Here is a 72,089-nt window from a genome sequence, read left to right on the forward strand (position 1 = left end):
AGCAATGCCATGTGGTACAGAACCAATATGATAGCTGACAACCACTTTTTCATGACACTAAGTTACCGGGTGAGATATTTCTCAGCAAAATATAAACATTCAACATCAGGTACTACACTTACAAGTATTTGTGTCTAATTGCCTGTGATGTTGGACTTTCTACAGAGAACAGCAGTTACATCTTTCTGTAGTATGCTCTTCTGCTGTGTGGACTCTCTACACCTTGAAAAAAGTGAAACTCAATGTATCTTCCTTTGAATTTGGAATGGTCCTGGGGACGTGTTTGTAACATCATTGTGTAGAGCTAATAATGCATGACTTCCATTGTTAGTTCACGAGATCTCTGGCTTCTACTTTGAGTTCCCATGATCCCCCACCCTCACCCCCACCCCCACCCCCACTGTACTCCTTTTGGATTTCATTAACCATGCTTGAAGAAACTCAGTTTCTTGGATAGACCATAAGTAGGTGCTCCAGTCATCACCTACAACCTAGCCCCATTGATTATTTTAATCCAGAAACCAAACCATGAGGGAGAGGAAAGACGCTAGGTATTTCCAATAGAGGGAAGATACAGCCACTCCTAAGAAGCCTCGTCTGAATCCCCAACAATAGAATCTGAAAGCAAAGCAGATTGTTATTTTATGTTACAAAAAATATAAATAAAAACAAACAAACAACAACAACAAGCCAAGGTATATTCTTCAATAGATAACTAGATTGCTTCTCAGTGAGACAGGCTTCCTCAGAATTGAATCCCAGTTGGTAGCACGGCTCCTGAGCCATGAAGAAGACACTCATCAAATACATATCTGGGTATGCCTTGACTGCTAGTTTTCTGTGTGTTTGCCTATTATATGTAATTTTGGACACTTTTACATTTAAGTCATATAGGGAAAGAATGTGCAGACAAGGCTGGCCATTCTGTTCTCAGAACTTGTACCAAGTCAACCTTTTCCATTTCTTCTTCGTTATATGAAATCCTACGAAAGAAGTTGGACCCAGAAAACTAGAATGAAATAAAGTAAAGGAAAGAATGCAGTACATCGAACGTCAGTCCAATTCAGTTAAATATGGTCATTTGTTCCCCTTTCTAAACTGTTCATCTTGTGCTCCCCTGTTCCATTTTATAGGAGAGAGAGTATTTCTAAACGTCCTGTATGATCATGGCTTTCCTTTCTCTTACAAAATCAAAATTAATACCAAAATGCTGCTCAGCACAAATCTTTAGTTGCTTAACTCAATAAAATGTCTATAACATTGAAAAGTACTTTTAAAAATATGTCTTAAAAGCCAATATATGCTAACTGCCTTTCCTTGGGAGCTCACTAGTTTTTCCAGCTTTTTCAGGAAATGAGGTACTCAGGTGAATTTTCCAGATAGCCTCCTCCTCAGAGGACTTAAAAAGTCCATAAATCTTCCACCATGTGGAGTCAGTTACCCCTGCAGTACCTTAACTGAACGAATAAAGCCTGACCAACCCTTGTAGCATCAGTAAATCAGAGGCTTAGGAGCTTCCAGTTTAAAATTCCATAAAGACTAATGGTTGCATACACAGAACTGAGAGCTCACTGGAGCAAACCCCAATAAGAATATATCCATGGAAAGTAGTTCAAGTTTATTAAACTCCCTCCTAGCTTTCACAATGTTTCTTTAGAAACATGGATTGTACAGGACAGGTCCCATGGGCCAAGGCTGCAAGTTCATTTCAGTTCTTGACAGCCTGACTATGGGATGGGGATGTCAAAGTTCTCTCGCCACACTGATCCAGATATAGTTATAGTGCTGTCTCAGAATTTCTCAATATGCATATGAAAATGTTCTTCTGTGTATAGATTTTAGGTGTTTCACCGTGATTCCATTAGCCAAGTTCTTGTTGGTAACATTAAGTACTTGACTCTCAACTTACCTACCTGTATAGTAGCTATACATATGTCAGGCCCAGACTGATGCTGAGAACAGAGAAATGAATAACTCAAGTCTTCCCACTATAGAAAATCTGTCTGTTAATAACAAGAGGCAAGTGATATTTTCTAGGAACATAGGGTCATTTGCTTTCAAACTGCCTGTGGATCCCTTCAAATACTACTGCAGACTTGAGTTGTGTCAAAGACCCTGTGGCCCACAAAACCAAACTTATTTACTGTTGGAGTAGAAGGCTTATGGGAGAAGTTTCATGACAGCTGCAGTGAGTTATGAATGCAATAATAGCTGTAAGGGGTGGGGTGGAGTGGGTGGAGTCCTGGAGAGAAGAGGATAGGTTTCCAGGATAGATGTTAGAGATGGATTGATGATAGATAATTGATAGATAGATGATACAGACAGATAGGATAGATGATAATAGAAAGATAATAATAGACTTCTGACTATTAGACACCTAATCTGAAAGTTTCCATGAATTCCCAATAGTGCCAACAACTGGGAGTCAAGTCTTGAACATATGAGCTTCTGGGGAATATTCAAAACCCAAACCATGATACTTTTAAACAACAAAACTACAGTCTTGCCTTTCAGCACATAAAGGCATTTGCTACCACAACCTGGAAACCTGGAAACCTGAATTCAAACCCCAGAATTCACATGGTAAAAACAACTCTTGCAGGTGGTTCTCTGTCTTCCATATGTGTTATAGCACATACATACATATACATACATACATACATACACACATACATATATACATATAAACAGAGACATACACACACATTTCTATGAACTCATGACAAATGAAGATCAGCAAAGACTAGTAAAGCATTGCAAAGTGTACCAATGCAAGAGCGTAACCAGTGAAGACCAGTGAAGTCTTGCCTGGCTAGCAATGCAAGAGCATCCTCTCACTGTCTGTGGGATTATATTTATCTTCTTTCTAACTATTATGTACCCTCTCGAGTGTCAGCTCCAGCAAAACATGCTCTCACATGTCTGCTCCAGTAAAACATCCTCTCATGAGACAGCTTTCAGACAAACATCACATGACACAACTGAGTCTCCAAAGAAACCAGAAATTTCTACTTCATGTACCATGATAATGACAGAATTGATAAGTGGGGAAAATAAGTTTAACAAATGTCCTGATTGAATGACACTTTTCAAGTAGTTGGCTGAAAATAAGAGCCACCAGAATTCCACGAGGATTTATATATTCCAAAAGTCTTCAAGAAGGAGACATTCCTTACACTTGTATAATGTTTTAAAATTATTTATCACTATTTGTCACTTAGGTAGGTAAAGATGAAATGGTCCCTCTTCATACACCAAATGTACCAGTGCATTGATATTGACTCTTTAACCTCCAAAACTCAGAGGAACACATTTAATGATTTTACATTCATTATTTATCTCCTTGATTATGTGTGTAAATGTATATGTATATGTAAATATGTATATGTATGTATATGTATGCATGCCATGTACTTTGAAAAATACCTTTTAAGTGTTCTTCCTACTACTCTGACTTTTGTCCCTGAACTTCTGGGAGCATATGAAACAATGAACAGTCTTACCATAAGATACAGAAAGGGTCTTGTGTACTGAAAATGTTATATTATACAATTACCTATGCAGGAACTGCCTGGAAACATTGAGTGTTCCTGTGGATTCCATATAGACCACTTCCACCTCATCCACACAATGAGTTTATCTTACCTGTTCTTGGGCTATGTGCAGGGCCATGTGATATCCAGGGCTTTGTTCTGAGACTTAATTTGGCAATTAGTTTACTATATCCCCAAAGCATTCTCACAGGAAGACTTGATAAATGTGGCCTGGATGTTTCTCTCATATCCACTGAAGGGCCCGCCCACCTGTCCTCTCTGCTGCTGTCATCTGGCTTCCCAAGCCTCATCCATTTGCCTCTGTTACGTATATGCAGATACGTTGGACTTTCCCATTTTCAATTTTTTTTAGCATAAACCAGCTTAAGAGTGCTTATTAAAAGGGATAGACAAATAGCCAGCAAAGAGAAGTTAAAGATTATAAAAAGGAAATAATAGATACAGCCAAGTCTCAGAAGAAACAAGGGACATGGTTTCCATGCAAGAAATTCATCTTTAGGCATGACAAGAGAAAGTAAGAGAAAGATGTGGGCTGGAATGTAGAATACATTATAGTATCTGTTCATTTTTCGTGGAAGAAAAAGGGACCATGTTGTGTAACAGATTCCTCCAAGATTGAAACATTTCTCTCTTCCAGGGAATCTCCTTAAGATAAACAACTCAAAATTGATTCAGGAAGTCCTTGAAACTGACCAGATTCACTAGGCTACTCCCTCCAAGAGTAAACAAGCCATGCTGCTACAAGTCATTCTCAGGTAACCAAGTTACAAAGAACACTGGGACAAGCAAAGCTGCAAAGAAGACTCTCAGACCAGGCTAGTTACCTGTTTCGATCAACTGACTAACTTAGAAAGGACATTCTCCAACCCACTGACCTGTCTGCTGACTGTGTTCCAGGTTCCCAGCTCTCTGAGCTGCCACCCATGTTGGGTTGGACTTTGATGATGTAGCTGTCTTTGAGTCATTTCTGTATCTACCCATAATAACCCCAATAAAACTCACGTGTTCACCAAGAGAATTTGGTGGTATGCATACTTTGGTCTGTGGTGGTTTCTGGATCTGAGGTGAGTAAACGTGTGTGTTGTATCTCCCCAGAAAAAGTTTTGTCACACAATGGACCTGTTGGAAGCTGCTTATGGACGAAAGTCATAGAGAGCACTAAGGAGCAGGTGTTGAGGAGAATGGAAGAATGAACTACTTGGGGCTAAGAGTTAAGGTGATGACCATAACCAAAAGCCTTCTTGGGTCTCCTACAATTATGGCAGCTTCAGCTGCTGGTAGAGGTTCTATATCATCATTTACATCTGAAACAGTCCAAGTTTACCAGCTTGTGCCTGAAAGGGTAAGCCCCGATGCTCTGAACAGTGGTGCAGCTTTCTCTAATGACAGCATCCTGGAATAGCTTTCCATCACAGAACTGTGAAATCACCTCTGTCTGACTGAAAGTGAAGGAGACATAAGGTATTGAAAGGGAAAAAAAATAAGTTCACATTTTCATAACATTTTTTCATTACGGGCATTATTCTGGTGTGTAGCCAAGCACCAATCAGTTCTGGGTAGTGCCTACATTCCAAACCAACTCTGCAAGAATATATTAGCCTATGAACAATAAACTATTGTAATGTTCCTTTGTCTCAACATTGGACCTTAAAGAATAGCACACCGCTGTTCTCTTGATTATTTTCTCATGAACCTGGGGTGTTTGATTTATGCTTGAATATTTCCACATAGAGAAATATTCCGGTGTGTTATAATCAAGTTTTAATCTTCTAACAGGATGATGCAGGGAAAATACTTTATCCATCAAAATAACTTCAAGCCATGTGCTTTTTCAATCACACACACACACACACAGACACACACACACACACACACACACACACACACACACACACACACACACCCCAGTGGCATATAGTTTCCATCATGTTTGGATTGCAAACGGCTTTGCAATTTATGGCCACTGGCTTGTTTCCAGTTCCCTGAGATGTCCATGCTGTACTAATGCCATCCAGCAAACGTTCCCTGGCAAGATTTCACAGGGGTATCCGTAGGTACGGGTTAGTGGGAGTAACCAATAATCTTACTAAGAAATAGAAATCAGTCTTCAACTCTTGTTCCAAGCACCTTGATAGTTCATCATAATTCTAGTTTTGAATGGAAAGAGAAACGAAAATCAAGCAAGAGCTCACCTAGAGCCAGCTATTTTGCATATTCTTATGCATTTAAATTCAGGAAATTATCACACAGAGAAAAAGAAGACTGGGTTTCATAGATTACACAAACACTCAGCCAAGGATTAAATTCCAAATAGGTCTGATTCATGAGCCTGTGATCATTTGACTCCATTCCAATGATCCTTTTTTTTAATTGGCATGTATCTCTTGTATATAGTGACATGTTTCATAAAAACAGTATCTCTTAAATATACAATGTACTTTGATTACAGCCAACCCTCCACAGCCCATCCTTTCTACTCCCTCATCTTGTGCTCATCTCCTTCCCACCCCCTCCCAATCTCCATTTTGTACTTTCTTTTTCTTTTTCTTTTTTTTTTTTTTTGGTTCTTTTTTTTCGGAGCTGGGGACCGAACCCAGGGCCTTGCGCTTCCTAGGCAAGCGCTCTACCACTGAGCTAAATCCCCAACCCCCATTTTGTACTTTCACATCGTGTCTATGTGTGTGTAGCTTTACGTGTCTATGTATAGAATCTAGGCTCTGTAAACCAGAGAAAATATGTGATACTTGTGTTCCCTAGTTATCTCTAGATGAATCCATTTCCCAACAAATGAAGTAATTTTGTTTTTCTTGATGACTGAGTCAAACGCCATTTTCTATGTGCACCGTATTTTTCTTCACCCATTCATCTCTTAGTGGCCATCCAATCTGGTGCCATAATTAGACTGCTGGGACTAGTGCTGTCGTAACATGGATGTGCGGGTATCTCTGTGGTATGATGACTTGGAGCCATTGGGTGTGTAACAGAATGGTATAGTGGAATCATATGGTAATTTTATTCTGAGGGACTTCCATGTTTATTTTTATATTTGACTGGACCAATTTGCATTCCCACTGGCAGTGGGTAAGGGTTCCCTTGTCCCTTCATTCTGCCATTTTTGACTGGGATGAAACAGAATCTAAGTATACACTGAGTTGCATTTCTATAAAGGCCAGTGAAGGTGAACATTTTTCAACTGTCTATTGGCTGTTTATATTGCATCTCTTGAGAACTACTGGTTCATTTGCCAACTTATTACTTGAATTGTTTAGTTGTCTATATTTGTTTTCTAGTTCTTGATATATTCTAAATATCAATCTTCTGTAATATATCATTAATAATTATTTAAAAGTCAGAATAAGTAGCTTTCAAAGTCTGTTAATCAAATTTTCATTAGAAACATAATATCTTTCATAACGGACTTCTAAATTTCCCCAATGAATACACAGGTTAGGTGAATTTGGTCTCCGGAAACAAAAAGGAAGCATGTCTTCCATGAGCCACATAAACAAATTACACAGAAATAAATATGCTCTAGTAATGCTCCAGATTTAAATTCAGTCCAGATATTTTATATTATATTAAATATCTAAAGTTAAGGAAAATTATGAGTAAATTTTCCAACAAAGTTAGCTTTTTCCAATGTAAGAAGGACCTTATTATTCATATTGTAGAGAATGACTGCCTTTGTCTCAGTTCTTTCTCTAGAATGTGCACGTAGACATTGTTGGATACAAAATACATACAGGCATATAACCCTCTGGCATCATTTATCTTTGAGGATGAGAAGTAAAACAACTCCTTCACAGATTCCATTCTAGGAACTTATTTCAAGAGATCTATCTTTAAAGAAATAGAAGCATTTGCTATTCTATAGAATAGTTTTCTCTCTAAAATATATTTTCCTCAAATTATTTTTACTTTTCCACCATGAAAAATAAATAAAACGTTGTGAATTAATAACTTGAAAATGTCTTTACTTCTTAGTAAATCCAAATTTTTAGAGATAAGTCTGCTTCCCTTTTAATCTTCCTTTTTATGCCTTACCTTAGGGAAAAATGCAACTATACAGTACTTCAGAAATGGTCCACAATTCGGCCTTTGAGATAAATCAAGGTCACCACTTAAGAGCCATACAAACTCATATGAGCTACATCATTTCTGTAAGGTTCAAATGTTTTCCTCTCTGAAATAGAGATCTTAGAACCATCTACACGGAATCTCCGTATAAGGTGTGGCACATATCAGTGATCGTATCTATTAGGCCTGTCAGTCAACGATGGCCATGGATTAGTTCTTAATTTCCAGTAGGTAAAATTTAATCCTACTGAAACCTTAGAAATTCTAGAAGAAACAGTCATGTACACATTTTAATATCATTATCAACACTAGAGTGTAGGTCAAATAGCCTTTACCCCAAATCATTGGACTAAAAATGATTCTGGTTATAGGATATTTACATATATATAGTGAGATCATCTGGGGGATAGGACCCAAGGCTAAGCATGAAATTCCTTTTTAAATACATTAATAGCCTGAAAGCGGTATCACACATTTTTGGCTTTTTTGTTTGGGACAGTCAACTCATATCACGACTTCTGTAGAAACAACATTTGGAGAAATCTTTAGGGTTCTCCTTAACAATATGAGACTATGAACAGCCTCTTTCCATAAAATGAGACCTCGGGACATCACAACCTTAAATGTTAGAAACATCTCTGTTTTTATTCACCTTTCTGTCAAATCAGTGCCCCTTCTTTCATAAACCAAACAAATCACATTTACTGGGCACTAGACTTAATATTTTGAGAGTAGACAAAAGTCATGTAAGTTAGATCTGATGCTAGAGGTTTTGGGAATTTGTGGGAGAGTCCAGAACCCTGCCAAAGAAGCAGAGATTGCTCAAGAAAGTAGATTATTCAGTGTGAAACTGAAAGATATAAAGTTCAAAGAACAGAAATAACTGAAGGTGAAAAGAATTCTTTACATCACCTCCCTCGAGACTGACTGTCTCTCCCCTTTATAGAATGTGTTCTGAGAGTCAGCATTTCCAGGAGGTGGGATGTTTATAATGTTTCACCTGGGGCCTGGAAGAATGATATTTAGGGAGTTTGAGCAGTCATGCTCCAGACAACTTTCAGAGTCAAGGGAGAATTGGAAAGGCTGTGCCTTCACCCTCAACAAAATTGATATTCACAGTCAATGTTCCCCACCCAACTACTTGTATCAGTGTTCAAGATGATTCCCTTCCACAGCCAACTTCATATTCAGCCAGGCTGAGCATACCAAAAAGGATCTACTGCACTGCATAAATAGTATCAGATACACTTGAAAATAGCTTATGATAGTTTGACTCTCACACCGAAATACTGTTTTTAGCCATTAAACAACATAAACATGTAGACTTGATATCTTTCCAGTTCCATTTCAAATGTGTATGCACTATAATTCTCTGCTATCCATGCTGGGGCATCGTTTGGTAGCCCAGGTAAATATATGACCACTCCTCTTTGTGACTTCCGAGTGTCCACCTTCTGCAACAGCAGGTACCATCTGAAGGGGAGGAAAGAATTGGGGGCTTGCAAAGAGGAGTAAGTAGCATTATTACTTTTGGTCAGAGAAGCCTATGGTTTGGACTTGTTCACAATATGTTGATGTTCTTGATGGAACTTTCATTTTTAAAGATTTCTTTATTTGTGTGTGTGTGTGTGTGTGTGTGTGTGTGAGAGAGAGAGAGAGAGAGAGAGAGAGAGAGAGAGAGAGAGAGAGAGAGAGAAGCACTGAGTAGCATCCTCTGTTATTCTCCATCTATTTCTTTGAGGCCGGGTCTCACCCCTGACCCTGAGGCTTGTGCTCTCCACCTGGGTTATAGGTACTTCAGAGACACCCAGCTTGTCTTCATGATTTCAGAATAAGTACTATTAAGGCCTGAACTGTCTTCTCTAGCTGCTTGGAAGAAATTTCCTACTTCAGTAGTCCAGCCACACTACTGTGCTTTAGCGGCCATTTTAGCTACAAAAGGAAAATGTCCCTCAGAGTTTCATAATGACCTAATGATTAAGAAAGAAGAATGGGAGAGGGAAGGGAAAAGAGAACAATCTATCTGGAAAAACTGAGGAGGGAGGTAACCAACAAATCTATAGAAGTCTTAACTGTTGGGGGAGATTGATATAATAATAACCATCACTGCCACATCGATTTCCATAATTCATATCTTTGAATTTCATAATCCTTCTAAGGAAGTACCCAATCTTTAAGTGTTTCCAAATGTTAACGAAGAGGTAAGATTGTATTTCTAGTGGGCAAAATCTAAATACATAATACAAAGAGAGAAAGCAACGGATGTATTAGTCAGGATTTTTGTCACAATGGTGAACAGCAGAGAGGAAACATGTTAGGAGAGAGGATTTATTTTGCTCATGGTTTGAGAGTTTCCAGTCCAAGGTCAGTTGGAATGAGATTAAGGTGAGAAAGCATGTGAGCGTGGGAGCATGAAGCATGGGAGACTGCTTACGTCATGGCAGCAGGAAGTGCTGTGTCAGGAAGAGGCTAAAAACAAGATAATTGTATCGCAGTTTGGGCCCTGAGGGTTTTACTTTGTTTGCCACACCTCCCGGTAATGCTATCACATTGTAATCCCAGCAGGAAATTAATCCATTGCTTAGGTAGAGCCTTCAAAACCAAGTCATTTCCTAAAACCCCATAAACTGGCAACCCTGATGCACGGAGCCTGTAGGAAACTTTTCATATATAAACCATAACCCCAAAGGTCAAAGAGAATGACTGAGCCAAAAGAAGCAAGTGAATAACACCCGCTCTAGACCTTTAGGAAGGCTCCCAAATGTGAAAATAGGTTTGTAAGGTGCATAGTTATGATATACTAGGCATATTAAAACAAAACAAAACCAAAATAATACTCGTTACTCATAGAAAAAATATACTTAAGAAAATTAAGATGAACAATAATGCAACTTATTAAGCTCATCTAGTGTTTCTACTACTCTATGAGAAAACTAAAAATTAAGTCTGTAGTAGTCATTTTTAAAAAATGTATTGGTTCTTTGTGAATTTCCTATTATATACCCAATCACACTCATCTCTCCCTCCCTTTTTACCTGTCCTCTATCCTTTCAGTCTCACCCTCAACAGAGAGAAAAAAAATTTCATTGTAGAAGCTATAGTGTGTAGTATGTCCCACAGTATACCTTTTGTCCACATTTCTTTGCTTGCAAATGTTCACTGCAATGTCTCATTGACCTGGTACAAGCTACTCTATCAATATTGGAACCTCATTGGGACTCCTCTTGTATATTCTGTTGTCGCCCTATGCCATGGAGATCCTGTGGGCTTGGATCTGTAGGACCACCCCCTTCATGCAGTCCAGCAGTTCATTGATGAGTAGATATTAGGGCAGGCCAATTCAAAGTCCTGGATTTGGTCTTGACAGGTATCCAAACTGGTCAGCCCACTCTCATGCCTTCAGGGCTGGATCTCCAGCAACTCCCCACACCAGGGCCATCTTTACCCTGCTGCCCAGACAAGGCTTGCTCTCTCAAGTGTTGCAGCTGGTAAGGGACATGACCAGTCCCACTCTTTTCACCCCAGGAACAGCTCTTTTGCTGCTATAGATAGTGAAGACAAAAGGTAGGGGGGCTCTCTTCCTTGAGATGCCACTTCACAGTTAAGAAACAGGCCTGGTTCTCCCCCATGCCCACCCTCAAGGGTAGCTTACCTGCAACTCCCACATCAAGGGCCAGCTCTACTGTGCTGCCCAGGCAAGGGGCAGAGTATCTAGTCTTTTCTACTTTGTGGGTGCTTCCTTTTCCTACCCTTCATCCTGCCCCCCCCTCTGAGTTTTACCTCCCAACACTGAATAGGAGAGAAAGAAGGATAGAGGGGAGAGAGAAATTAGGACCCCCTGACACTAATTTCTTTCCTTTTGTTTCTTCTTTGACCACAGCAACTACAAACCATAACCAACCTCCCCGAATGACCAACAACCGCCTATCAACTCTAGCATTAAATACCCTCTGAAAAGTTCCCAAAATTCCAAATGTCATACAATCACAGAAACTATCTGCATTTGGCAAAACCATGCCTCTGCTAAAGCATGAGGCAAATCATTGTCAGCTGCTTCAGACAGTCCAAAGCAGCATCTCCATATCTAGGATTAAAATAAAACATATTCTTATAATCAATCTCTCTCTCTCTCTCTCTCTCTCTCTCTCTCTCTCTCTCTCTCTCTCTGTGTGTGTGTGTGTGTGCGTGTGCGTGTGTGTGTGTGCATGTGTGTGTGTGTGTGTGTGTTTAAGAAACCAAAATTCCAGAAGTCTCACTATAGTGAGGGGCCTTCTCTCCTGAGTGCTGCAGCACATGAGGGGCAGGGCCAGCACTCTTTTTTTTTTTTTAAATTGGTTATTTTCTTTTTTTTTTTTCATTTTTTTTTTATTAACTTGAGCATTTCTTATATACATTTCGAGTGTTATTCCCTTTCCCGGTTTCCGGGCAAACATCCCCCTCCCCCCTCCCCTTCCTTATGGGTGTTCCCTTCCCAACCCTCCCCCCATTGCCGCCCTCCCCCCATAGACTAGTTCACTGGGGGTTCAGTCTTAGCAGGACCCAGGGCTTCCCCTTCCACTGGTGCTCTTACTAGGATATTCATTGCTACCTATGGGGTCAGAGTCCAGGGTCAGTCCATGTATAGTCTTTAGGTAGTGGCTTGGTCCCTGGAAGCTCTGGTTACTTGGCATTGTTGTACTTTTGGGGTCTCGAGCCCCTTCAAGCTCTTCCAGTTCTTTCTCTGATTCCTTCAATAGGGGACCTATTCTCAGTTCAGTGGTTTGCTGCTGGCATTCGCCTCTGTATTTGCTGTATTCTGGCTGTGTCTCTCAGGAGCGATCTACATCCGGCTCCTGTCAGTCTGCACTTCTTTGCTTCATCCATCTTGTCTAATTGGGTGGCTGTATATGTATGGGCCACATGTGGGGCAGGCTCTGAATGGGTGTTCCTTCAGTCTCTGTTTTAATCTTTGCCTCTCCCTTCCCTGCCAAGGGTATTCTTTTTCCTCATTTAAAGAAGGAGTGAAGCATTCACATTTTGATCATCCGTCTTGAGTTTCGTTTGTTCTAGGGATCTAGGGTAATTCAAGCATTTGGGCTAATAGCCACTTATCAATGAGTGCATACCATGTATGTCTTTCTGTGATTGGGTTAGCTCACTCAGGATGATATTTTCCAGTTCCAACCATTTGCCTACGAATTTCATAAACTCGTTGTTTTTGATAGCTGAGTAATATTCCATTGTGTAGATGTACCACATTTTCTGTACCCATTCCTCTGTTGAAGGGCATCTGGGTTCTTTCCAGTTTCTGGCTATTATAAATAAGGCTGCGATGAACATAGTGGAGCACGTGTCTCTTTTATATGTTGAGGCATCTTTTGGGTATATGCCCAAGAGAGGTATAGCTGGATCCTCAGGCAGTTCAATGTCCAATTTTCTGAGGAACCTCCAGACTGATTTCCAGAATGGTTTTACCAGTCTGCAATCCCACCAACAATGGAGGAGTGTTCCTCTTTCTCCACATCCTCGCCAGCATCTGCTGTCACCTGAGTTTTTGATCTTAGCCAATCGCACTGGTGTGAGGTGAAATCTCAGGGTTGTTTTGATTTGCATTTCCCTTATGACTAAAGATGTTGAACATTTCTTTAGGTGTTTCTCAACCATTCGGCATTCCTCAGCTGTGAATTCTTTGTTTAGCTCTGAACCCCATTTTTTAATAGGGTTATTTGTTTCCCTGCGGTCTAACTTCTTGAGTTCTTTGTATATTTTGGATATAAGGCCTCTATCTGTTGTAGGATTGGTAAAGATCTTTTCCCAATCTGTTGGTTGCCGTTTTGTCCTAACCACAGTGTCCTTTGCCTTACAGAAGCTTTGCAGTTTTATGAGATCCCATTTGTGGATTCTTGATCTTAGAGCATAAGCCATTGGTGTTTTGTTCAGGAAATTTTTTCCAGTGCCCATGTGTTCCAGATGCTTCCCTAGTTTTTCTTCTATTAGTTTGAGTGTGTCTGGTTTGATGTGGAGGTCCTTGATCCACTGCACTCTTATTCTCACAACCCAGAGCCAGCTCTCCTGCCTGCCATAGATTGCAAGGGCCAAGAATAAGGAAGGGCATCTCTCACTTGCCCACACTGCCACATGGCAGACAAATTGTGGAACCATCTCTCCCACACTGGCACCTTCAGGACCTACTCGCCGGCATCCCAGCCATTAGGGTCAGCTCTACTGTGCTGCCCAGGTGAGGTCCAGGGCTTGCTCTCCCAAGTGCTGGAGCTGGTGAGGGGTGTGGCCCGCTCTCCTGCTCTCATGACCCCAGGACCAGTTCTCCCACCTGCTGCATGTGGTGAGGTGGGGAGTGGAAGGAGGGTATCTCCTCCTCGATCATGCCACTTCAGGGGAGACAAATGGTAGGGCCAGCTCTACTATGCTCATATGCTTGGCACTAGCTCACCCAAAACTCATGCATTGTTCAGAGTCTACTCTCCCAATGCAACTGGCTATGGGTGGGGTCACCTCTCCTCCTCTCAAGGCCTCAGGGCCACATCTCTCACAATGCCCAAGTAAGGAGTGGGGCCAGTTATGTATAACACTCAGACCCAGACAGGCCACCCCTCCACAGTGGCAGCACAGGCCAGGACCAGCTTCTCACATAAAGCTGTTCCTCACTACCCTGGAGTCTCCAGCTCTGCTTCCCTTCATTGCACCCAAATCCTTCTGTTTCTCTTTCTCTTCCATTTCTCTACCACTTACTTGTTCCTCTTAGCGGTGCCTGGGGTCTCTGAGAGTCTGGGTCATCTCAGGAGTGGTCTCGGGAGTGCTATGCCCTGCCTGTGCATTATGACACAGGGCAGGAGTCATCTCAGTCCTCATCTGCCTGCCCCAGGCCTACATAGCACCAGAATGAGCTCCCAGTCTCGGCCCCATGGCACCAGTCTGGTGGTCATCTCAGGCTTGCTCCTCACCCAGCCCATCTGAGTGGCTCCTTGTAGGGATTGTTTGCTTTGGGTTCACTCCTGCCCAAGGCTCAAGGCCCCAGATTGGGTTCTTCTAGTCTCTGGCTTGATCCCCATCCTGGGAGCCCACTCTGGGCCTGTCTGACACCAATCTGGTGACCATGTCAGTCTTGCTTTTCTCAGGGAATGTTAGGCTACTAATCACTCAGATGTTCGTAGATCAGAACCCTGAGATAGACACAGCCTCTCTCCTCTCTGCCACCTACTGACTGACACACATGTGACACAGCAGCCACGCTGCTAGGGGCAGATGTAATAGTCATTTTAAATGCACAGTATTAACTAATTGTAGAGCTTGTTTCTGCTACTGCAAAAGAATTAGATTTTCTGTTTGCCTTGAATACAGGCAAAGGTTTCTATGATGGGGCCATTTCAGACTGCAATTTTAGACCATATTATTCCATGCTTAGTGAATTGTTTATTCATTATTCATTATCCATTATTCATTCAATATTATTTTTATTCATTTGCAAACATCAAACCTGTTCCAGTATTTGAACTGGTACCAAGGTATTGGCTTCTGCCTCCATTAAGCTCCTCCCATAGCTACATCTGGGAGACTAGGGGAGCTGTGCAGGAGGGGAGTTCATTCACAGGAACCTTTTTGGCCCTTCTGCTTTTCCCGTAGCTATCAGGGAAGACCTACCCTTACTAATGTGTGTGTGTGTGTGTGTGTGTGTGTGTGTGTGTGTGTGTGTGTGTGCAAGAGAGAGAGAGAGAGAGAGAGAGAGAGAGAGAGAGAGAGAGAGAGACAGAATGTGGCCAGTTTTTTCCTTTGGTTCCCCTGTTCTTTTTCTCTATCTATGTATCATCTCCACACACATTTTTAAAGGTACAAAACTATAATTAATTCTTATCTCTACTTAGCAGATGTCATCAATCATTCAATAAATGTGAATTAAATTGCTACTATTGCTACTTCACATTCCCTTCTACAATATTTTTTTGGTTAAATATTAACCACATATAGTCTTACTACTAAATCTGACCTCAAATATTGATAGCAGTTATGTCAGTAATTACCTGTGCAACTGTAGATACTTTCTCTCCGGGTCCTAATTTCTTCCTGTTCATGATAAAGAGACTGTGATACCGTCATGGGCAGAAGTGCCTTGAACTTATATGTTGACACTTTAATTGCCATTACTTCAGAGATGACTTAGAAAAAAGATCTCTTAAATAATATGAAACCCTTAAGGTGGTTCCTGATTCATTCTGACTAGTGTTCTAAAAGGATGAGGTGTGGGCTCGTTTGTATAAAGACCATGTGAAGTGACAGGCAGCCACAAGCCAAGGAGAGTAACATCAGGAGAAAGCAAGTCTGTGGTACTTTGTTCTTGAACTCCTGGCCCCAAGATCTGTGAGAAAATAAATTCTAGTTTAAGCCACGCAGTTTTTATTTTTATGGCAACCACTTGACAAATTGTTGTAGATGCAAACTGTGGCCTATGGAGGAACAGCTTTCCCCCCAAGAAAACTAAAAGTATAAAATACTTTATGGTAACACAATGCATTTTTTAAAAACGCTTCATCACACATTGGCTCTCAGACAACATTAGCAAACTAAGACCTACAAACAGGTCGTCTTGAAATTGCTTTTGAAGAGGAAATCGTTCCTGTTAAGACCAGCCTTCAAGGGTACTAACTTAGATACTGATTTTCATAGCCAGCCATACTATGTTAGGGTCTGAATCTTTGCTTGAATCCATCCCATTTCAATATCCCTGGTCTAACAAGCTGATAAACGCTAAACAAAGGTGAGAAAACCAACTCTAAGACAAAGGCTTATAAATCTAAAGGGATGGGAGGGTGGCCTGGGGAAGGCTGTGGGGGTGGCGCTTTTCTTTTATTAACTGCTAGACAGGAAATGAGGCTTAAAGTTTTGACGGGATGATGAGGGAGAGAGGAAGAGTGAGTATGTAGGTGGATTTCGGAAACAACTCAGGGAGGTTAAAGGCTGTACACTGAGAAACTGGGTTTAGTGCTAACTCTGTTACTGGTGACAGAGTCATCCAACATCCTCGATGGTCACTGGTCCACATCTTGATTCCTACACTGTTTCCATGAAGAAGAACACAGTCATCCTCACACCCATATTATAACCTTTAAATGACAAATTTAGGATTTGATGACCACCCCAAGCCATCTTTGCTTATCTTGGTTTCAGGCTTCCCCCGGCGTCATGGCTCCCCATCTCAGGTAGGAAATGCTCTAAAGCAACATCAGTGATGGTGAAATAACTCCACAGTATTTGCATCCTGTTCTTATTGTGTGCCACATAGCAAGATGGGAGCTATTGGTGCAAGGGTGTTCAAAGAAAGTTCATCTGTATTAGGTCACTATGGTAACGGGGCTGGCTCTGTTGACTGTTCATTTAATAACTTCCATAGCACTCGACTGCCTTCTAGTGAAATACTTCATTTCATTTGCCCATAATCCATCCCGTCTCCTGCCCATCACACCTTTAATAACCTCACGTCACATCCTCATTAATTTTTCTCCCCCTACATCATAGAGCTTTATATTTTAATATTAGAGTCGGTCATCTTGTTAGCTTGATTTATTGTTTTCCTCTTTCGGAAAGTTCGAACTCTGTTTCTCTGTACTATAAATAACAAAGCCTGGGTTGGATTGAATAACAAAGCTGTAATTCAGGCTTGGGACTTTGCTGCCATTCCTAAGGCCTCAGCCACACCCCTAGGGATGTGATGTCAGAAGAGGCTGGTGACTGAGTTACAACCCTGCAGTCAATCAAGGCCTTATGCTATTCAAAGTATTTCCACAAATGACAAGTTATTAATGCTTCAAAATGAAAGTTGGAACTACAGGAGATCAGATGTTAGTTTAATGAGGACAGTTATTTCTTTTTCCTCTTTCATTAGGTAGGAGCCTTTATTTTCTTTCTCCACTTTAGAGAAACAAATTACAAGTAATAAATTTAAAAATTGGGGTATTCGAGGTGTATTAATTGTGGTCGTTGTTGCACAACATTCTTTACACGACATACTAGTTTTTAGTGTACTATTAAAAGAAAAGAACAAAAGTAAGGAAAGAAGGAAGAAATAAAAGAGATTGGAAGGGAGAGAGGTAGGAAAGGAGGAAAGAAAGAGAAGAGGAGGAGGGAGAAGGGGAGAAGGAAGGTGGGAAGGAAGAAAGAGAGAAGGAATAAGGAGAGAGGGAGAGAGGAGAGGGGAGATGCTATCCTAAAGTTTTAATCATCTCATAACTTAATTACTTAATTCTAAACACTGTTAAATGGCCGTGCATGTGAAAACTTGGAACATGACAAAGTAAAAACCAAACAAATTCTGAGACTGGGTTATACAGTTAGGTGAAATCACACATCTAAGTCATTCATGTTACATGGAAACAGCTCACAGGTTTTATGTGTCATAAAATGCTAGAGTCCTCAAAAACTGTTATAATACTTTTATTAAAACTTTAATAGAACGACCCATTTTGTTTTGTCAAACATTTGACTTTTTAGGACTATGGGCATTAGAAAACTCTGAGAAATATAGTCAATCTGCTGCATTTATAGAGAAAGCTCCCCTGTGAAACTATCATTATCCTAGGTGGGGGCCTTAATCATCGCCCCTTTGAGGATCTGCTGAACGCTGTGTGTGTTTTAGACAAAGGACAACATCAACATCAACAAGCTCTCCCCCCGCCCCAAATTTTAGACATTTCAGAGGATTCATGATGTCAGAGTGTGAACATTTATCCAATGGAGTAAACTCCATTTTAAAAAGCAACCCCTTTTCTCTACTGTCTATGGAGCTTACATCTCAGCCAGATGGGAGGGGTGAGTGCCTACGCTCTGTTACACAAAAGGTCAGGTGCATTAAATTATGTAAGTCAAAAGAGCTAGAAAGGAGATTTGAGATGTTTGAAAGAATCAAACCATGGTAATTGAATGTTATATTATGTAAAAAGTGCACCAAAACTCACAGAGCATCCGTGAAAATGTACAATTATTATCTGTCAATAAAATCATCTGATATTTGATTCCAAGGCTAGGAATTCTATTTTCCATGAGGAGTTAAACTTTGTTTAGCATGCAATATGTTCTAAAAGCAAACACAATTCATTTCCAAAGCACACAGTGCTTGCTAGAGTCTACTGAAATGCAATTCCTGATCAATGTTACGAACATGCTTTTGATAGGAAAGTTAACATAATCATATAATAACGAGCTTCTTTTATGACCAGTAATATAGTCAAATAAATAAAAGAATAATTATTGTTATTTTCATAGCCATACCATATATAATTAAAAGCAGTCCCTTTGTCCTTTGTGTAATCAGAAACTAAATGCACTCATTAGTCAATAGTCATTAGTCAATCTAATTTAGTAATTTAGGTAGGTAATTGTTAAAAGGGGGCATAATATTACATAATGACTATGCTAGCTTATTCACTCATATTGTATGCTCAGAGACAAAGGGATTAGCGATTAGGCCACAGTTACCTTTCTCCAGCTGGTCTTTCACTAATCACTGTTCCTCTGTCTCAGCTGCTGGTAAAAATGCCCAGTTTCTTTTGATCCCTTTGCTCCACTGCCCTTTGTTTTGACACACATCCATTTACATAGTCAGCAGCATTTTGAAAGTGTTTGTGCTGAGAGCAGATCTCCCCATAGCCTTGATTAAGTAGCCCTAGGAGGAGGCCAGAAGTCTTAGGTCCCCCATCATACCACACAGAGGCCATCCCCTCCTTAGCCAAAATCTCTGAGTTTTAACAGACAGAAGCCCTTGGCATCTTCCTCTGCTGTGACTCACAGAACAGCAGTACCTGGATTTTTTTTGTCAAATTTTTCAATCAGGTTTGGATTCATAAGGTTTTTGGCCAATAGTTGCATCAATCATAACAGTGAGCTGAGTTCTCAGTTTAAAACAACTAGAAGACATTCCTAGCAGGAATGTCCCTACCCAGAAAATGTCAAAGACAATCTAGGACAACCCTGATTGAGACAAGTCTTAATCGCTACAACTGACAAAACTTAGTGACATTCAGAGACATCCAGACTATGTATCCAAATGACCCAAGGTCATTCTCCTTCTCTTCCATAGTTAAAACCCACTCTGTAAAGAAACTACTTCTATTTAACAAATCAAATGAATGCAGGCATGAAATCCAGACATCCTATCTTTGGCTATAAGTTCAAAGGAGCTTTATAAATTTACCACAGTTGGAAATATATAAAATTACCCCATTATAAATTTACCCCACCCCCACCACCCAGCTGAGGACCAAACCCAGGGCCTTGTACTTGCTAGGCAAGTGCTCTACCACTGAGCTAAATCTCCTAACCCATTCAGCTTTTGAGAATAAAAAAATGGACTTCATCAGGGTGAAGTACAAAATCTATCAGAGTTGAAGATTTTTGAGTTATTTAAAGATCTTGGAACTTTCTTGAGAAATCTTCTGTAAATTCATTGACATCTTTATTGAAGCAACACTCATCAGAATATTTTATTCAATGTGATTCCCCTGCCCTTTGTCCCATTGGTTGTTTTGCCTTCTGCCATTCCATTAGATGGAATCTAACACTTCACTTTGATCCTGTTACATGTACAATGACATTGACTATGTCTCCAAGAAAATTCAAGGAAATACCTGTTAATGTCCTATTAGGCTATGTGATCTGGTATCATCACTTCTGAGTGTGGGTGGGGGTCAAAATAAATTAAAATCAGTATATTAAAGAGACATCTGCAGGCACACGTTCACCACAGCCTTTTTCCCAATAGCCAAGACACAAAATCAAACATAAATGTCCATCAGCAGGTGCCCAGGCAAAGAAAATGTGCTATCATATGCAAATATTGTTGTTTAGCCACAAAAGAATGGAATTCTGTAATTTGTGATAGCAGATGAAACTGGAAGGCAGTGTATTAGGTGAACTCAGACACGGGCGCAGAAAGACAAAGGTCACGTGTGCTCTTACAGAGAGAAAGTGAGTTCCACAGAAGTAAAGAACAGGGAGAACAATGCTTAACAGACACTGGGAAATGGTTGGGTTAGCATGTCGGAGTAGACTGAATAGCAGCATACTATAGTGGTAAGATAGCTAAGCATGGCAACTACTAATTGTATATTTCAAACAGCTAGGAAAACAGATATTCTTTCTTACCCTCTTCATTTAATTTTAATACAGTTTTTCTCTAACAGTTCAGAGATATAACGAGCTTCATTTTGTTTCAAGGGCTACTTTACAAAAGTAACTAAATATTACAAAGTATATTGCAATTACTTCAGATCTTTTTTGATCACTTGACAACATTTTTAAACTTTTTCAGATTTAAATTGACTTTCTAATATCGGCGCATCTTCTCCCAGTGTTACTTTTACCTGCACCAGCGATGAGTACAGCCAAAACTATCATAAACGTGTGCCTTTAAACTTAGAAGAAGGAAAGATATCTGAGTCTTAAGGTCCATCACTTATACTCTGATTCTGAATCGATGGATACAAAATTTTGATATTATATGGTCTATTTTTAAAACTGAGAACTTAATTTTAACAGTTTATTTTGTTAATCATTGTATGTGTTTACATTTCAAAGGATATCCTCCTTTCTGGTTTCCCCTCCACAAACCCCCTCTCTCACCCCTCCTCCCCTTTGCCTCTATGGGGGAGGTAAAGCAGATTTTCAATGCCTTTTTTGTAACTATGGAGAAATGATAAATGTTTGAGACCACTCTACAAACCATCTTAACTTTGTCTCTACCCACTGTGTACACAAGTTGAAAGTTTACAATGAATCTCATAATATGGATATTTATGGTACATTGATTAAAGGCTTAAATTTTTTCAGTCTTTTTAGAATACTTATTTTACTGAGTGTATAAATGTCCCATCTGTGTATATGTATGCCACGTGCATGTCTGATGCCTCCAGAAGTCAGAGGGCATTGATTACCTGGAACTGGAGCCATGGATGGCTGTGAGCCACCGTGTAGGTGTAGGTGTTAAGAATCAAACCTTAGGCCACTGCAGGAACAACAAGCGCCATCTCCCCAGCTTCCTTTTGAGTCTTAGTAGGAAGCACTAGGTTAACTCTAGACTACACTCACTTCGGACTGTCCATAAAATCTCCCATACTTTATGTGCTATCTCACCAAAGCTTTGAAAATCTAGAACTCTGTAATTAGCAATACTCATTTCATGATACATATAAAAACCCAAAGGCAAGAAATAGAGACTTTCACATTGGCTTGGCATATAGAAAATAGCTTATAATGGAAATTCTTCCATCTTTTTCTATTCTTTCTCCATTAATCATTTTTAACTACACCGGTTTCTCCCACACTCTAAAATAATCCAACTAGAAAACTGTATCCATAGAGAGTCTCACCTAAAAGTGTATTTTGGCGCTGACTAACTTATTTTGGTTTTCAAAGTATATTATGCATGTGTCTTTCCCACAATATTCATATTTCCTCGAGTGTAAAACAAATAAAAATATTAATTGAATTTAATAAATCATAATGCTAATGATGGGGAAGTTATCAGGAAAATAAGGTAAGTCTTCAAATACCAGAAATAATAAAAATTCACAAACCATCAAGATGACAAACAAATAGGGAGCCAGTTCCTCTCCAGGAGACACATCCTAAGCCTGGGTACTCAGAAAGGTACCATCCAATCAGAGATAGCAGCTTAAAGACCAGAATTCTGAGCATCAGTTTCCTTCACGAAAGGTAGCAAGAACATCAGCACGACATCTTCCTATCTCAATATTCCTGATCTAAAGCTACTCACCGACGACAAAGATAAGGACCTAAATTTACACTATGTATGCTGTCAAACGCAAGCAAGCAAACAAAACCTCTAAATCAAGACTCTAGTTTAAATGTTCTCTGATGGTAATGCCCTGGTACCCAACAGAGGCAAAGGAATGCCTGCTCTAGAGGGTATAGTTTACGCAGAGGACATGCTGAGGTCACATGGGTGTGCCAATCAGAGGGCATTCACATTCACCATTAAAGGAAACAAGTCACTATGAGAATGTATCAGCAAGAACTCTCTACAGTCTAGAGTTCTACAAACAAGATTACAGATATAGAAACTATCAAATATCAAATAATAAGTATATGTAATAAAAAAGAAAAGGAGGAAATGTAACAAAATCACCAAAATTCTATCAAAATCAGCAAGGCAGATTTGAAAAGGAATTGAAAGTCTTTTCCTGAAAGTGTGTGTGTGTGTGTGTGTGTGTGTGTGTGTGTGTGTGTGTGTATTCTATGAATTCTAGAAGTTGTGTGTGTTCTATGAATTCTAGAAGTTGTGTATGTTACATAAATTCAAAGGTTATATTCTATTACATTGAGCAGACATAGAAAATGAGAAACTCACCTAATGAGTTATGTAGATTAAAATTAAACTCAAGTAAAGAGAAACATTCATAAACTGGAAGGTAGATCTGAAGAAAACTCATAGAATGTTGTATGACAACGGAAAGATCATTTTTAAAGAAGCAAGAGATGTCAAGAGACATAAGTTAGGATTGTGAGTTCCAACAAAATGCCAGGGAGAGAGTAAGGATCTCCCTAGCTCTAAAACATCATTCCTTGATTTTAATATTCTCATCAATTCCCAGTCAGCATAAATAACACATTCATCATAGTGAAATGGTTAGTGACAAGGACAGAGACACATCACACACTCAGCGAACTAAGAAATAAGCCTATTGGTACTTAAGTGCAATTGGAAACACCTACCAAAAAGTTAGATGGCCTAAGAGTTGGAGATAAGGATAAACATGCATCCATGTATACATACATACATACATACATACATACATACATACATACATACATGACAAACCTAGTGTGGTAATATTAATGACACACTCTAGCTGATAGGTACATGGTACTTACTGTAATATTCCACTTATCTCTGTTTGAAAAAAATCATGGTGTAATATTAGAAAAAAATAAAGAGTGGAAAGATTCCCTGGACAGGAATCCCCATCACTAATTCATTTTTACTATCTCCAAAGGATCTAAGAAACCCCAGATAGCCAGATGACAGCTTCAGAAAATGTAAAGGGAATAGCTGGTGGCATAGGGCTTTACCCACAGTGAACCCACATACAAGCCATCATGAGACTAAAACACTTTGGGGAGGGAAGAGGAAGAATATGCTGTAGGAAAAGCTCCAGGAAGAAGAAAACCAATCTCTGTTTTATCTATGATATACTTTATCTGTTTTATCTATGATATACTTTACCAAAAGAATTCAAGATCCCACTGTGTTACAGCAGTTAGATAAGCTGCGCTCTGATTCTGTGTCTAAGAGACACCAGCAGTTAACTGGCAAGCCCTGTAGTTCAGATTTAGAAAGATATTTCAAAGCAAAGCCCAGAAAAGGCACTGAAATTGATGACTTCAATGGAGTGGGGGAGACATTGCCAGATGGTAGAAATTTCAGCAGAAATACTGTTGATTTTAATGTGTCGTTTAAAAGCTGTGGTTCTGTATTAAAAAAAAAAATCATGCAGTCCCAAAGACAGCAAAGGACTTGACAAGCACTTGAGAAACATGGTGAAGAGGGAGGGTCTCTTGTCCTGGCCTTGTAGGAATGGGCCCTGTGTGAGCAAATCAGAAGCAGCAGCTGTATTTATTGTGGCGTTACAGCTGGTGATGATACTTTAGACCCATGAATTGCAGTCAGTCACAGCAGTGGCAGAGAGAACAGCCACAGTTAGGATGCTCATGTCATTATGAGGATGTGATTGTTGAAATGGGATGCAGACCATCACGGGACACTAAGACCAGAAATGACACTGGATGAGTTGATGAAAGATGAGGCTGCTTTGAACAAAAGCCAGGCACAAGCCACACCTGACCACACAACACCCCCAGATCAAGAGTCACACTGACGTCTAAGGGATGGGGAGTTAGAAACAATACCAGAAGCAGTACTGCAGAACAACATGGATTTGTTTAAGTTTTTTTCATAAATAATTTTTTTATCATTTTATAAGCTGCGGAGGAGGAATAGTCCGCCATTTTCAAACCTTTTGTGTAGTCACAAAATTCTACTTGATGAAAACTCAGCTGGGATTTCTATCAAAATTGGATCGCTCTAACTGAGGTCAAAATTATAGCTGTGGATGTTGAAAATAGGTAAAACAGGGCCAGCGTAAACTTCTTCCTGTCTGTACAAAATGGTGTACTATTTCCTGTTTAAAAGCAGTCTCGGTGTCTGGTAATTAATTCCTGTGCTGTTCTTTCTGTTTTTCTATCAATGCCTACTAAAATTTTGCTAACTCAAAATTTTGAAAATGATCCAAGCTTTTAACTAGGTCTGACATTTTATTTTCTTTTTTTTTCCTTTTTATTCTTCTCTTGTTTATTACATCACAACCACAGTTTCCTCTCCCTCCAATCCCTCATTTTCACTTCCCCTCAGAAAAGAGTGGGCTTCCTGGGGACATCAACCAACCACAAGTTGCAATAAGACCAGGTACATACCGTCACATCAAAGCTGGACAAGGCAAGTGACTAAGAGGAAAGGGCTTCCAAAAGTAGGTAAAAGAGTCAGGAACAGCCCCTACTCCCACTGTTGGGATGCCCTCAAGAACACCAAGCAATGTACCCATATCATATACACAGAGGACCAGACTCCCGTTGGCTCCCTAATTCCTGTGAGCCCCCATGAGTCATGTCATCATGGTCATGGTCAGTTGATTCTGTGGGCCGTGTTATTATGACCCTTGTGGTTCCTCTGATCCTTCCCCTCCCTCCCTGAGCTTTGCCTACTATTTAGCTGTAGGATTCTCCACCTGCTACCATGGGTTGCTGGATGAAGTCTCGCTGGTCTCTTTGATGACTATTCTGCTAGGCTCAGATCCCAGTACACTCTGCAGGCAGGACAAATGTAGGTTGAAGGTTTTGTGGCTGGGTTGGTGTCCTAATCCCTTCATTTGAGACCTTTCCTGGTTGCAGAAGATGGACAGTTCAGGCTCCATGCTCCCTCCCCCATTATTAGGAGTCTTTGCTAGTAAAGTGTTCCTCTTGTAGATTGTATGGAGTTTCCATTGTAAATCTCAAATGCCCCAAAACACTTAAAAGTTCAACATTCTTAGCCATCACGGAAATGTAAATCAAAATTACTTTTCAGATTCATCTTATTCCTGACAGAATGGCTAAGATCTAAAACCACAAATGACATCCCATGTTGACTAGGCTATAGAGTTAGGAAAACACTGCTTCACTGATGTGGATGTACGAACTTGTATGACCACTTTGGAAGTCAATGTGATAGTTTCTGAAAAAAAAAATTGGGAATTGATCACCTCAATACTCATCTATAAACAACCTAGATGTCCCTCAACTGAATGATGGATAGAGAAAATGTGGTACAATAATACAATGGAGTATAACTCAGCTATTAAAAACAACATCATGAAATTTGCAGACATATGTATGAAACTAAGAAACCGAGACCCACAAAGAAAAACATGACAAGTAAGTGGACATTAACTGTAAACTAAAAGACAATCATGCTACACCCCACAAACCCAGAGAGACTAAGCAACAAGAAGGGCTTGAGGGCAGATGCAAGGATCTCCCTGGGAAGGGAAAATAGAGTATGTTTCATGAGTGTTCCCAGGTGGGGTTGGGAACAGGAGGGATAGAGTTGGGGGCAGGGAGGGAGAAATACTGGGATAATGACTGGTTTGTGGGGTCATTTAGGAAGTGAGGTGGAAACATTTTATTTTCTTAATGGAATAAAAACATCCAGATGTAGCCCACTTATTTAAATGATATACCATTCCTTTGAATCGGCATGTAGCCAATTTCTAATTATCTCCAATATTGATGAATAGGTAGAGCAGGTTTAATTAAATCTTACTGGTGATGAAGAAAGTTCACTTCCATTTATACTTTACCTAACTTCTAAGTTTTCAGTCAGCAGCTGAAGGGAATAGTTCAGGTCTTTTCTGCTTCCATTTGTCTTTTCAACATCCCAGCAAGAGTTCTAATGAGTGACCATAGTTAGGCTATAGGGAAAGGAGGTCCAGGGATCAGAAGATATCTCAAAACCTATGTTTCACTAGGGCCTAGTGACATGTGCTTATAATCCCAGAACTGGGGTGGTAGAAACAGGTGTGTCACTGAAGCACTCTCACCAGCCAGCAGAACATAGCTGGCAAGTTTCAAGTCAATGAGAAACTCTATCTCAAAAAACAAGATGCATAGTGTCTAAGTAATAACACCCAAGTTTGACCTCAGACCTTCACATGCATGTGCACACAGTTGGCATGTGCACTTACACAATTAGCACTATTAGGAGGGATGACCTTATTGGAGGAAGTTGTCTCCATGTTGGAGGAAGTTTGTCACTGTTAGGTGGGCTTTGAGGTCTCCTCGTGTTCAAGTTTCAACCAGTGTGGAAGAGACCCTCCTCCTGGCTGCCCGTGGAAGACAGTCACCTCCTGGCTCCCTTCAGATCAAGATCTAGAGCTCTCAGATCCTTCAGCACCAAGTCTTCTACATGATGCCGTGCTTCTTACCATGATGATAATGGACTGAACCTCTGAAACTCTAAACCAACTCCAATTAAATGTCCTTTACAAGAGTTGTCTTGGACATGGTATCTCTTCACAGCAATAAAACTCTAAGATAGTCCCTCAACCAGATAATCACCTTTGGATATTACTTCTTGGGGGTGATCAGATATCCCACTATTGCCCCCCCCTCAACAATATGTCTTTCATATTAGTCTTCTCTTTATTTTTTCCTTTTCATGTTTACAAAATTTTTCTCTATTTTCAAGTCTCTTTTCCCCAAATTTTTACCATAGCAGAAGATATGCAAATTCCACAGAAACAAATATGGTCTCCAGAGAAATGGTGAGGACTCTCAAGGGTCCCATCTTTTCCTGCCTTCTATGATGAAAGCTATCACAGCTCCTCTTCCTTCTGGTACCAGGAAAGGGAATCAACCTTGCTGTACATTAGCCATGGGCCAGACATGATTGGGAGTTATACATCTAACCCTCATTCAGCCTTGTTTTCATCTAAATGTAATACGGTTTGTCACAACTATCTTACGGATGTCCAGGGATTAGGTTCTATGCTACTCTTGAGTAATGGATTCAAGCTTTCAGTGTTTCTACAACAAAATGCTTCAGAACACAAGGCACACCATCTTACTGAGCTCTGCTGAGTTTCCCATATCGACCTCCACTTAAGAAGGAAATATAAAGGGGTTAGGGATTTAGCTCAGTGGTAGAGCGCTTGCCTAGCAAGCGCAAGGCCCTGGGTTCGATCCCCAGCTCCGAAAAAAAAAAAAAGAAGGAAATATAAAATTTATAGAACTTTAAATTGTTAGTTATGTAACTAAAGAGGAGAAAAGTATGATTTGAGTGTTTTAATGAGTACCAAACCAATTCAATTTCATATTAAATGTTTAAAGAGAATCTCAGAGAAATATAAAAAACGTAAGTAATATTTTGTATTTACTTTTTTGTTAAGAATGGAAGCTTTTGTTATCTCTGTTCCCCCACAAAAGTTCTACAAGAATGGCAGACAATAATGTGTTTGCTTATGTTAAATGATAAATCTATAGAACTAAAGGAATGGAGAAGACAGAATCAATATTCTAGATTCTAGGGCAGAAAAGAATAGTGAAATAGACAGCACGTGTTTGGAGGCAAGACACTAACAGATAGAAGGGAAAACTGAAGGAAATGGGATTTGTGAGGGCTGGAGAGATCATTCAGAGGTTAAAAGTACTGACTGCTCTTCCAGAGGTCCTGAGCTCAATTCTCAGCAATCGCAACTGTCTATAATGGGATCTGATGCCCTCTTCTGGTGTTTCTGAAGACAGCTACAGTGTAGTCATATAAATAGAAACAAATAAATCTATTAAAAGAAAGAAAGAGAACTGTGGCAGCATAGGACCTTTGGAGACAGGGGCAGATAGAGTTGACTTTTGCTACTTTGTGTTTTCTTTTCTTCCCACTCTTTATCCCCCCAGTTTCACTCCATCACTATATAGGAGAGAAAGAAGAATATCAGGGAGGAGAGAGAGAGAGAGAGAGAGAGAGAGAGAGAGAGAGAGAGAGAGAGAGAATATCTGATGTCTTTCTTCTCATTTCTTCTTTGAACCTGACTACTAGCTAACTGCAATCAACTCCCCCGAATGACCATTAACCACCAACCACCAACCCACCCCACCCCACCTCTCAAAGCCCCAGCATTCATCTAACCTCTGAAAAGTCCTCAGAATTCCACATGTCACACAGTCAACAGAAACTATCTGTCCCTGGGAAAATCACACCCCTGCTAGAGCATGAGGCAAATCAAAGTCAGCTGCTGTGAACAATCTGAAACAACACCATATGCCACACCTGGGAGTAAAATGAAGACACATTCTTATAATATTTCTGTGATTTTTTAAAGAAACCAAAATTCCAAAATTGTCATTACAGGCATATAAAACATTAATTACGAAATACTGGTGGGGGGAAAAAAAGAAAAAGAAATACTGGTGGATGCCATGTGAGTTTTCCCGTCTTCTCAAGTACCAAGAGCCAAGTGACTGCTCTTCCTTACCATGACAGACAGCAAAAGTCTTTCATCCAGGGAAGGTAAAACAGATCTCTTAGCTGATGAACCACAGGCCTGGTCAGAGATGGGAAGAGAAAGTAGATAGGTCAATGTTAGTAAAGGCCTCTCTCTCTCTCATGCTTACTACACATTTACCTGTCAGTACTGTGTACTTCCTCCTGTGACACACAGTGATGTGCTTCTCCAAGAGATAGGAACAGCCCACAGAAAGAGGCCTAGTGAGACTATCAGTATCAGATCACTCATGTCCTCAGCTCACGGTTGGCTTCAGCTCCACATAAGAACTCAATCATTACTTCTGTCATGCTCCACCCTCAGGCATGGGCAAGAAGACAGGTTTCTCCATTTGTCTGTGCCGTTAAGGCAAGAAAAACAATGTTTAAAACTAGATAGATGTTTATCACTAGCAAGCTAGGTATTACTTAGGGTGAAATGTTTATTTTATTTATACTCACGATATTCCCACCAAATCTTGACTGGTTAACTAGTCTTTGTGGGATACACTTAGAGGTAAAATATGCTGGCTTTTAATACCATGACTTTACCAGCAAGAATGAAATGTTGACTCCTCTGCTTTTGAAATTAGAGCCATAAAAGGAAATCTTCTCTGCATACCCACCTCTGGGACAGTATGGAGAGTGTGGAATGTTTCCAGGTAAAAATCATGGGAGTGGGGGAATCCCTTAGACAACAATAAAACATTTTACAAATGGTTGTGGTGTGAGTTTTGAATCCCTATCCACACTATAAAGGTAAAAAAAAAAATTGTCGCACACAGGTGTGTTTGGTGCACGAGTTTGTTTTGGCAAATGTTCCCTAAATTAGCAGTAGCACCAACCATGGCAGTGGACATACAGAAGGCCCACCATTAAAAAGATGTGGGTGAGGGAATGGCAGAGACAAGCTGTAAAAGTCAAGCCCCTGCTATAGTTTAGATCTGGACAAAACTCCAAGGTAGGAGTGTTAAATCCCCTGGCACTGTTGGGAGGTAATAAAAATTGTAAGAGATGGGGTCTGGTGGGACATTTATGATCACTGGGATCATGGTCTAAGGTTCATTTCCTGACCACCACAAGATGAGCATTTCCCACTGCCATGTACGCCCCCTATGTTGTCCTGACTCATCTCTGACCCAGAAGCAATCGGTCTGTCAAAAATGGACTGGAGTCTCTAAAACTATGAGCAGAAGTAAATCATCTTTAAAGATTATTTTCAATAATTATTTGAGAATTTCATATAGTGTACATTGATCATATTCACCTCACACACAAACTCCTTCCCCTAGCTCCTCACAGACCTGCTCTCTCGCCTCCCCACTACCACCCAACTTTGTATCCAATTATTCCTATGCATATAACTCCTGGGTACAGACCCATCCACTGGAAAATTATTAACCTACAAGGAGCCACAGCCTTTAAAAAACTGACTCTTCATCTCCAAGAAGCACCAACTGTAAGTAGCTCATCAGTTCAGTCTTGTGAGCCCTTCCCCACCCCACCCCGCTTCATGCTAGTATGTTGAGTAGCTTAACCTTGTGTAGGTCTTATGAAGGCAACCACAGTTGCTGTGAGTTCCTGAGTACTGGCATCCTTTCATGCCCAAATGGCATGTCTTAACTCTGGTCCTTCCTGACCTCTCTTCTGACTTTGACAATCTTTCCATCCACTCTGCCTAAGGGTCATTGAGTTTTGAGGGTGGGGGATGTTGTGTGTCTCATCTCTCCTCTTTCTAAGTTGTTTTAGTGAATTTTCTATTGTTTTGACAAAATACCTGAGAAAAACAAAGTTAAAAGAAGAAAAGATATTGTTCATGGGTTTTAGTCTATGATTTCTTGGTTCAGTTGCTTTGGGCTTGTGCCAAGTAAGAAGACCTTGTTGTGCAGAAACATGCTTAATGGTAGAAACCTATCTACCCCATAGTGGGGGGGGAGGGATAAGGGAGGGAGGGAAAGAGGAGAGGAGAAGAGAAAGGAGGGGGAGAAACAAGAGGAAGACAGAATCCCAGGATATGATATTTCTCTCTCTCTCTCTCTCTCTCTCTCTCTCTCTCTCTCTCTCTCTCTCTCCCTCCATAAAACAATAAACACCTTTATTACATGAGCTATGAATGATGATTTATTTGCCTTTTCTGGCTTTATTATTGGTCAGATAGAACTCCAGTTCCTTGTCTTCTAGCACATAACCATCTGCTCTGCCACACTGGCCTGATCTTAAGGCAATAAAGGAAGGAGCTTGCACTGCTAGAACTGCTCATCCAAAAGTCTGCTGATTTTAGCGTTCTTTTTCCTTCCATCATAGTTCTTTTGAATTTCCTTGGATCATTTTTTACTTAAAAATCTCTTCCTCCTCAGGAGTCAGCTTGGCCCCCTCCTTGTAGCCCAAGGGTAGGGCATAGTGGGACACTGTCGGTTTGGTGTGCTGGCAGGAAGCAAAAAGCAATTCCTCATCAGGGTCTTGGTGCAGACCACCAGCTTGTTAACAGATACATTGAAGACAACATCAATGATCTTTTTTGTGAATATAACACTCAGAGTCCCAGAAAAAGTTCCTCACATCCAATCTCAGGGCATGGTACTTCTTGCATTCTTGAACTTGGACTGTGAATGTATACAACGATGGTTAATCTTAGTGTTGGTAGCAGCCCATCCTAGCTCGCACTTCCCTGTCTTGCAGTAGGGCTTTCTCTTATCCCCAGTCTTGCAGCGCTTGTGCTGTTTGTCCTGAGACCTGCTCATCACTCGGTGTCAGCTATGAAGAACTCCCAATATTCTCTTTAGGAACATGCTTCCAATGACTTAACTTCCTCCTGGTAGGTTTCACCACCTAAAAAAACAGTACCAACTCCCAACAACACCATAGTCTGATATCCAAGCCTTCAGCATGGGGGCTTTGTGGGAATTCTAGAAAGTGGTCCTCTGACCACCACACACATGTTACAGAGCATACATGTGTGCTCTCTCACACACAGACCATAACCATTATAAATAATGAAAGAGGCAGAGACTTCTGTTGAGGCAGAGAAGTCAGGAAGGAGTCAGTCACCCTCATGAATTAGTGGTCCCTAAGAAAGAGCTGTGCTTTCACTTTCTACCATATGAGGAACAGGTCCTCTCCAGACACCAATCTCCTGGCACCTTTCTCTTGTATGTCTCTTCCTCCAGAACTGACACCCATACACACTCACTGTTGTAAATTGCCTATTGAAGGCAGTTAGTTTTGCCTACCTGAAAGGATTAAGATAATGAGACCAAAACCTCTAAGTGAAAAATAAATTTAACTAGATTCAGTGAGAACTCTTAATTGACACAAACACTTGTGGTCTAGGTGTCAAAGAGAAAGAAAATTAGTAACAACCAACTATTTGGTGAACGTAGATCCTGACTGTGTCCTAGGCACAAAGAGTTCCCATCTGTTTCTGCAGTCCTCACAGCACTCTACACAGAAGGATGTGATGGACTCTCGAAGTCCTTCTTCAATACTATCAAGTGCCAGGGTTCCAAACAGTGGACCTACTGGGTGCTTACTTGCAAGAGCTTTGGGAGCATAAGAATCACCACTTGTGTAGCTAGCAATACACTCTTTCACATGTTAGACCACTGGAAGGAGACATCTTACCCTGTAAAAATTAGGGTATAAAAGGTAACTCACCGGGGTCATCCTTCTAATAACTACTAGGGATTGCATGTAAATCCAATTAGGCCAGCATCTGTAAGACATGTGTTTTAATGACCACACTTCATTCCTAAAGATAAAAAGCAAAATAGGCAGAAGAGTAAACAGCGGGACTAGCAACATAAAAAGACAGTAGAGAGGAAAACATTTTCCTCAGGTAGCCATCATGAGCATCCGTAGATCGCTCTGTAGAACTCCGACCTGATCGCTTCCCTTATATGAAATATCTTTTCTCCCTGTATATCATGAGAACTTCACAGAGGAAAACTTCATCAGCAAGCACCTCCTCCTCATATAGCGAAAGCAGGAAACCAGTCACTTTTTTATTGGGCAGCATTGCTATGAACAGCATTGCTAAGCGTAGAGCCTGTTAGACACGATGCCCTCTTTACTGGACGTTAACTTTTCGGTCTGCTGTTTAGGAGAAAGGCAGAGCAGGAGATGGAATTCGATGCCATCAAACTCCTTGATCTGGAGGGGAAACAGAGACCTCTTATCTTGAGAGTCTATGAGTTGAGGATGCAATCATGCTCATGGGAGATATTGGGACTTCAAAAGGCTCAGTGTGCCCGTCCATATTATAAATATGTTAATCCCTCAGGGAGCTTACAATCAGGATTTCCAGAGTCTTTGCTTCTAGGGCAAAACACTATTTGTCAAGTCACAAGAGTATTTCCCATGGTGTTTGGATGATTTCACCTGGTCTGAACACTGTCTATTAATATGCAGCATGGTGCACGCTAAGAAAAGCTACCTCATGACTGTATCACTGCGTCTCTCTGCGCCATGTGGAACCAGCTGAGGATGTGGTGTCTGAGTAAAGAATGAAATGTCCGCAGAGCTTGCAAAAGAAATGGAGCACTCTCTAAATCAGGAAGCAGCCTGAGGCATATTTCTTGCATTCAAAAACCTAACTCTTGCTTTCAGATATATTATCCTGAGACAACATATGTCTCCCATATTGTACAGGTTAACATGTAATTTCTGTTTGACAATTGCTTGCAAAAGTTCCCTCTTTTTACTGTGAACAATCAATCTGGTGTGTGTGTTTGTGTGTGTGTGTCTGTGTGTGTGTGTGTGTGTGTGTGTGTGTGTGTGTGTATGTATGTATTTCTGTGTTTACTTCACCTTGAACAAACTACCATGTAATTAATCAGAGGTGTTTTAAGCCCTGTTTGCCCACATTTAATGACAGTGTTACACTCTAGCCTAAAAGATTTACCAGTCTAATTAGAAAGGTGGTTGTACAGATATTTTAAATTATACATGGATAATATCTGATATGTCAATATCTTAGACACTAAGCTTTGGTTAACTAATCTCAGAAAATACCCCTTCATTTCTACCACAACCTTGGAAATAAACTGTAGCTCTGTGACAAAATTGCTCCAATGTTACAGTAGAAGGAAGCAAACCAGAGCTAAACCACTTAGCCACAGTCACACAGTAAAAAAACAACAGAATTGGACTTTTCAGCAAGCATAGTCTTCGATTCAGAAACTCCTTCAATCCGGGGGTTTCTACTACTGCACCTTTACCCATAACCTCTCCCACCTTTGCTTCACAGAGACTCCAACCCTGCCACACACTGCCAAACCTCAGATGCTCTCCGAGAGTCTTTCAATCCTTCAGACCTGGTACCGTGTGGGAGAATCTCACACATTATTTGCTGTTCTGCTGACAGCCTTAGCTCCCCAACAGACCACAACTTCTGTATGCTGACCTTCAGGGAATACATCCCACAAGGTTTTCCCCCAAGTGATGCTGTTCTCCTTTTAATCACAGCCAACTCCAGCATTATCAGAAACCACAAATTATTTTTTATTGTTTTGAGATTATAATACATACATTGTTTTTCCCTCCCTTTCTTCCTTCCAAACCTAGCCATATATACTCCTTCTGGCTTTCTTTCAAATCCATGGTTTCTTTTTCCACTAATTATTGTTATATATGTAAGTGTGTACTTGTGTATTTCTAAATACATAAATACAATCTGTTCAGTCTATACAATGTTGCTTGCATGTATGTTTTCAAAACTGACACATTTGGTGCTGGGATAATCAATTGGTGGGCTCTTCACAGAGGAAAACTATTTCTTCCACTTTCGGCATTCCTTGGTTGCCTGCAGTTCTGTGCATATGGTTGAGACTTCCTGGGCTTTTCTGCATTAACTCTGGCATATCTATTATTGTTTTCTTTGTTCATCTCATGTTTAGACAGGCATGTTGGTGAGACTTCAGAGGTGTGGCTTCTCACATTCCCAAAAGATACAAACTCACAGCAAACCCACCCCCACCCCCAATGCCCTGGCTCTTACAATCTTCCTGCCCCTTCTTCTGCAATGATTCCTGAGTCCTAGGTACAGGAATTATATTGTAGTTGGTACTGAGTTCCACAGTTCTGTGTTTTGATTGGTTATGGTCTTCTGAATGGTCTCTGTCTTTTGCAAAGAGAACTTTACTTGATGAAGAATGATGATAACACTTATCTGTTAGTAAAGGACAAATATTTAGGATGTAGTTAGAGTTTATGGTGATTTAGTAGATGGTGGTTTAGTATGGTGGTTTAGTTTTGGTAGTTGTAGTTGTAGATTCTCTTCCAAGATCCATGACTTCACTAGCCTGAGTAGTTGGCTACATTACTCTTGGTGAGCAGGTCTCGAGTCCTACTGGAGAGCTAATGGTTATCACCAATATATGTGCCCCACTGCAGCCAACTAAGGGTTGCTTGACACACTAGACCTTATTGTGTTTCATATGTGTCATACCTGGGTAGAGCTGTTTGTTTCTTCTCTCCTTTGAAAGCTTACATGGAGCCTTCTGGTAGAAGCTAATCCTCAGGCAGGAGGCTTACAAATTAGTTCCATATCAGAGGCCTCTGGGCCTCTGTTTAACTCTGTGGCATGTTCAGCAATAAAGGGATTATTTGGTTAACACTTTCTACCACTGAAGGACAATGGAGGGCAATAGCAATAGCCTTCATTATCTTGAGAGTCTCTTGGCAAACTGACCAACAACTCAAAAGGTGGTTTCTTGTGCCTAGTGTTAGAAGTTTTATTAAATGGTCTTTGGCTCTTGAAGGGAGCATTGTCAGTACAGATAGAAATGTTTCATTTAAATGTGCTTATGTATTTATACACATATTTACAAGAGTTATGGGTTTTCCTGGGTAGATAGTTAATACTATGATCCCTTCTAACTTTTCAAACATTCTTACTGTTATTCTCCCTCCTCTCCTTCTGTATTTACCCTTCCTCCCCTCCCCATTTAGAGACCGGTGTTTTCTTCACTTCCTTTATCAGATCACTTGTTCCCCATCATTCCCCTCTCTATTGGTTCCCCCCTCAATAGAGGAGAGGGATAGAGAGAGAAGAAGAGAGAATTCGCCATGAGGTGAGAGACTAGGAGCCACCATGAGTACACACATGGAGCAGACCGACCCAGGTCAATCCTAAAATGAAATTATCTCAGGGATTTTGACTGGGAAGTACCTAGATTCACTTAGAGGATTAGAATAAATTAACACCTGCTCAGTTGTTGTGCAGATATTGTTAAATACTAATAAAACTAATAGTCTCTGTCTCAATTATTTGGGAGCTAGCCAAGTTAGTTATCTTGCCTTCTACTAACTCTCCCACAGGAATTCTTTTCCTCACCTAACCTTCCTTCTTATCCAACAATAGGCTTCCCCTTATCCTGGACCTGCCCTTTCTCATCCTACAGGAATAGGAATAATAGGACAAAAGGATAGATTATTGAATCTACTTTTAGGCCAGAGAACATCAACAAGACAAAAATCTTATACTGGTTTAGATCTTTATATATTGATATAAATTAAGGTTTATATTTAGTTACAATGGTATAGAACCTTGTATATTGATACAGATTTAGGATTATATTTTGCCATAACATACTAAGGCATTGTACCTAAATAATTCATTTAAATGTGCAATGTAAAGTCCTAGTCCTTGATAACTGCTATTACAAACTGTTTAGAATATTTAAGAGACCCAAGTTAATAGGTAATCAATCAAACTTATGGTCATGTTAGATACTAGTTTAGTTAATTACAGAAGTATGGTTCCTAGGGTTGAACAAATAGTAAATAACTAGGATAAAACAGTGTTTGTTATTCAGATAGACAATGATAGATAGATAGATAGACAGATAGATAGATAGATAGATAGATAGACAGATATAGTCGTCACAAACCTCAGAGATCCACAGAAAATGGCATTTAATGATGTTTTATCATTCAAAAGTTTTTATGACAATAAAACAGATCTGCTACTGGAAGGACCCCCCATTCTACTTTAAAGATGATGAGTATCAAAGTACCTCAATATGGAGTTCACTTCCTATGTGACAAACTAGCCACTGGGCAAGAAACTGACCTTGCTTCAACTAATGAGAACATGCCATCCAAACTGGACAAAAATGAGATGCAGCAAAGTTGACTGCTGAGCTTTCCAAAGACAAGGAAGACAAGTCCTCCATAATTCCTGCTTCACAAAGAAGTCTGTCAGATATTCTTGGCCAAAAGGCCAAAGATGAGTGATCCTATGAGACAGAGAAATATTGGCGGACAGTCCAGACAGGCAACTTTCTCTGTCATTTCTATAAGCTGCTTGTTCTGCACTTCCAAATACATTTGGACTAAACATTATGAATATAGATCATACCTGGTAATTTTCATAATTATTATTATATTTAGCTTGTTATGCTAAGAGAAAGAGCCTTTTACTGGACTAAATGGGAGAAATGTTATTGTGTGCTGTGTAAAAATTATCCTTGCTGATTATTCAAATACTGATTTCAGTAGCCTCATATCTGGTTGCAATCCAGACATGGCATTGTAATGCTTATTTAAGAATCTCTAGTGTCAATGTTGTAGAAATATTGCTTCCCAATTATTTCTGATTGGTGAATAAAAACTGAAGGACCAATGACTGGGCAGAGAAGATAATAGGGCTGGATTTCCAATTCCAGTGAGGAGGGGTTCCAGAGGGAAGAAGAGAAGATTCTTCATGAGATGAGGGACCAGGAACCACCAGGAGAACACACATGGAGCAAAGGGACCCAGACCAATATTAAAACGAAAGTATCTCTGGGATTCTGGCTGGGAAGTAGCTAAGTTAGCTTAAAGGATTAGAGTAAATAAATATCTTCTCAGTTATTGTGCCTTAAAACTTGTTAAATAAATCTAATAGTCTCTGTCTCAACTGTTTGAGAGCTAGCCAGGTTAGAGGAAAAAGTATCACTTAAATGTGACTAACAAGCCCTGATAGAATCTTTGCTACTCTCTGAAAGTTTCCAAATCAAGGTTCAATTGTCTACTCTTCTTCTGCCAAGCATGTCTTCCAAGCTCCCATAAGAGCTCAGGAAGCTCTGAGAATTGGCCTTTCCAGTCTGGGTTTCAAATGATTCCCCAATATCTCCCAAGGCACGTTTATATCTTTCACTGCACTGCTTTCCTGGTACCAGTTTCTGTTCTAGTATGAGTTTTGATGATAAACACCATAACAAAAAGCAGCTTGGAAGAGATAGTAGTTTATTTGGCTGACATTTCCATATCACAGTCTATTACTGAGAGAAGTTAGGGCAGGAAGGAATTCAAGCAGGAACCTGGAGGCAAGAAATGAGGCAAGCTGCTTCCTGGCTTGTTCTCCTTGGCTTGCTCACCTTGCTTTTTCCATCTGCCCAGGGTTGGTTCACACAATTGGCTGAGTGATGAAGGCAATTCCTCAAGCAAAGATCTCTCTTTCCAGGTGTCCTAGTTTGCTTGCTTGCTTGTTTGTTTGTTTGTTTGTTTTTCATTGCTGTTGTGGGATTTTTTTTTGTTGCTATTTGGTTGGTTTTGGTTCTGAGTTGCTTTGTTTTGGTTTTATGTCTTGTTTTGTTTTACTGTGATTAAAACCCCATGATTACTAACAATTTGGGAAACGAAGAGTTTATGTGACTTACACATTCCCATAACACTTCACCATTGAGAGAAGTCAAGGAAAGAACCTGAGGGTAGAACGTGAACCTGAAACTGAACCATGGAGGACTTCTGTCTACTGACTTGTTCTTGGGGTCATGTGAAGCTAGTTATCTTATACATGAAAGAACCAACTGCCCAGGACTGTCTCTGCCCAAATAAGCTAAGCCCTCCCACATCAATCATTAATCAAAAGTAAGTAAAATAGTCCCACTGATATACTCACAAGCCAGTTTAGTGGACAGCCAATTCCTCAGTTGAGGTCCTCTTTTCCCAAGTGACTCTAGTTTGAGTCAAGTTGACAAAACACACCAGCAAAACAGGCAAGAAGAAGATGCTAAGACCTGGGAATGATAATCACTTGAGAAGGGGAAGGGAAAGGATAAAACCTCAGAGGAAGAAACAAGGCCTGCCTGAAGAAGATCAAGATGCTGATCAAAGAAAAATGAAAATCCTGGGAATCTGACTAAAAGGTGACCAGATGAGGCCATGGCAGATATGCCAAAGATGGAGATTGGAGTTTTAGCTAACTTTGCATTTCCATATCTAGCTATTGCATGTCTGTGAGTTCAACCAACTATGTGTGACAAGTATTTTTGATTAAAAATTCTGTCTGGAGCAGGAGGAGGAGTCATCTCTAGAATATGCCAGAGACCTGGGATGGGAGAGGCATCACAGTCTATGAGGGTGACTCCAGTGAGACTCCTAACAATGGGAGATATGGAGCCTGAAGTGTCCACCTTCTGTAGTCCTCTAGGCAGAACCCCCAATGAAAGGGTAAGGACACCAACACACCCACAAAAGCTTTGACCCAAAATCTGTCCTGCCTCCAAGTGCAGAGACGAAGAGGAAGAGAGACTGAGGGAATGGCCAACCAATGACCAGCCCAACTTAAGATGCATCTCATAGGCAAACACCAATCCCTGACACTACTGATACTCCATTATGCCTGCAGACAGGATCCCAGCATAATTGTCCTCTGAGAGGCTCCACCCAGCAGCTGACTGAAACAGATGCAGAATCCATATTTTAGCTGAAACTCAGAAAGTCTTATGGAAGAACTGGGGAAAGGTTTGAGGGACCTGAAGGACAGGAATGCCACAAGAAGACCAACAGAGTCAACTAACCTGGACCCTTAGGGGCTCCCAGAGACTGAACCACCAACCAAAGAGCATACATAGGCTTGACTTAGTCCTCCCATACATATGTAGTAGGTGTGCAGTTTGGTCTTCATGGGGGTCCTCCAACAACTAGAGCGGAGGCTTACCCTGACTCTTGCCTGACTGTGGATCCTGTTTTTCTATCAGAGCTACCTTGTCTGACCTCAGTAGGAGAGGATATGCTTAGTCTTACAGTGAGGTGCCAGGGTGGGTTGGTACCCAAGGGGAACCTCCCCCCTTCTCAATAGAGAAGAAAAGGAGGTGGGGGTAGCTATATAAGGGGAGACTGGGAGAAGAGAGGGGTGTGATTGGAAAGTAAAACAAATTAATTAATAAGAAAAATCTGCCTGTAAAGAATATATGTTGACTTTTTCTTTAATTATTCTCAAAGCAATATAATGTAAGAACTATTTTCATAGCATTTAAAGTGTGGTAGAAATTATAATTTATCTAAAGATGGTGCTGTGGGCTCACTAGCTAGGTGCACATATTTTCTTGCAGAGAACCTGAGTTCTCTCAGGCCTGCTAGACAGCTCCCAACTGTCCATAATTCCAGTTCCAGAAGATCGAACACCCTCCTTTAATCTCCCCAGGTCCCAGGCACAAATGTGGCACACAGACAGTCTTGCATACAAGACACTCAAACATAAAAATTAGATAGTTTTAAATCAAATAAATAAATAAATAAATAAAGATAGTACTGAACAGCCAGGAGGCTAAGTCTAAATCAGATGGAAATACTGTCTTGTTTTATAGAAGAAACTAGAGTATCCTGAGATATTGTTATGTTTAGGGGTGTGGAAAGCAATCCTGTGTGTCAAGCATATATTCAAATATCAGAATTAATATTATACATTAATCTTAAACCAACTAAATGAGTCCCTCAACCTTCAGTGTGTTACTTTGTAACACTAATACCGCATGATCAGGGTGGAGAGGGATAAGCACACAGAATGGGTTAATTTTCTTTTTTCTTTTTTTCCTTTTTTTTTTCCTTTTTTTTTTTTTTTTTTTTTTTTTTTGGAGCTGGGGACCGAACCCAGGGCCTTGCGCTTGCTAGGCAAGCGCTCTACCACTGAGCTAAATCCCCAACCCCAAATTTTCATTTTTAACACTGAATTTTGAGTTCTGAAACAGAAGTTTAAATATTTTTATCGCTATCCATCAGCAATGAAAGTAAAGGTTTTCCCTGCCACACCCAATCACTCTGCACCTCCGGGGCTCAGGTATCCACAGCAACGGAATCCTCCATTGCTAGAATGGCCACTCGTCTATACTATCCCTAGTCACTAACTTAAGTGCCTCTCCATCAAAGCACATTTCCATAAAGATTTTAGTTACTCTCTTCAATATAAATACCTTGAGTTACAGACATTAAATATATTCCTTTGATTTGGACGCTACCTCTGTGCTTTCTGGAGAATGCAGGGGGACTAGAGCTACTCAGAGATGTCAATCTCCGTGCGACTTAAAAGTCAGAGTCTCTTCCCATGAAAGCTTCTTTCAGTTAAAGTTCCTTCTCTTTTCAAACTGCCACTTGGAAAGGAAACTCGAGGGCTATCCCTTTCAAACTGGACTGCATCCCTCCTTCAGTAAACCTGCCCCAGATTAATTGGCACTAATGCGGCCCTTCACAGCTGTAGACAAGATGTTGAGGAGTGCAGCGGAGAGAAGGGTGATTATAGTCGCCTGCACACTGTCACTGCGTGGTAAGAACAGACCGACCTCCTTCAGAACTGGCATCATAATGGAACGTAATAGCAGTGCCTCTTGGCAATCAATGCCAGGGTGGAAACAAGAGTGGGTCTCGGTGACAATGACAGAGATGAAATGTGAAACAACAAAGCTCTCGCTCTCTGGCCAGGACTCTGGAGCAGCTCATTACTTTAACCTTTCCACCTTCACCGGATATACAATTAGAAACATGCTTTTCTGTGGGCATTAAATCGTTCCCTCGCTCACTCTGCCCTCATTAGAACACTCAGTGGAGCCCAATTAGCTGGATGGTCAAAAACAGATGTTTGTGACTCAAGGAAACAGAAAGAGAACATTCTGAAGGGGCAAAGGAGAACGAAGAGAAATCTGGCACAGCTATTTTAGTATCCACCTAAAATCTAGCTTTTTTTTTTTTTTTACAGAAACCCAGTTTTTCTTGATAGGAAAGAGTGATGTGCAAAAGTACTGAGTTCCTTTACAAGAGAAATCAGCATTTTTGCATAGGTCACAGGGTGACATTCAGTCAGACTTTTGAGTTGACAGACTTTGCAGATTATCTACAACTTTCCTAAAGAAGTCACAGTTCAATACAGTGAGTGTGCCGTCCCGTGTGGCCATGTGCTCAGAGGGGAGGGCCACATGCCCTGCACAGGGAAAGTTTTCATCATACCCACTTCTCCACATTGGCTGCCTTGTGTCCATCAGGGTAGATTCAAGGCTGTAAACTTACCAGCATGGGACACATTGTCCATTTAGCTTCTGTGTCTTAGTCTTATTTTCCTTTATTACTATCGAATAGAATTATAATATTCATGTACTAGCTATAAGAGATGTACTAAGACGTACAAACAGCATATTGTAATACATATACATTATGTTTATATACATTTATAATGTATGTAGATATTGTATGTGTGTTTATATTATATGTAATGTATATGTATAATAATATATAATTAATACATAATAACACATGTATAATCTTATATACATAATGTACCTGACATGCTTGGTCTATGTCACTGGCATGTCATCAATGTCATTATCACTGTTGTCTTCTGCCTAGGAATGCCATTGACAAATCTGTTTCATCCTTCTGATGGTAATCAATGCAATGTAGATTCTGGCAAGAGCACAGTCTGTAGTAAAGTTAATTGGAAACAAGATTTATCCACAACAAAGATTTCGATAATTTTGTTATAATTACACTGGGAGGCACATAATAAGGCGAAAAAGGTCCATAAAGGCAGAATACCAGAGAAATATTAATCCTCTTGTCCTGATGGATATTCTCAGAGTGTCTGAGAACAGATGTCAGAGGAGTTTGCTGAGGCTTATGTGCAGGAGTTAGATGAACACCGTTCTGAAGGCCAATCAGTAACAAAGCAATGACCCCATGAGTCGGGGGAACAAAAGTCACTTGGTATTTTCAACAGGGCACAGGTCTAGACCGTAATTTCTGCCCAATACCTGCCCGATACCTGATAGAACTCCATTATGTGTGTAGAAGTGAAGATTTATCCATTAGAGCTGTGTGCCCTCCTGGACCCACCAGCCTCGTCATCATTCCCTCCTGGTGATGTGCACAGGCCCTGCTGGAGTGGAAGAAAACACAGAAACTCCTCACTGATAGATAGATAGATAGATAGATAGATAGATAGATAGATAGATAGATATGATGTTGGAGAGGGCTTTGTTTGTTCAGCCAATCATTCACATGACTGATAAAGATCACATTACAGAGTAACTGCTAGTTAAAATTCTCAACCAACTTTGGTTACAAGATGGTAAGTGGTAAAGCATAATGACATATTTGACTTTGTCCCCAAATGCCACTGTCAGGAAACAGTCTAGTTGAAATATCACTTAAAGACATCAGTGGTATCAAAACCAACACCCACTCACCAAATGGTTCTACTTCAATCCGTTGTTCTTCCACATCCCTGGGCTATGCCCAAGGGTCTTCAACATCTACAACTCCTCTGCACGGAGCTATGATGAGCCCTAAGACATCATCTCCTACTCTCGGTGTCAGGAGTAAATTTCAGTGAACCAGACAGAGAGGTCTGTGTGTGTGTGTGTGTGTGTGTGTGTGTGTGTGTGTGTGTGTGTGTGTGTGTGTTGGGTTTCCGTTCCAGAAAAATGAAACAAATCATAGGCTAGTAAATACTGAACAGCATCGTTTCCGGTGATGAGAGGAGGCAGAATAACAAGAAAGTGTTCCCTAAATGGTGCTGTCAAAATAGCTACCATGAGAAGATGGATTTCTGGGTGAAAAAGAGGGAATGCACCAAAAGAAGACAGCACATCTATGGAACTTCACAGGGAGAACATGGCAGGAGTGAAGGTGTTAGGATGAGATAAGGCAGACAGGTGTGATTTGGAAAGAAAAAGACCTGATTGAGGAGGAAGGAAAGAATACAAAACATAGTTGGCGAATAAACCGAGATCCATTTTAGGTCACAGAATTGTCTGAATTCTGTTTAAGAGCAGTGGGGAGCCACCGTTGAGTTTTATGTGTGAAGTGATCATATCGAATGCACATTTTAAAGGAGCATCCTGGATGCTGAGTAGAAGACACTCTGTGGTGGGGGAAGAAAGAAGCAGAAATCCCAGTTAAAATGCTGTTTATAGCAATGAGGGTCGATAAGGTCCCTTTCAACCAAAGATTTAGTCTTTGTTCTTATGGCTCATATGTGGCAATTGGTATACAAGACAAAGCTCAGAAGGTGGAGCCTTGGTGTGAAATGACCACCTAAGGCTCACATGCTGGCAGGATTGTCTTTTACACCCATTTCCAGTGCGACCACAAGGACACTGAAGTTTTACTTCCTCACACCCTGCAATCTTCTGAGTTCTGTGGTCAGGAACCCATACAGCACTGGTGTGCCAATTGGAGGCCTAGAAACCAAAAGGCCTCTACATCTGATTTTCGAACCACAAATATTTCTAATTGCTTATATTGGACATGAAATGTAGGCAGCACTGATTTTTTTCCCTCCATTGTTTTTGTTAAGTAATTCAGTTTTGTCAAAACATTCTCCCCGTAACTATGACTTTGAACAAGAAATACATTTTATGATGTACCCTGTCCCCTCCCCCAGTAGCAGACAATCCACATTTCCAAGAAATGGCATCTGGCAACCATTATCACACTGGGTTCACAGCTGCTCACAAGAGAGTTAAAAGGGCTAAGAGGAAGGACATGGAAATCAATTTTTAACTTTTATTTTAATTATTGGTTGCTTTGGTTTAATACTTGGTTGGTTCACAAACATCTTGCATCAGGCAGACAGTAGAATGCTCCGTGATTAAAGAGTCAAACTTTTGAAGTCTATGTTTCCAACCAAATGACTGACATTCACGACAAGGAATCCTGGCCCCCTCTGGATACCTGCTGAGGCTTATAACTTTCTTCCTTGTTGAGATCTGGTTATGTGGGAAGGAGACATTCAAAACCCTTGCCCAGGCTCCACAGCTCTATTTTCCTTGGGTACAATTATCTCATTTGGAGGGCAAGGTTAACTGATGGGAGCTAAATGCCTAGGATGCTGATAAGACACCTGCCCCCAAAATTCTTAATATTCACATGGGCTCTTGAAAATAAGTCAGACTAAGAATAATTGTTGACTTTTTGTGATAATTTAGAAATACACTTAGAGTTTACACACAAAGTACAACAGCCATGAAACCCTGGAATAGCATAAAAGCAGAGACTTGGCGATCCCATTTCTCCCTCATACCCATCACGACACTCCTGTCTACCGTTCCCAGATTCCCTGACAGCCGGGAATGGGTGACCTTGGGATCCAGCTGTGGGGACATAAGGAGAATCAGCTATGATGTCTTCATCTCCCTGACAAAAACAACAGATGGATCTAGCATCAACACCTTCCTTTTGTCTTCTTCTTCCTCCTCCTCCTTCCTCCCTTCCTTTCTCTGCTCTGCTCCCTCCTTTGCTTTCTCCTTTTCTGTGTCCCTGCTTTACGCATGAGGATACAGCTGCTCCATTGTCATCTTGTAAAGGAAAGAAGCAGACTGTGCAGATGCCAGCCTCAAGCCCTGATGCTGTTAGAGTCTGAACAAAGACACACGGATGCCGCTCATCACACTCGTCATATCAAAGAGCAAAGCCCTTTCTTGGTTGAGCCAATTTAGTTCATTTTTATATTTAATATGCAGACAAAACATCCCTTATTCACTATATAGATCCTAGAAAGATCTGGAGCCCTTGCTTCCTCAGACTATAATCTGACGTTCTTCAGAGAGAACTCTTCCAGGAAAATAATCTTACAACTTGAAAGCTAAAGTGTGCTCTATTTCTTGGCACTAAACACTGACATGTATTGTATATACATGTTTTTTATTTAAACATTTTGCTGGATGTGGTTGAGCAAGGAAAACAGACTACATCACAGAGTTTGTAGAGAGGATTTAAAACTAGGATATCTTCACAGAAGCGAAGTTGGAAAGCCAAATGGTACATGGTGAGAAGAAACTGCTTAGTACCAAAGCAGCAAGCCCCAGTCACCCCTGAGGCTGCGAGGACCAAGAAAGGGAATGTGGGTTGGCCAGAGGGATCTGGGACCATTAGGGTCTCCCCAATGCAAAGCAGAGCAGGAAGAACAGAGAATAGATTTAAAAGCAAACCGTTAATGACCAGCGCAGACATATGCTGCTGTTAGTAGTGAATTATGCATAATAATACCTGAATGACTTCTCCCTCTCTATTGAACTTACAATGATCATAAAACATTCATCACACAGGATGCCAGATGTGGGTGTTTCCTTAAGAAGAAAACATACATTTTCCCTTAGTATTTTTAGTACAAAAGCACAAGAATGTTCTACTTTAAGCAGTTACAAGATTGAGTTATGGAACAAAGGCATAGAAGAGCAAATGACCTAGGAGTATAATTGCCATCCTAATGGCCCCTTTGATTATCCTGAGATCATCAGGAAAATATTCCCCTCTGCCTGGCTCTATGTGCAGCATCTCTGAACACAAAGAACACCTGATCCTCACAGTGTCTACCTCAGTTGAGAAGGAAAAGGCCAGAGCAGACGAGCTGAGAAGGCCAACACCATCTCCACAGAAAACCTGGAGTCATCGAACTGTAAAGTTGGAAAAAAAGACCTAACACCTACGTAAAGTTGGATTGTGTTGGAAGTGATCTGAAGGCTGTGACATATTACAGAGGCACTGAGGTGAAAACTCCCTCATGCAAATTAGTGTCCAAACAGTTTTGCATATCAATCCACAGGCCTTGCAGTCTTGGCCTATGTGTAATAAGGTAACTGCCTGATAGGACAGAAGTTAAGGCACAGAGTTCATTTATGTTTCATGTATACCTTAAATCTAATCTATGGAATACGTCTAGGATACATGTTATGTCCACAGCAACCCTTCACAGGAGGTCAGGCGTGGGATTTTCTGCCACGTCATACTAGCATGCAAAATGCTTCATGCTTGCATTTTCATAGTAAGAAAGCTTAGCTTACGTTTGCTTTCCAGAAATGTTTATACCTTCCTATTTAAATATATGGTCTTAAACATCTTTCCTGTTGGAGAGCGCATCCTAGTTTTTTAGGTGACATATTCCAGAGATAATTATGATCATTAGGGAACTCCGAGCCTTCTGCAATTTTCCTTCTGCCCTGTTCGACCTTCCTCCAACCTCTGCTCTTACCCAAAGCATCCCTCCCTCCACAAAGCCTTCTGTGGTCGCCTTCTTTCTCTCCTTGGACGTTCTCATCCTTCATACTCCTCCTGAAAAACTAGAATGCAGTACTGCCTGGTGACGTGACTGTTGGGCGATGTGTTGCATGAGGGAGAAGCCCTTCTCCATTGGACACCTCTGCCTGTAGAACTGCCAACGGCATATCATGTATGGATCAGGGATGTCCTTTACAGCACTAAGCACACTGAGGTTGTTAGTAGTGTCATTTTGTTTACAGTTTTCTGTGCCATCATAGTCTGTTTTTACTTCCATTGTTAACGGCTCTCAAAATGTCACCATTTCTCGGTTGTGCCCTTGGCCTTTTAACATTAATATACTACCTGATTACAATTTTTGACATGGCTATGAGGCCTTTACTGAGAAAATCCTCAAAAATTTACTGAAATCCTGTCCCCTTGCTTAGAGTAATTCTGTGTCAGCTTCGTGGATTCTCAGCCACCAAAACACTATTTCAGTGGGTTCCACAACTGAATGGCTGATACCCCAACTCTTCAGAAAATGGTCCTACTATGCGAAACTAAGAAAAACTACTTTTCTTGTCGTTATGCCTGACAAAAGCAACCTCAGGAGAATTTATTTCCTCTCTCTGTTTGAAGGTATAGTCCTTCCTCTCAGGGAAGACATGATGGCCAGAGTGTGAGGCAGATGCTCACAGTTCATCATCAGCCAAGAAGCAGAGAAGGATGAATGCTCTGCCATTGTCCTTTTTATTCCGTCTAGAATCCCAGTCCACAGCATGGTGCTGCTGAAGTTCAGCTTGGATCATCCCACCTAAATTAACACAGTATAGAAACTGCCTCACAGACACCGGCCTGTCTCCTGCCTCACAGACACGGGCCTGTCCCCTACATAATTTTAGATCCCCTTGACAATCGTCATTAATTATCACATAATGATTTCTTTTAAAAATTGAAGTTTAGTTTGTGAGCTTTTTCTGTAAGTTCTAGCTTCTGCTATTTTGATGACATGTGCCATGAATTTCCCCAGAGTGCTTCAGTGTTTTTCATGAGCTCTTATGGATAGTTAATTCTATGCACCAAGCTAAGTCTCATGGTCAAACATCCTGGTTGTTTCTGGTAGAGCATTTGAGTGTGATTTACTGATAAACCTAAAGACAGCATGAAACCAACTGTCCCCCACGGTATGAGTAGATATTACGGATCCTCTGAAGGCCTAGAAAGAGCAAAAGAATGACTCTCTTTTGAGCAAGAGGGAATTGCTACTGTGTTATAATAGCTTTGGGCTACAATGTGGGCTTGTCCTTACCTACAGCAGCTTCTGGCCTTTGGACTCAAAAGCAGTCATTTGCTCTGCAGTTGTTAGACTTCCAGGTTCCATGAACATTTGATTAAATTCCTGATGCCAGATATGTTATATGTATGCTCTCTTAAGGTAATTGTAATGCTCTTATGTACACATACATTCCCTTAATATCTCCTTGTAGTATCACGTATGTGTGTGCATTGTGTGTGTGTGTGTGTGTGTGTGTGTGTGTCTGCCTGTCTGCCTGTCTGTCTGTCTGTCTTTCAATGTGTTTATATTCTATTGGTTTGGTTTCCCAGAATCCTAACATATTAGCCCTTTCTTCCATTTAAACAATAAATGCTCTTTTCCTTTTCAAAGCATGCTTATCTCTCCCAGTTTTCATTTGGCAAAATTTTACCAAGAGCAAACTAGAGAGCTCAATACCACCAACAAGTTAGGCTGATAGTTTTCTGTACACTGGACACAAAGATGGCTTGGGAGGCAAAGCCACTCAAAATATGACTAATGAATTTCAACTCTTATCAAGCTAATCTTAATACAAAGCCACTCAGAGTGCAAACTTTAAAATAATGTATATTATATATTAATTATATATTATTAGAAACATACTACATATATTATATATATTATTAATATATTAACAGAAATCTCCTGATTAATTTCCTCTTGCCCTAACAAAACTTTTTTCCTGAAGTATATGCTTAGTATCTTTATGAAATAATAAAAAATTTTAGTTTGAAAGGCCAAGATAGATATTAATCCTTGGTTGCTACTTAGCCACAATTATAGCTAGATTTAAAGGACAGAAAATGCAACACAGAAATATAGTCAGGTTTGAGGCTGAGTCTTCTGTTTTCCACTGAGCTCATTAAGGCCCAGCCATGTGGCAACTTGGCCTGTGCATTAAGAGGAGAAAGAGTAGCCCAGCTTTCCAGCAGTGTAATAGCTTCATATAAAAGAGCAAATGGGGCTGGAGAGATGGCTCAGAGGTTAAGAGCACTAACCGATCTTCCAGAGGTCCTGAGTTCAAATCCCAGAAACCACATGGTGACTCACAACCGTCTGTAATGAGATCTGATTAATTAATTAGTTAATTAATTAATTAAAACAGCAAATGAGAGCAGATCTTTGTTTACTTGTGGAAAGCTTGGCTCCATCACACTGAACCTGTGTGATAAAGGAAGAACTAAATTGCATCACTGTGGAGGAAGCGTCCTTACCTCCCGTTTATCGATGGGAATCTTAAGGCAAATAGCCTCTTTGGATTCACTCTGAGTTGTCATTTTCCTAGTTCTTAAACCCAAGGGGAGAAAGACAACACTAAAGGATATTTTTATATTCTTAGTCTCTCTAGAGACTATCGCTGGAACTTCCCATGGCACTCAGACTAGTTTGAAGACACTACAAAAATAGTTCTCATGGCTAATTTTACACTTCTGTGGTACCCAGAGAAGAAGAAAGGTACTATATGGTGGCTATCTTATTAAAACATTTCCCATAATTATCACAAAAAACAGTGATGTGCTATTACCACCCTTGTTGTGTTAGTGAGGAGAACGAACCTTTGTAATTTGACAGGGCCACATGGATAATACACAATATAACCCCCCCAAAAGAAACTAATTCCAAAGCTTAACATACCTAACTTTATGTGCCACCCATGATACAGCCCTGTAACCCCAGCTATGCTAGCAGCTGAGCAGGCAGATTACAAGTTCAAAGCCTGCCTGGGATGCATAGCTTCCTAGCATTTATATTATGCTAGTCCCAGGTGTAGCTGGGAAATAAAGGAGAAAAAAATTGCAGTGTTAGTGGATTTGTAAAAGGAGGGGGTGATCTCCCAAGCAGAATGATGAAGTTTTCCTTGAGGCTTATAAAGCCACTCTACACCCTTCCTGAGATGTTGTTGTTGGAAATTTTTGTCCATCGCTTGATGCTAAGACCTAAGTGTCATTGACAAATTCGTCCTGAAATGTTGAGCCTGAAGTTTGATATTGAAAGTCTGTTTGTAAGGGCTTGGCTAGATAGCTGGTTGTTACTGTCTTTGGACTTAGATTTACTCCACACTAAGGAGCTGCATTTGGGTTCAAGGAAGATGCTGTCTGCATTCTGAAGAAAACTTATTCTGAGTTCCAAGACTGCACCTGCAAACACACAAATTCCATTAACGTAAGTTCTGGAATTTTTTAGCCTATTTCCCACAAGAATCTATCAACAGCACACCTAACACATGCCAAACACCTACAGATATAGCTCCTCTCTCAGCAGCAGACCCCTACTGTACCTCAGTTTACCTCATGCTTGGCTCATGTCACTGACAGAGAAATTAATCTCAACTTTAATGTGGAATGCTGTCAGATTCAACCCCCTGATTTGCTGATGAGCTCATATGTTGCTCCCCAGCACAAATCAGCACTTTCTCCACACGCCTTGTGTAAACCAGACTTTCACTTGGCATTGGTTGTGAAGAATAATTAGGATTTGGGAAAGACATAATAGTCTTGCCAATTCAGAGAAGAGGGATTACCCACACTCTTTAGCACAGCACAGAAGACTAAGAGGTATCAATCCAGCAACACTCAAGGAGTTCAGCAGTTTCCAGGCCAGTGACTTTAACTCCTTTTTAGTCACAAGCCACAAGAAGAAATACTATGACTACCTCATAGCCATAGCATATAGTCATAGAATTTCTTCTTGTGACTTGTGACCAAAAGGAGCCACCTGCAGTACTCAGGAGAGCTAGCCCTGCCCCCTCTCTGCCTCTAACATTCTGGAGAGCAGACTCTGCTTCTTATCTGGGCAACACAGTGGAGCTGTCCCTGATGACAAAGGCACCAGTGAACCAAGCCCCTCACAGGCTTCTGCACCTGGAAGAGTGGGCCCCACACCTTGACTAGAACTGGCTCTGAAGAGGTAAATAAGTCAGCACCAAGGGCATGAGAGAAGGGAGAGCTGACCCTTCCTCCTGCTATTGGAGGCATCGGGTGGCCTACTCAGAGCAGTACTAAAGAGTTCATGCTGGTGATACAGACCTGCTCAACTACCACCACACTGACCAGCTCAACTATGGAGCAGGACCAGATCCAGGGCTCTGAGTTGGCCCATCCCAAAATCCCTATCATCTGCAAAGAGTTAGGACTTGTGAAAGTGCCAGTCCTACTGATTCAAATCTGCAGGGCACAGGGCAACAGCAGGATAATTGGGAGGAGGCCAAGTGAGGATGGAGTCAGAGAAGCCAGAGATATCGTACCAGACCAATAACTCATTGCAGTGAACTTTTGCAAGTGAAGATGTGTGGACAGAGGGATATATTGGGGGACACTCTGTGACACCCTGTAGCTTCCACAAATAATGCTTTCTGTGCTTTTTAAAAAATGCGTGTGTGTGTGTGTGTGTGTGTGTGTGTGTGTGTGTGTGTGTGTGTGTTTTCTCTTTGTGGGAGGTTGCAAGGGTGAATGGCAGATATGATGGGATAGGGAAATCAGCCAGATTGGCCTGAATGTGATACCCACAAAGAATTAATAAAAAGTTTTCCTTAAAAAAAAAAAGAAATACTATGAATTAGTATAGCAATCCAGTGTATGCATGCCCATGGACACAGATGTACATAAACATATGAATGTACACATACACACATATTTATATACGTATCTACATACATGTACTTACATACAAGAATGCACATGCACACATACAAACATCAAACATACTAACATAAACCCACATATACATAAAACTAAAAGTGAACGTAATATGTAATACCATGTTTATTACTTTATTGCACTTGTTCAAACACATCGGCCATTATATTTGCCATCTCAGAAAGTTCAGGAAACTTCCTACAGAGTGCACAGCGAGCGTGAGGCTGACATTTTATCCATCCCGATTCTCGCCCCCACACGGTGCTTATGTCTTTTCTGCCAAGTTCATGGTTGCTTCCTCACCTCTGTCTTCATCTTTCTGGAGCTAAGCCTCAAGTCTTCTCTTCAGTCTGCAGGCCGTGGTGCGGGGAAGCAGTGTTAGTATACTGGCAGGGCTGATTTCCTGAGACTTCTTGAGGGCTTAAGTGGCCACCCTGTTGTTCCATAGACCTTCTTAGCTACAGAACATTGGCCCCTTCTCTCCTCAAGCCAAGCACAATTATAGTACCTATTAGTGTTCTTGTAGGAAAGAGTAACTAAGCTTTTAATTCTAACTTCACAACTCCTGGCAAAGCTGAAAGTTAAGGCAGGAGAGAAGCTATGAAATTTAAGCAATAACTTAATACAACAAGCTATAAAATTTTATTTAAAGATTTATTTCTCAGGTTCCAAATGGACTTGCAGAAGAATGTTCAGATGTTCTGCATGAAAACTCTCTAGATAATGTTAGCTGTTGGTGAATTTTCAACCCTTGCTAGTGCACAGGCTAGGAGGTAATGACTCAGAGGCTGAATGGTAACTCATGCTACCAGGCTACCTGGGAGAAAGCTGACGGATCTCTGGACCTGGAATCCAGTTCTAGCACACCACTGGCCTGGTGAAAGTCTTCTTATACTTTTAGACTCACCTTCGGAGAGGAGAAGTAGGACAGAGACTCTGTATGTCTTCCATAGTCCCATAAGATTTTGAGTTCTCAAAGTCAAAAAAAGACAGTTCTTATCTTTCAGTATCTTTTTCTTTTCTTTTTGACAGCTTCACTCATGTAAACAACATGTCTTCATCGTATCCATACCCATCTCTATTCTCTGTGTTCCCACCAGCCAGGACTGGACAGATCTCCCTCCCGCCTTCTTGTCCTTCTGGGTTGTTTGTAATGCACTCAGGCCCAATCAGTGCTGACTGCGGGATGTTGACTGATCTTGTTGGCTTGGTCTCATGCAGTATGGTCACAGCTGCAGTGAGTTCATTAGAGTTATGGCATTAAACTGCACTTCTCCCCACCTTTCTGTTCTGACACCTTTATGGCTCCTCTTCCATGATGATGCTCACTGAGCCTTGGTGGTAGCAGTGGTGGGATTAACATATATGTCCCATTTAGGACTGTGCACTCAATGGTCAATTATCTCTCACAACTTTGGCCAATTATGAGTCTCTACATTAACTGCTGTCTACTGGAGAAATGACCTCCTCTGGCCAGTTCAGAGAAGCATTAATATGCAAGTTTGGTGGTTTCAGTGAACAATGTTCTCATAGGCTTGAGTATTTAACACTTGGTTTTGAGTTGGTGATGTTGTTTGGTAGGTGGTTCAACCATGCTGGAGAAACTAAGTCACTCAGAGTGGACTTTGAGAGTCTTTAGACCTCCCCCACTTACAGTTTGCTCTCTGTTTCCTGAATGCAATTGAAGATGTGAGCACTCAGCTTCCTCCTGAGGCCACCTGCTACTATGCCTCCCCCACCATTATAGACTCTTGCTCTGCAACTGGAACTGAAAATAAATTCTCTCTTCCCTAAGTTGCCTTTGTCCATGATGTTTCTTCACTTTAGCAGCAGAAATGGATAAACATGAGCATTTAAAAGGCAGGTTTACAACATGTTCATTTAGTAAAACAAGAGGAGTCAGTCTCCCACTAGGACCTATGGCCTCCCCAAGAAGAGCTTTTCATCAGTTTTATAGTAACAGGCATGAATACCTCCTGTGGAGAAGGCCTCAAATCCCACCAGAAGTTGGCTAGTTATTACTCCCTCTCCATAACCTTCATTGGCACATCTTTCCTGGAAGATTGGTATTATAGCCCTCAGGGTTCACTGCTAGGGAATAGCATAGATGACGTTTCTCCACCAGCAACTTGCATAGCACCGCTGACTTTCTGAAAGCTAGCCAGCAAGAAGGAAGTTTTCAGATCAGTTCCAGCTTAATTTCTCTATATTCTACAATCAAAGTGGGGGGAAGGAAGGGAGGAGGAGAAAATTATTCACTTAAAAATACTCTCCTTTTTAAAAATTTTCCAAAACCTCTTATATGTCTCTCTAGAAGAAAAAGAAAACCAAAATCAGATGTTTGACAACTGTAGAGGAATTTTAATCTGGCAACATGGCTGCTCTGGCAAGGGATAGCATCCAAAGATATGATCTGGACAGAATGCTGACACACCTTGGATTACGATATGTCTGGCTGGAATACAGACACACCCTTAGTATACAATTTAATCCCTAACAATGAAGATAAGGTTAGTTTGTAGAAGGAAGCAGCCATGTTTGAAAGTGACTTCTAATTGAGGGGTAGATAAAGTGACTAATCAGAGAAAGATTTGACAGAATGAGTCATACATAGAATATCCCCAACTCTCATGAGAACAGAAAGGAAAGAGATGCTACTTACAAAACAGTGAGAGAGAACTCCAGTTCAGTTCAGTTCAGTTCAGTTCAGTTCAGTTCAGTTCAGTTCAGTTCAGTTCAGTTCAGAGCAGTTCAGTTCAGTTCAGAGCAGTTCAGTTTGTGGAGTTCACAGGCAGTCTTTCCAAGGGTAGCAATTCAGTCAGAAGCCAAAAGAAGCCAGTTTGAATCAGTACTTGGAGATGAGTTTGAGCCAGTCATCCAGAGCACAGAAAGAGCTAGAAAGATTGAGTTTATTCAGTAGTAAGTCTCAGAGGCTGACCCATTTCAGGCCTAGGTTAGCAGATGGAGGCTGGAAGCTGAGGCCTTCAAGGTCCAGGCTTACGGAAGATTAGATTATGGAAACTAGAAGCTTCCAGGCCTAGGGATAGTTCATAGTTCCACGGTTTCATAAAAATGCTCTGGGCTCAGCCCAAGCCATGTATTCGCACAGCTTGGGTACAGCCTTCATCCATTACTTTGTCAGAAGAAATAAAAGTGACGTTTACATTTCCAGCCAAGGAAATTTGTGCTGTGTCACAGAGCCCTCTCTGGAAAAGATTGATGTCATAGCAGCATTTCTTTCCTCCAGCATCTCACTGATTCACCGTACTTAAATGTCCTAAAAACATCACTATACTCCCGAGGAAATGAGACATTGGTATCTCATTGAAGGGTAATACAGAAAGCTACTTCATAGGGTTAAAACAATCTGTTTCAAGGTGATTTAGATTCCAATTTAGAGGGACAATGTATGTCAAAAAAAAAAAACTATGTTCTGACAAAGCAGAAACAAGACTGAACACTGTGTGACATTTATGAGAATATAGCCTGGCACATAGTAGGCCCATAACTTCTGAATGAGAACTGCAGATGGTTTCTGGCTGAAAACTACTAGGGAAGTACCATGGACCAAGACCCAAGCAGCAAGAAGGCCTGATATAATGACATTGAGATAAATGTATGGCCTTTAGGCTATTTTCTTAAAAGAACTTAAAAATAATGGAAAAATTATAAACCATTATGCTACCTTCCATTTATTCACCACATTCACTTGCTTCTCACAGGCAGAGGAGAGAGACCTTAAAGAGGCCCACCAAAGCGTTACCAGAAAGCGTGGGCCTTCTGCCTTAGCACATGGAAGAAATGTCCTTGAAATAAATGGAAAATTACATGGCACACATAAGCATCCAAGTGCCTCCTTATGCTACCAGCTATGGTTGCCTGCACCTCAAGTACAAAGTATGAAAGACCTGATGGCACTGGGGCTGGCAGGGGTGGGGGTGGGGTGGGGGTTAACAGAGCAGAGCTAGCCAATGAGAAACAAGGTTTACTTAAAAAAATATCTAAGAGACTAAGAAAGTGGAGAGCTGAAAATGGGGTAGAGGGCAGAGAGGAAGACATCCTAAAAACTAAACTTACAGAAATAGGATAAAGATGAGAGAACTGGGTGATAGATTGGACGTTTGTTAATAATAAGAAGCCTGTTTCCCTGGAGGGAGCCCCTCCCAGCAGGGCACTCTGGACCACTTTTGAAATACCGTTTCCTAGAGGGCCAGTTCATCCCTCAGCTCATTTCAATGACAATGCACATTTCTGGTTGAGTGCTAGAAGACATGAAGGGCATCTTTTATTTTCCTAAGAGGAAATTGAACCTGTGCTTTGTGAGGCTTCAGCATATGCCTGAGTATGAAAATATGAACCAAAGTCTTTTGAAGAGAAACAGAAATATGCTGCCCTTGTGACAGAGAAGTGTCCAAGAACAAAGACATGTACTCCTGCATGCAATTTCTACCCTATGGGTTCTTTGTTGTGATACATTTTATGGCCAACTTTAAAGACATTGACCTGTTGATCTCGTTCTGGTTTTTATTGGCTGCATCCTACTTACATAAGACAAAGTCCCTTGGGAAAATCAGGATTTTCCTTTAAAACAAATGCTGCACACAGCGACCCAGATTCCTACCAGTCTCTCTGCTGCCAGTGCTTTCACTGCTCCAAATGTATAAAATAAAAGGAACACAAAAATGGCTCCATTGAAGGAAGTTGGGAGTGTCGCAAGGGTCCCACCCACATGCTGCCCCATGAGTGGAATTAGAGAACTAATCCACAAAGACACTTGAAGTTGCCTCACCAGATGCCCTCCACTTGACTGGAAGCTGAGTTACTCCAAGAAGTCACTTTTCCAGTGAGCGGAATTTCTAATTAACACTGAAAACGTGTGGTAGCTAAGTTTGTGGTGAAGACAGGCCATCTCCTCATTCTTCTTAGCTGGAGCCAAATTAAACTGTGAAAGGGGGACAGGATAATTGCTCACGGTGGCGCATGGTGTTTTCTCCTGCACAAACATATAATTAGGCTGTCTTAACCTCTTGGTTCAGCAATAAACACCACTTCAGAGACTAATTTACAGGCAAGAATCACAGAAGGCTGTGGAATAAAACTCTGAGGGCTCAGCTGAAGGAGAGCAGCTTCCCTATTTCACGTCAGCAAAAATCCTTCTGCACTTACCACAAACTAAAATGAGACTGAAATAGGGCTGTGCATTCAAAACATTGAACACACCAGCTAATAAAAAATACATTTGTGACTGGTCATAAAAGCAGAGAATGTAATTGGCTATACCCTAGAAATATCTTTCACTTACGGTATTTGGGAAGGCAGAGGCCTCCATAATATTGACTTTGCTAACACGTCTACATTTTTCTGTCCACCATAATTATGCATCAATCAGTAACACCTCGCCCTGTAGCTGCCAACAGTCACTGACTAGGGTAGTGGGAGGTGAGCTAGCTATGTAGCAAGGATTGCTGGTGTGGGGCAGAAGGAAGGAGGGGCCTTGCAGTCTTCCAGGTCCGGGAGGCTGAGGTAAGGAGCTTCTGAAAAGACATAGGAGCTGTTCTTCAGCTGTCAACTGGTCCTCAAAGTCCTCTTTAAACGTGAAACACAACACAGACCCTGCCAGGGAGGTCATGGAGAATAGATCCACCTCTCTGTGGGAATTGTGTTTTCTTCCGACCAAAGCAGAGCTAGAGATGGAAAAGCTGTGGTGTGACAATGGTTGGATTTCGGGAACAATTACAAAAGAGTGCGGGCTGTGGGCATGTTGGACATGATTCATGTGGTGTGAGAACTGAGGAAGGGATGATAGGCAGAGACACACAAGGGAGACTCGGAGACATAGCAGCGGGATGAACAGCTGAGCATACCGTCTTATCCATAACAAAATCTGAGTTATTTGTGGATTATTTTCTTCTGAGTCCTCTCTCATCGTACAAACACATAAGATAACTGACTGAGTCACATGCCCTCCCAAGACCTCGTTCTGCAACTAGTCCTCTGTTCCCGGTAAGGTCTGTGTTGCTAAGTGCCCATTGTGAACTATCTGATCTTTATGGAATGAGTGAGTAAAAGAGAGAACGAATGAATGACCATCATCCCAACTATAACACCAAGCAGTGAACCAATCTTATATTTGCAAGATGAATGTAATAGTACTGGTGACCTTGCACAGGGAGTAAAAGAACTTGCTGCCTACAGGGGAAAGAAAGCCTCAGCTATGAGCTGCTATGAGCTATCCTCTGACTCTGCACATGTACACATACTAACAATTAATAATTTGAAAAGATTAATGCAACAAAAACATCCCACTTGGGAGTGATTTTATAAAGAGAAAAAGAAAATGATGCCAGGCAGAGATGATGTATGCCTTTAATGCTAGCACTCAAGAGTTGGAGCCAGGCAGACCTCTGTGAGTTCAGGACTGCCAGGGAAAACTGTCTCGAAAGAAAGAAAGAATGAAAGAAAGAAAGAAAGAAAGAAAGAAAGAAAGAAAGAAAGAAAGAAAGAAAGAGAGAGAGAGAAAGAGAGAGAGAGAAAGAAAGAAAGAAAGAAAGAAAGAAAGAAAGAAAGAAAGAAAAGAAAAGAGCAAAGAGGAAGGAAGAAGAAAGGAAACGAATGTCCTTAAGCAAATATTGCCTAAACAAACGTTACTATATTTCAAAATAGTATTGATTAGGAAAAACAACAATAAGCTATATTTACTTTGAAATAATGATTTATCTCTCAAGCACCAATTTTTACAAAATAAACTAGGCAATCTTCAATTATAGACAGTAGCCTTTCATTTTCTTATAACATTAAATTGAGCTTGCTATGCCAGTGAAGGATGCTCGTTTTTGTATTTCAAATTTTGGAGAGGAATAGTGACTCAACACTTGATTGGCAAGAAGAAGAAGAAGAAGAAGAAGAAGAAGAAGAAGAAGAAGAAGAAGAAGAAGAAGAAGAAGAAGAAGAAGAAGAAGAAGAAGAAGAGGAGGAGGAGGAGGAGGAGGAGGAGGAGGAGGAGGAGGAGGAGGAGGAGGAGGAGGAGGAGGAGGAGGAGGAGGAGGAGGAGGAGGAGGAAGTAAATGATGCCAAATATCAAATTACTTCAACTGCTCCCTGCTCATGTTATTAGAAGAAGTTTTAAAAGCTGAGATCTCTTTCAAAAGTCTCAGCAGTAACTTTATAAATCCATGGTCATGCACATGACTACAAAACTCCAGGTGCTATCCTCAAGAGAAGTAGAGCTGTGACTGAGATTTTATAATTTTTCAGATCCTGCCCACAACACAGGAAATTCTGCTTAAATGCTGTGCTTGACTTCCTTACAGTGCTTCGGGGCCCCTTTAAGACTCAGGGTTCCTCATCTTTTAAACCTACTTTAAGTGACTGAACAGTAGCAACAGGATATAGTACTGAAACTGGAGGTTTTAATAAAGACCGTAATTCCATACTAAAGAGATATCTGTGCTTCCAACATTTTTACTGTTTCTTTCTTTATATTTTCAGTTAAACCCTGCTTTAAACACTGACAATACTACAACCAGTGAAGTTCATTCAAGGAGTAAGTATTGCTACTGAAAAACAGTGAAATTGTGATGTTCATGCTCCATTTTCAAAAGGAATGTATACATAAATTATTAATTTAGATTTTGGGGGTGGTTTTTTGGTTTGTTGGGTTTTGTTTTGAGAGGGGTTGGGGGTTTTTTGTTTTGTTTGTTTGTTTTGTTTTGTTTTGAGATATAGTTTCAAACTCACTCTGCAGACCAGGGTGGCCTCAAATTTGTGCCCCTTTGCCTACAAAGCTTCCCAAGTGATGGAAGGACACAATCATGTACACATGTACAACATGATGGTGTACACAACCATGACATGACTGATGAATAATTTAGACTTATTTTTAAGTCGGACTATTTTTAGACTTAAAAGGATGATAATGAACATGATTTCTAATAATTTTTGGCTGCTTGTAGGAAGATAAAGTCAATATATCCAATCTTTCTGGGTTTAGGAAAAACAGTTGTTAAATGAAATGCAGTAGAATATTTGGAAACCTTAAGAACTAAGGAAGGAAAGTAATTCCAGTGAAATGATGGATTAATCTGGGCTATCCAAGGTCAAACTGTAGCTAGAAGTAGTTGGGCAGTCTATGCCAGGCTTGTGTGTTTGAATGGTACATATACTGACCTTAGCATAGGGCTATGGTAAACAAGAGGTCAGGAAGACATTTCAAAACTCTGAGAAGACTCTGACTCTCTGACAAGAGTCATTCTTGCCACCTTCTTGGGTGAAACCCAGCGATAGTTTGCCTGAGGAACACAACACCACACATACTCTAACAGTGGGAAACACTTGTAACCATTACCACCGGCTTTCACAGATCCTTTCATTTAGGCTCTGACTGGAGCCGAGGTGAGAGCTGCAGCCTATAATGTCAAGGCAAGGAACAGTTGCCCTCAAATCAAACACAAGGAGATTTTCTATTGTGTAAGAAGAGGGGATAATTCATCAAGGTAGAAAGCAACTTGGTTTAATTATGGGTCTTTTAATGTCTTTTCATAATCAGTTAATAAATACCTGGACAATAAAATTGAATTTAAGCTTTTAATAGGCCACGTTGGCTTGAACCTAAACAACTGGAATTATCAGCTCCAAGCATTGTGCAGTGAAGGGCTCCCCGTCCTGTGCCAGGAGAAACAAAGCTAGTCGAGGGCTGTTTTTTTTCCCTGTGCCTCACCATAATAAACGCTTGTAATATCACCGCCCCCCCCCCTTTTTTCTGGCGAGTAGGACGCAGATCTAATTCATCACAGTGTGAGACACACCTGGCACACGGATCAGGAAACAGCTGTTTTACTTCATTTCTGTCATCACCTTCCAACAGATTTCTTTCACATTCCAATTTGGACGGGAGGACTCGAGACTTTTTCTCCAGAAGTTCTCCATTAACAGATTCACAGCAGAAGGCGCCATTGGTCCGTTTCCTCTCGCAGCAATTAATTACCCAGAGCGGTGTGTTTTGACTGGGAAGGCAGCAGGCTGCAAGTCACCAGCCTTTACACGCCTCTGGGAGCGAGCGACGTCTTCATCCTCAGCAGCAGGCATTTTGTGCCTTCCGAAATAGTGAGCCACCATGCAAGGCAGCTCCCCGCCTGGCCAAGTCCATCCTACCTCCAAGGAGGCTACCCCAGCGCTAAGTTCTGATCCCTCCTGCCACTCAGGCAGACTTCCTCCCGGGTTCGGTCAGATGAAAGGTGCCCTTGCTTTCTGAATTAGTGAAGAGCCATCCGACTTGGTCTGAGGTCTGTGAGCTATGCCCCAATAAACCTTGAAAAGCTTGAATTACACTCTAACCCACAAAAATTTTCAAATTAAAAAGGCATATTTAGAGGCCCCCCGCGGACAGTGATTTTATTTAGTTTAATTCCCGCTTGTGGCCAATTAGGTAGACACCCCTGAACACAGGCTTACACTCCTGGGGGAAGAAAAAGGAGGTTAGCTTTGGATTTGGGGGGAGGGGAACAGGGTAGTACATCATTCCTCAAACAGACAGAAAGTATTTTCCCGGGCTGTTCTACGAGGAGCCCAGCCTTTGGAAATCAATGAAAATGTGTGTAAGACGGAGTTTAAGTTCATTCTTCTTCAGTATCCTAAATTTATTTTTCAGAGTTTTTTTTTCCCCCCGAGTTCTGCCCAATTCATCCTTAAGGAATTGTCAATTCGGAGAGTAAAGGTTAAATTTCTGCCCTGAGAACCCGCACTACTTGTTCGGCTAGCTCCCTTCAATCATCTTCCGATTTGAAGGACTTGTTTGGCTGTGGATGTGGTTAGTTACAGCTCCGTCTTTTAATAAAGTGACTCATACGCTTCCTGAGCACTTTTTATCTCCCATCCATGGAGCTGTTTTACACAGAGCTCAGCTTGGCACAGCCAACCCCTGCTCCCTAACTTGTTTGCAGCTTCAGCTCGTAGCTGCTCTCTCCATCAGAATTACGAATCTTGCCCCGTCCTCATCTGGTGGCAAGCTCCGTGTGCAGCATATGAGAAAGGAGTTAATAAAATGCACGTTGGAAATATAAAACAAGGTCAGGGGCGACAGTTTGGCTGAAGGTCTTTCTTTAAATGCGGAAAACAAAAGAACAAGATTGTTTTAGCAGTAGCAGCTGTCAGGGAAGCAGTCGAAGTCCCAGCTACCTGTTCCAAGGGACCCTGGGACCGCTGTCCTCTACCTAACCCAAGCCCTTCTCCGAAGGATTGGTGTCTCAAGCTTCAGAAAGGCTAGGTGGAGACGGAAGGAAGTCCCCATCCTGCCCCTAAAAGGGCCACAGAGATTGAAGGAATGATGCAGTGGATGAAAACAAAATCAAGCCGGTCCCGGAACGACTGCAAGTCCCCAGTAATGAATGGCGTTACTGTGTGTGCTGTGAAAACCACTGGGATTGGGCGCTTGGAGGTGGTAGGTTTTTAAAAGTAAGTGCTTAAAGCAAAAATTTGTGGTTGGGCCCATCAGATGCCTACTGAACTGGAAGAAAGAAAACATTGTCAGCAAGCAACTGCTTGTCACATAAGACCTGGAGCATACCACTACGCAGACTTGTTTTCCTATTGGACTGACTGGTCACTTTGGCAGCACTTAAGAGGGTAAAGTACACAGTGAAACTCCATCAGGAGAACGTTATCATTTTCAAATGAAGATGAAAGAGAAAGCATTTAATAACTATGTCAGAGATGATGATAATAGCCCACAAGCCCATTAATATGTGAACATAGATTGGTTTATCAGAGAACCCACGGCCTAGCAAAATAGAAGACTCCATAGCCTTGATTAAGGACAAGACCCGGTCATCTAAACAGGAAAAGAGGGACTTGCAGAAACTGACTGTGAGTGGGGTCAGGAGAGCCATTAGAACCATCAAAGCATCCACGGGCAGCCACCAGACACCACCCTACTCCTCTCTAGTTTGGGTAGCTTTCCACCTTGAACCCTGGCTTCCTTGTTTATAGAAGAAAAATAATAATTTCAGTGAAACAAATCAGAGTGTAGAGCAATTAGCTAGCACCCAAAAGGGAGCAAACACCCATCTGAGAGAGCAACACAGCTCTTGCCTGACTCACCCTGGGTAAAATACCTCTCAGCATTGTGCACCACACTGGAGACTGGGTTGTCTCAGGAAAAGCTCACCGTTTAATGGGAATTGCCTATACTAAAAGTAGAGGGGGAAAAAAAAATCCAGGCCCACAGGAACTGAAATCATGTCTGATGCTGAAATGTGGGAAGACCCTTCACCCTGCCTTTTCCCTGTCTTCCATTTTGACCTTGGGATAGGTTCTGCTCTGCCCCAAGCACTCCCCACCACAGTTACTGCTCAGATGTTAGTTCTGCAGCAGCACGCAGGAGACTGTTGTGAGTGTAGAATTTAAGGCTGGACGTGTGGCTCTGTTGTAAGGCACTTAGCTAATGTGCAAAGCCTTAGGCTCAGTTTCCAACACTATAAGAAGGAAAGGAGGGAGGGAGGAAATCTCTACATGGACACTCCAGGTACTACCATTAAGTAAGATAATTCAGAGACCATCCTTCTGTACATTAAGGAGGGAGACTTTAAATCTTGGGACAGCTAGACAAGAACTTCTCAGATCAGAATCCACCCATCCATTCACTTCAGGGATTGTTGGTGGGGTTGGTTTTTTGTTTGTTCGTTTGCTTGCTTGCTTGATGCTTGCTTGTTTTATCAGAGTCTCGTGTTGTCTAAGCTAGCTTTGAAATTGCTTTGCAGGGTTGGGGATTTAGCTCAGTGATAGAGCGCAAGGCCCTGGGTTCGGTCCCCAGCTCCGAAAAAAAAAAGAAAAAAGAAAAAAGAAAAAAAAATTGCTTTGCAACCAAAACTTCCCTTGAATTTCTAATCCCCCTGCCTCTGTCTTCTAAGTGCTGGGATTACAGGTGTGTACCACTTTGTCTGGCCATCAATTCCTTTTAAGTCTTTCCAGATCATTCTGATCTGATGTGCCACCAAGTTTCAGGACTGTATTATCAGAGGTAAATGTAACCAAGAAACACAGAATAGAAAAGGCAACTATTCTTGAACTAGATCCCTCGAGAGAAACCATAGCTATGGAAAGAGAACACAGATATTTTCATATTTACACCTGTAGTCACACACTTCCAGAGTACCAAGAGTGCCGGGGTGGGCAAAACATTTATTGGTATTAGGCACCGTGTTTATTGTGGCTGCCCATTTTCCAGTGATTTTAGAACTCTGTAGGGGAGGTGTTGTGACTTTGAAAGGACTATTTTTATAATAGCATTGTTTTACTTAAGGTTTATGTAACATGCTGTACTATTAAACAGTAAATAAAAACACTGATAAACCCCAGGTCCCCCCAGGTAGCTTGGCACATCCTTAATTGTCCGGTTTATGAGCAAATTGCCGCCTCAGGTCTGGCTTCCAGCTTGTTAGGTGCATGTGCGCCTGCACCGACAGGTTACATGCAACGTTCCCCGCAGTTTTAGTGTTTAAATAAGATTGCCAAAATATGGAGAAGCTGTAAATAAAAACGGGACTGGAATCTTGGTGTTTGGGAGTTTGCAGCAAAAACTCCCTCTCTCTCTCTCTCTCTCTCTCTCTCTCTCTCTCTCTCTCTCTGTGTGTGTGTGTGTGTGTGTGTGTGTGTGTGTGTGTGTGTGCGCGCGCGCGCGCGCGCGCGTGTTCACATTAGAGCACATTCATAGGTAGAGAGGCCTGAAAGGTTGCTAATAACTGCAGACTACATGGAGTTAAGTCCATCAGCTGTTATACTGAGGGGTTTTGGTGTCTGTCTCTCTGTCTCTGTCTCTGTCTCTGTCTCTGTCTCTCTGTCTCTGTCTCTCTCAGTGTGTGTGTGTGTCTGTCTGTCTGTCTGTCTCTGTTTCTGTGTGTGTGTCTCTCTCTGTCTCTCTCTGTCTCTGTGTGTGTCTCTCTGTCTCTGTGTATCTCTCTCTGTCTCTCTGTCTCTCTTTGTCTCTCTGTGTGTCTCTCTCTCTGTCCCTCTCTCTCTCTCTGTCTCTCCCTGTGTCTCTCTGTCTCTCTCTGTCTCTCTTTGTCTCTCTCTCTGTGTCTCTCTCTCTGTCTCTCCCTGTGTCTCTCTCTGTCTCTCTCTGTGTCTCTCTCTCTCTCTTTCTCTCCCCCCCTTGCACACGCACATGCACACACACACACACACACAAAGACCCTCTGTGCTATACCCCACTTTCCCTGCCCAGCAAACATTGCTTTTAAACAGACTTTCCAAGAGGAAAATCCTCTGAATTTGTCATTCAAATTGAAGTTAATCACCAATCAGATAGCATCGGATAGCTTTTGTTCTGTTTTATTCTGTTACTGTTGTACAAATGGGTTCCTTTGAGCGTTTGCCACCCTTTCTAACCTGAGAACTCTTAGAAGGCAATTTTTCTGGGGGCTTCCAGGCTCACAGTACCCTGCAGACTCCTCCGATGGGCGCCCCCTGGCGTTAGCACCTTGAATCACCCCTGCTAGTCTAAAGCATGAATCCCTCTGCCGCTTCACTAGTAAGCTTGGGGAGAGATAGAGGTAGAAAAAGAGCCATCATATCAGTTTCTTAAGAAATTGGCCCTTCTTACAAAATTTCATGACTCATCTTGGTGAGTGTGAGAATCTTTTTTTGTTGTTGTTGTTTAGAACTCATTTCCAAGGCCATGATACCTTTCTTGTACAAAAACCAAATACGGGCATCACCGGGCTCTCCCCACACCCCGGGGCCATGGGCTCAGACTGTTTCCACAAGGTATCCAAGTATCACAAACCATTGCAAGCCCCTGCATCCGGTATTGATTAAGCAATGTCTGGAGCTGGCAAACATTATTAATATATAGAATGCTAGAGAGATTGATTACGCTACTTTCATTTTTCTTCTTCCTGCCAGCCCCCTACAGGAGAAAGCCCTGCAGCTGTTCCGACTCCCATTGCCAGAGCCACATTATAGCTTGTTTTGATGTTTCACCAGCAAGTTCTGTGCCTCATACAGGGACAAGCCAACGAGAACATCCCAAGTTCCAACTGGAGGCCAAGGCACAATCACTCTGTCAGGTACTGTTGGTAAGTCGGGATCATAAAAGATAATAAACTCTCTCCCATCTTTTATGACGGCACACAGAGATCAAACATTTTCCAAGCCAGAGCACAAAGCCCCTAGGACCAGTTCTCCCTGACAGATGTTCATCTGCTATCTCGGTATTGACGTGTTACTTAATTTATTGACCCACTGGGGAAAGGAAATACAAAGACCCAAGAAATCTGGTATTCTACGATCCATGAGCCCTGAAATAAACTGGAAACTCAGCGGCATGTTTTAGGAGCTATTTAAAGAGTGTTCTTTTACTGTTTTTTTTTTCTCCTCGATATTTAAGCAAATAAAAATAGGGCACAGAAAATGAGTTAAACAAACAAACAAAAAAAACCACACACATTTGTTATTTGTATTTATCTTTTACTCGATGGATCAGCTACGAAATGGTAAATGACACCACTAACCCCAAAATCCCTGATTCTCTCTAGGTTTCCTAGGCTGGTTAATTATAGGGTAAGACAGACCTGATGGTAGGAAGTTACATGCTTTGGTCTTTCTTACTTGAATCAGTTCTGCAGAGCTTGACAGAGACTGGTGAGGGAGAACCCCATACATCTCCAGGATGATCGAATCTTGAACAATAAGGCTCTGAATAGCCATTCCTTCAAACTTTGCTTCCATATCCCCTCCTTTGAATATTTTTGTTCCCTCTTTTAAGAAGGAGTGAAGCATCCACACTTTGGGCATCCTTCTTCTTGAGCTTCATGTGGTCTGTGGATTGTAACTTGGCTAATTTGAGCTTTAGGGCTAATATCCACTTATCAATGAGTACATACCATGTGTGTTTTTCTGGGATTGGGTTACTTTACTCAGGATGATATTTTTTTTATCTTTATTAACTTGACTATTTCTTATTTACATTTTGATTGTTATTCCCCTTTCTAGTTCCATCCATTTGCCTACGAATTTCATAAAGTCATTGTTTTCAATAGCTGAGTAATATTCCATTGTGTAGATGTACCACATTTTCTGTATCCATTTCTCTGTTGAAGGGCATCTGGGTTCTTTCCAGTTTCTGGCTATTATAAATAAGGCTGCGATGAACATAGTGGAGCACGTGTCTTTTTTATATGTTGGGGCATCTTTTGGGTATATGCCCAAGAGAGGTATAGCTGGGTCCTTGGGTAGTTCAATGTCCAATTTTCTGAGGAACCTCCAGACTGATTTCCAGAGTGGTTGTACCAGTTTGCAATCCCACCAACAATGGAGGAGTGTTCCTCTTTCTCCGCATCCTCGCCAGCATCTGCTGTCACCTGAGTTTTGGATCTTAGCCATTCTCACTGGTGTGAGGTGAAATCTCAGGGTTGTTTTGATTTGCATTTCCCTTATGACTAAAGATGTTGAACATTTCTTTAGGTGCTTCTTAGCCATTCAATATTCCTCAGCTGAGAATTCTTTGTTTAGCTGTATACCCCATTTTTAATAGGGTTATTTGGCTCTCTGGAGTCTAACTTCTTGACTTCTTTGTATATTTTGGATATTAGCCCTCTATCAGATGTAGGATTAGGAAAGATCTTTTCCCAATCTGTTGGTTGCCATTTTGTCCTAATGATGGTGTCCTTTGCCTTACAGAAGATTTGCAGTTTTATGGGGTCCCATTTGTTGATTCTTGATCTTTGAGCATAAGTCATTGGTGTTTTGTTCAGGAAATTTTCCCCAGTGCTCATGTGTTCAAGACTCTTCCCCACTTTTTCTTCTATTAGTTTGAATGTATCTGGTTTGATGTGGAGGTCCTTGATCCACTTGGACTTAAGCTTTTTACAGGGCAATAAGAATGGATCGATTTGCATTCTTCTACATGCTGACCTCTGGTTGAACCAGCACCATTTGTTGGAAATGCTATCTTTCTTCCATTGGATGGTTTTAGCTCCTTTGTCAAAGATCAAGTGACCATAGGCATGTGAGTTCATTTCTGGGTCTTCAATTCTATTCCACTTATCTACCTGCCTGCCTCTGTACCAATACCATACAGTTTTTATCACTATTGCTCTGTAACACTGCCAAGCAGTAGTTTTTATAATCTACAAATAACATAGAATCAACTAATGGGTCACTGTTGAAAAGACATCAACTTTAGAAGTGGATAGCTAATAAAGAAACTCTAAAAGCTTATAAAAATAGAGAATTTTGGATTCTTGTTGCTACCTTATATGGCCAAGATTACAAAGCACAAGAGCAAAGAGGCAGACTTCCCCAAAAAACAGGAGATTATAAAACTTCAACATGATTCAGTGAGTTAGAAGAGTCAGAATATGAAAAATAACTTGACTTTACTCCAAAGAGAGCATGAAAGAGCATCAGAAGTTCACAAAGATTGTGACAGAACAACTGAAAAACATGGAGAAAAAGAAAGGTGACACAGGACAAAGAAGTCAGCAAAACTAGACATAAGGGCAGCTGTGTGACCCTGACTGGAGTGGGAAAGGGGGGATCGGAAGCCCTGGTGAGAAGAAACTACAAGTCATTCCCCCAAGACAAGCCTTCAGACATATTAAATCCAGTTTGTAGCTACTGGTGAGATATTGGTTCCTCCAGGAGATAAACGAGTGGAAAGGAATCCTATTTTGTTCCTCTGTACATCTCTGAGAGCAGTGGCCAGGAACCATCTTGACACTGAACTAATGTTTCTAACTGAGCGACCATGAGAACCCAAGAGCAGAGAACAACCACAAGTCATGAAGTCTGAATTTAACCTTCCACATCCCTAGGATTAGAGGCATTGTAAAGAGTTGGTGGGTCTGACACTAACAAGCTAAAATGTGCAGGTGGCAGGAAGCTCATCTCAGAGACCAGGAAAGGGACCTCGTCCTCAGGATCTAGGGGCAGATCTCAACAACTGAGAGTAGCCTTGGAGTGCAATACCTATGCCTGAGGTCAACAGGTGAATCAACTTCTGAAGCTACCTGCTAGGTGCCCACTGCACTAGGGCCTGAATGATCTAAAGTTCCAGCCTTCATTTATTTGACACTCACAGTGGCATCCTTCCAACAGGCTCACTGATATTTAGAAGCCTTGAAAGTCATCTTCGTCTTGGTTGCTTCCTGCACTCCCAACACACTGGAGAGACACTCCCAACATACTGGTGAGACATTCCCAACTAGAACATTAACTACACCAAGCAGTATGATCAGAGGGTTCTTGGTCAGGTCAGACACCTGCCCAGCTCACAGACAGTAAAGCTGAGTGTGAATAGAAGTCCATGGTACACAAAGGAAGGAAGCTACTAAAACAAAGACAGCTCCGATGGGCATTGGCCAGTTGTCCATTACAGAATCAATACCATGATAAACAGAAATGGCATGACTTCATACAGGCAAATGACTGCTACCACCCACTCATATAGCTAGCAAGCCCTAATTTTCAAAGTCATACAGAAAGGCTACTCCAACATTTAAATTTTGCCTTGTAAAGTTGTCCCGTTTTGTCTTTTAATAACACTTTTAACTATGTTTTTATGTGATCAAGCTTTTTAAATTACTTGTTTTAGTTTTTTATTCTCCATTCACTCGTCAAATTTTATTTCTGCATGTTTTTTCATTATTATATAGTATATTCATTACTTTTCTGTTGCTGTGATAAAATATCCCGACCAAAAAAAAAAAAAACCAATTTACAAGGGGGATGGGGTTTGACTTACAGTCCATCATGTCAGGGACAGCATGACAGTGGGAGCATGAATCTGGTGAATATCATTTAGCAGAGAAAGGTTGCAGGGATGGGACTAGGTAGTAAAAACTCAGAGCCTGTACCCATATTACACATCCTCCAGCAAGACTCCTCTTCCTAAAGGTTCCATAAGCTTCCAAAACAGTACCACCGACTAAAGATCAAGTGTTCAGAGACATAGGACTACTGAGGACATTTATCATTCAAGCTATAACATTCTGCCCCTCCCTGTCCCACATAGGTTCATGGCCATCTCATGACACAAATTTAATCCATTTTGACTTCAAAGTCCCCACGGTCTTTAATAGTCCCAACACTGTACAGACATCCAAAGTCTTTCCTGGAACTCAAGAAACCTCTTAACTGTGATATAAATGTTATATACTTGCAACATACAATGACCCAGAGTACACACTCTATTCCAGAGGAGGAGTGGAAATTTGATGTTGAACGGTCAAATTGGAACAAGACCAAGACTAAGCAGGTCACTCTGGCTCTGGCATTTGGGACTTCAGCTTCAAAGGGCTTAAGTGGATCAGCCTCTCCAACTTTACTACCTGCAGTACACCTCTGTCTTCTGAGATGGCTCCACTTCCGTCCTATACGCAGCCCTCATTGACAGATAACCCACAGTGCGCTACTGTGCATCGCCGGCATCTTTGGGTCTCCATTGCATCCCAGGCTTCCCCTTCACAGCTTCATGTAATAGCCTCTCAAAGTCCCCTCTCAGGGATACTTGACCCTACTCTGAGAATCTGAGGAAGAATCTGACTCCCTCAGTCTTGCACCCACCTTGCTCATTAGCTAATATTTTCCATTCTATGTCTTTTTACTGTGAATGAAACTGCAAACAAATAAGGGAAATGACTATTTCCTGTCCTTTTACTTACCTTTATGATTAAACTGAAATTATGAACATTGAAATGCCTGTCTAGGTATTGAAGACAGGGGGAAACAGAAGAATCAAAAGTAGGGTTCTTTGATGGATGACAGAAAGAATTCTCTCTCCAAATCATATACAAGAGACAGAAATATAGTTATACCACAGCTTAACCTCAATCAGAGAAAGTGCCAACTTATCTGTGGCACTTTCTCTAATTCTTGTCTTAGTTAGGATTTTATTGCTGTGAAAAGACACCATGACCACAGCATTTCTTAAAAAGGAAAGCACTTAGTTGGAACTGGTTTGCAATTCAGAGATTTAGTCCACTGTCACCGTAGTGGGAGGCATGGCGGTGCACATGCTGAAGAGGAAGCTGAGAGTTCTACATAACAGCAGAAAGAGATTCTGAGCCACTAGATAAGGCTTAGCTTCTGAAACCCCAAGGCCCACTCAGCAATGACACACTTCCTTCAACAATGCCACACCTACTCCAACAAGACCATACCTCCAATAGTGACATCCTTATGGGCCTCTGGGGGTCATTTTTATTCAAACCAACACAGTGCCTTTCTTCTAAACCCCCCCCCACGCACAGGTATGCAGCACTAATAGAACTCGGTGAAGTTCTTTAAAGAATGACATGAAACTGGGGGTGGGGAGAACATTTTGGGATGGTGTAGGAGAAACCTGGATGGGATCAGAGGTGGATATGCTCAAAATACATTGTGTACAAATATAAAATTCTCAAAGAACAAATAAAAACTGTACATACTTAAATGAATACTCCACCCAAATCATAGCAGGAATGTGTTCAAGCTGATGCAATTCTCTTCCCCTTTTTGAACAGGGAGAGAACTCCATGAATAAACATTGAGTTCTAATGATACAGAAAATAGAAAATGAGAAGTGTCCAAGGAATTAAAGAATATAAATCCTATGGACATAAGGGCAAGCAGTGAACCATAAGACCCTCCAGGTTCACAATTTAAAAAGCATTCCAGTTGTTTTTGAATGGCTGCAAGGGTGTTTCAACAAAGTTCCCCCCTTCAAAGTG

At 41.1% G+C, this 72,089-nt stretch overlaps 1 pseudogene; it reads right to left on the reverse strand.

The window, feature by feature from the left end:
* Positions 1-14,748: 14,748 nt before the first annotated feature.
* On the reverse strand, positions 14,749-14,874 carry LOC120094499 (small nucleolar RNA SNORA17; annotated as a pseudogene).
* Positions 14,875-72,089: the final 57,215 nt, after the last annotated feature.

The sequence above is a fragment of the Rattus norvegicus genome, chromosome 8 (genome assembly GCF_021556685.1).
Source record: "Rattus norvegicus strain SHRSP/BbbUtx chromosome 8, alternate assembly SHRSP_T2T, whole genome shotgun sequence".
NCBI classification, from domain to species: domain Eukaryota; kingdom Metazoa; phylum Chordata; class Mammalia; order Rodentia; family Muridae; genus Rattus; species Rattus norvegicus.